At 39.4% G+C, this 72,089-nt stretch overlaps 2 protein-coding genes across 6 annotated transcripts; both read left to right on the top strand.

Moving 5' to 3' along the window:
- The first annotated feature begins 14,313 nt into the window (after nucleotides 1-14,313).
- On the top strand, nucleotides 14,314-22,712 carry LOC148034116 (putative mediator of RNA polymerase II transcription subunit 26b). Of its 5 annotated transcripts, none has more exons than XM_087682131.1 (10): nucleotides 14,314-15,326; nucleotides 15,494-15,562; nucleotides 15,780-15,862; nucleotides 16,007-16,086; nucleotides 16,195-16,286; nucleotides 16,456-16,483; nucleotides 16,561-16,997; nucleotides 17,165-17,255; nucleotides 17,374-17,497; nucleotides 18,305-18,407. In XM_087682131.1, the coding sequence occupies exons 1-10, from the start codon at nucleotides 14,961-14,963 to the stop codon at nucleotides 18,390-18,392; spliced, it is 1,458 nt and encodes a 485-aa protein (XP_087538257.1). In that variant the 5' UTR covers nucleotides 14,314-14,960; the 3' UTR covers nucleotides 18,393-18,407. The 5 variants fall into 5 exon arrangements, with proteins under 5 accessions (XP_087538257.1, XP_087538255.1, XP_087538259.1 ...); XM_087682129.1 differs by having other exon boundaries at nucleotides 14,315-15,326; nucleotides 16,177-16,286; XM_087682133.1 differs by lacking the exon at nucleotides 18,305-18,407 and adding an exon at nucleotides 22,691-22,712 and having other exon boundaries at nucleotides 14,316-15,326; nucleotides 16,177-16,286.
- A 20,157-nt stretch (nucleotides 22,713-42,869) lies between these two features.
- LOC148034115 (uncharacterized) lies at nucleotides 42,870-46,915 on the top strand. Its single transcript, XM_087682128.1, has 2 exons — nucleotides 42,870-42,941; nucleotides 43,876-46,915. The coding sequence occupies exon 2, from the start codon at nucleotides 44,002-44,004 to the stop codon at nucleotides 46,528-46,530; it is 2,529 nt and encodes an 842-aa protein (XP_087538254.1). The 5' UTR covers nucleotides 42,870-42,941; nucleotides 43,876-44,001; the 3' UTR covers nucleotides 46,531-46,915.
- The last annotated feature ends 25,174 nt before the right edge of the window (nucleotides 46,916-72,089 follow it).

Raw genomic sequence — 72,089 nt, 5'->3', positions numbered from 1 at the left:
ATTGCAAGAAGCTTGGTCACTATATTGATGAGTGTTGAAAGAGATTGGCCAAGGAGAAAAAAGACTCCGATTTGGCTATCCAAGAGGCATCAGGTAGCAAATCAAACAACATATGGTGATGCTTCAGCCAAATTCATAGAGGGAGATTATGAATTTCTCACTTGCAAATATGATTCTTCTATGGTTGATTCAACATTTAATGTTGCTAAAACACAGTAAACATGGTAGTTTGATAGTGGTGCTTCAAAGCACATCACTTTAAGAAAGTGTTTGTTTACTTCTTTGCATTCAGCCCCTATTGCTAGGAAGCGTCACATGTGCGAACATTAGTAGCTATGATGTTTGTGGCATTGGGATAGTCACCATTACTACTATAGATGGTTCAAACTTCATGCTTTCAGATGTATTACTTATGCTTGGCATTACAAAGAACATTTTGTCTATTTCAACTTTCAATAAGCATGGCTTTCAGGCCATCTTTGAGAATGACAAAAGTATTGTCAGTAGAGAGATTGACTATGCACTCCAGTTGTTTGGCACCCTGTACAAGGGTTTATTTTTGTTAGACACTTATGATCGAAAGTCTCATGATGCTCTGGTAATTGCTAGTCTTACACCCATTGTGTAGAATGTGGAGCTTTGGCATACTCGTTATGGATATATGAGCCTTGGGAGCTTGATGTCCCTTCAAAGGTATCATATGGTAGATGTGTTGCCTCTATTGGAGACTCCACCTCCTCATGCATGCAAGGGATGTGTTTTGGGCAAGATGCAAAGGTTTGCCTAAAAAAAGGATGGTGCAATGCATGCTCTCCAAAAAATGCAGCTTATTCACCTTGATGTTTGTGTTTCCATGAGGACACGTGCACTTGGGGGTCACCTTTATTTTGTTACATTTATTGTAACTACTTGAGGTATACATGGGTGTATGGATTGAAGGTTAAGTCCAATGTATTCATGCGTTTTAAACATCTTGTGGTAAAGCTTGAGGTTCAAACTAGTTTAACAGTTCAGTGCATAGATAGGGGTAGGGGGGTACATGTCTTGTGCATTTGAGACATTCGTTGGATTGTGGCATTATACATGAAACCATTATTAGAATGACTCCTCAACAAAATGGAGTTGCTAAAAGGAAGAATGACACTCTTATGGAATTGACTCATTGTATGTTAAAAAGTAAGGGGCTGCCACATAAATTTTGGTTAGAAGGGCTTCAGTGTGCCAATCATGTATTGAATAGTGCACCTACAAAGGCTTTGAAGACGATCACTTTGTTTGAGGCTTGGCATGGAAAAAACCCAAGTTGACTACTTTTGGGGTTTTAGTTGCCTAGCCTACGCACATGTACCGAAAGAGCTTCGTAGGTAGCTTAACGATAAGGCTGTAAAATGCATTTTTATTGGCTAGAATTCGAAAAGCAAAGGCTATTGCATGTATGACCCATGCACGAAGAAGGTCTTTGTTAGTAGGGATGTTGCATTTGCTGAAAATGCAGCATTTTCTCATAAACAATTTCAAATGCCGGTAACACTTGACATTGGTGATGTTTTTAAAGGCCTTTTACCACTTTCTTTGGAGTTTGTGCATGGTGTAAATGGCATGACAGACCTATTACAGCAAGCTATTATTGCTTCATATGCTCTCAAATAGTAGGGTATTGATGAGGGCAAAAGCAAACCTAAGATGCTTGTTACAAACTCTTCAAGAGAGTAAAATCGATGCCCCATTACCTCAGTGTACTAGATGGGCTGCTAGACATGAATCAAAAGGCCGCCATCACGATACTTCTTCATGTATAAATATGAATCCATATCACTGCGTGTATAGCCTTGTGAATACATAAAAGCATCAAACTTGTGGTACCATTCCCTAGGTGCCTGCTTAAGGCCATAAAGGCTCTTTCTCAATCTACACACCAAGTGTTCCCTACCTTTTTCCTCAAAGCCCTTAGGCTACTGCATATAAATCTCCTCATACACGTCCCCATGTAAGAAAGTTGTCTTAACATCTATCTGATAAGGTCCAAATCTAACTGAGCAACCAATACTAGTATCAAACATAGGGTAGTCATCTTAACTATAGGAGAAAAGACTTCCTCAAAGTCAACACCATGCTCCTGTTTAAAACCCTTAGTAGCCAATCTAGCCTTATATGTAGGCTTGGGACATCTATGGGTGCTCTTCAACTTATACACCCACTTGTATGGCAGTACATGCTTTCCACCAGGTAAAGGAACCAGTTCCCATGTATGATTTTTCTATAAAGAGTTAAACTTTGAACTACATGGCCCTCTCCCAAGAGTGACTATCACCATGGCACATGGCCTCATCATAAGTGAGAGGCTCATCTGCATCTATCACCATCGCATAATCAACAGAGGGCTCAAATAGCTTAGGAGGACATCTGGCTGTAATAGAGCATCTCAAGATAGACCCTTTCATGTATTGTCCTATTCATGCACTTAACCATACCATTCTAGGGTGGGGTGTACAGGGCAGTCAATTGACGCTTGATACCCCTCTCATCGCAAAACTACTCAAAGGCTTTAGAGACATACTCACCTCCATTATTTGACCCTAGGTATTTCAATCTATACCTAAATTGGTTCTCAACCAATGCAAGCCAACATTGAAAGGTAGCCAAAACATCAAATTTTAGCTTTATGGGATATGCCCAGACCTTATGCGAGTAATCATCAATGAATGTGACAAAGTTCTTTGCACCTCCTAATGACTGACTGGGCATAGGTCCACAGACATCAGAATGAACAAGAGCCAAAAGCTCACCCATGAGCAGAGTGCCAGACTTCTTATGCGTATAACGTGTCTGCCTGCCATACAAACAATGATCACATGACTCAAAACACTAATATTCAAGGGGCGGAAGATACTGCAAAATGAGTAAGCATATTCATTCCCTTTAAGGACATGTGCCCAAAGCGACGATACCAAAGAGACACATGTGAAACTACAGCCACATACAAAACATGATCTATGAATCTAGATACAACCAAGGGATATAAAGTGCCAGACTTGGCACCACATGCCAGAACAAGGTTCCCACAAGTGATCTTCCAAGAAGAATCCCAAAAGGAAACAAAGTAACCCTCATCATCTAGTGTGCCAACAAAGATAAGACTCTTTGTGTGAGAGTTGGTACATGTCAAACATTATGCAAAGTAAACATGCTACCTAAACCAAATTGCAGTCGAATATCACCAATACCAACGATCTACAATGCCAAGTCATTCCCTAAAGGGACAGATCCAATCATACTGTGATAGGAATAGAACCACTCTCTATGAGGAGTCACATGAAAGGAAGCCCTTTAATCCATCAACCAACATCGAGTAAAACCAGGCAAGGCATCAAACAAATGTGACTCATCCAAAGAAGAAGCTGCAAGGATGTAATCATCATCAGATTCAGGTCGCTGTACTACATTGATCTCTTCGATCTTAATACTGGACTTAGCAAGGACAATGCTGCCATCATTACATTTTTTCTGCACTCCAAACATTGAAGATATGGCTATCCTTGTTTTATGACGACATGCTGCACTGTTTGCACAGTTAATAGCTGAAGCTCAATGACTCAAAACCAATACTCAGTGTTAATGGTAAATGCCAAGAGGAGTGGTAAACAATGCCAAAGCCTTTGTCCAATGTCAGGGAGTGGTTGAGCAAGCACAAGTGCTTGAAAGTGGCCATAGCTAAAAAAACGTGTTTGTATTTCCAGCCCTAAATATTGAGTTGAATACTCCTTGAAATAAGCTCAAAGTAGGCTCAAGATTTCCTTGAGATAGCCCCAATAGGTCCTAACAGGTCCTAGAGCAATGAGAGCTCAATATGAACCTCAAAAGGTGGAGCTATGGCTGCCAATGGTGAAACCCTACTGTAGGTAACTCAAATGAGAGTTGGGGTGGTAGAAATGGCCAATGGGTTGGTGGGGTTGAGCTGGGAGGAGTGGTTGTTAGGCTAGTGGCTGGTTGAGTGCAAAGAGAGGAGAGAGAGAGAGAGAGAGAGAGAGAGTTCAGTTTGTTAGTATTTATATGTGCATTATGGAGGGTGTGGAGAACTTTGAGCTATAGACATGAGTGGCACCTTAAGCTAGTGAGGTCTTTGATGGTGGGATGGGGCATGAGCTCAACAGTAAGGTCTAAGACTACATGATGAGTGTCATGATCAAATGGTGGGTGGCTAGGAGTCGTGCCAAATCACAGATGTGGGGGTCAAATCACGAGTAGAAAGGGTTTGAATTATGGGTGACCAAGGATCATGCCAAATTGTGGGTGGGCAAGGGTTGTGGGCATGGACATGCAAGCACGAACACACATGGATGGGCAGACTTAGAGTAGTCAGTGGGTGGTGGCAATACATTGACATGTGGCTAATGAGGAGTGTCTCTCGTGGGGAGCTAGAGTGGACATGTGGTGCATGCCTTAAAAGCTTTGGATAAGGAATGTAGATGTAGAAGATAATATTTAGTGGGATTAAGAAAAAGTGTTAGTGTAAAGAAAAGTGTCAATATATTCTATCATGTTATGGAGGGGGCATCCTTTAATTGGCCAATATATGTCATTTGTTTTCACTAACTTGTCACAGTTGACTTGGGGTGTGAAACAAGCCTAGCACTATGAAACTTAAAAAGTGATCAAGACAAAGAGGAAACACTGTAGCAACTTACCTAAGAGCAACTTTCCATGGGAAGTTTGAGAACGCCCCCTCAAACTCCCCAAACTCTCCCTCTAAATTTGGGGTTATCTTCTTGCATGACTAAAGAATGTTTTCCTTTCAGTCTATGTACATGTTGGTCTTTGTTAGGCACAAAAATAAACAATTGATCAACCTTAAAAAGCATGTTCTCATCACATTTGCATCAACTGTAAGCAATGAGGGCTCTAAAATGAGCTCAGAATGGTACAATTGGCAAAAGTTTGAGGAGATGCACAACCCTCTGTATAGTTTTAGCATATTGTCATCACATTTGGTGTGAAGGTGCCAATTTTAGACATTCCCATTGGGAAACACCCTATAGGAAGAGGCACACACACACACACACACACACACACACACACACACACACACACACACACACACACACACACACACACACACACACACACACACACACACACAGGTGGTAACCTCTAGTTTTGTAATAAATCATAAGTCACCTAAGTCTAGAGAAAGCTAGGGTTAAGTATAAAAGGTGGAGATGTAACTTGTGAGGGATCTTTATGCCATTTTCAAACAATACATGTTTTGAGGTTCCTTTCTCCCACCAACTAAGAGGGTGCATGCTCTTAGCCACCAAGATATGGGGTGCATACCATGTCCCACCTTGACATGAGGTGAGTATTCATGTTGTAGCTTACATCTACGATTCTCAACCTTCCTTGGCAATATTATTTCAAGCTTAGCTACCTTGGCTATGGCTACCTTGGAAGCATGGTGTATTTCTTGTATTTCCTTGCAAGAATGGTGTATTTCATGAATTTCCATTTATTTTTCATGTTCACTCTAATCATGCCATAGAATCAAAAGAAAAAACCTCAATGAAAGTAAACTGTGTGGATACCTTTCAATCATTATGTCTCCATGTCTCCCTCTTTGTGTGTATAATCTTCATGCTTGCTACAGGTTTTAGTACCCAAATTAAGGTGTTGTTGTTGAGGCAGCAAAATGTGGGTGATAGATTGGAAAAGAAGGTCACATTTTCAATTTTGGCTATTTCTCCTAGTGCCCCCCCTAGAGCACGTGTGTGTGTGTGTGTGTGTGTGTGTGTGTGTGTGTGTGTGTGTGTGTGTGTGTGTGTGTGTGTGTGTGTGTGTGTGTGTGTGTGTGTGTGTGTGTGTGTGTGTGTGTGTGTGTGTGTGTGTGTGTGTGTGTGTGTGTGTGTGTGTGTGTGTGTGTGTGTGTGTGTGTGTGTGTGTGTGTGTGAGAGCGAGAGCTAGGCTATAGGTGATAGAGGAGCATATCCTTTTCAAGATCGAACAAAGTGTTGGGGGCCTATAGGGCTAAAATTTGAAACCCTACCTTAGCACTCCTTGAGAAGCTCTAATTTTAAGGCAGGCCTTCAACTTAGAAGTTTAAAAAACCAACTTGGACTTCATAAGAGAACTTAGTTTTCATACAAGCCTTAGCTTAGAAAAACTAAATTTTTATATGGACCTTTATAAATTTAAGTTTTCTAAATATGATGTAACTTGTTAAAAACTACTATACTATAAATTTAATATTTCTAAAAGTTCACATACTTTAGTTCAATTAAGCCAAAAGAAGTAATAATATGATAGAATATATGATTTTCTACATTGAAACATATCATACCAATAAAAATTGACACATATAAAAAATATTGATAATGTCATGTCAAATTAAATTCATATGAGCCAAGCATGTCACACAAAAAGTCAACCACCATCAAATCTAGTATCTTTGTTGTGAAGCTAAATTGTGGTGTCTTCTTGTCTTCATCTCTTTCCAAGTCTCAAAGACTTTGTCCCACATAACCTCATGCAAGTTTGTGGGGCACTTAAAGATAAAAGCATTATCATATTGAGTGTCTCTAAGCATAAGTAGCTTCTATCATCATCTTTAATCTGGTTTTCTTTTGAGAGTCCATGCTCACAAGCAATTGTTCTCAAAGGAATAACAAGCATTATTTGCCACAACCTCATTAGGTTAGGATATGCTTGTATCCATTCAGCTTGATTTCCACACTCTTTCCATGCATCATGAAAACCAAAACTTTTGTAAGCTTTATAAAGTGTAAGCATAAAGTGCTCTACCTCCACTTCACATTGAGCTACAACAATAAATATATACCTAAACTTACTACATAAGTGTCCCAGAAATGTTCCCATTTGAGTATCCCTAATGTCAAGGTCTATATCATATGACCTTGGATAAATTTTTGTGGCAAAAATGAAAAATGGAAGATCTAGAAATCTCATTTCAAGCTCTTGGACCACCCTCTCAACAAATGCCTTTCCAATAACAATGCAAGAACTTTGTGATCCATCCACACTAACATCTAGAAGAGTTGAGTAATGTTATGCATGTGCTACAAGGCATCCATTCTTATCACTTGTGACATAATATCCATCCTTTGACATATCAAGGAGCTTTTTAAGCCAATCCAAAAGATGAGTGGCGTAGATAACACTTCTTCAAAATTTTGATGGCTATCTCAATTTGAACTGCAACTTTTGTAATATCCATAGCTTGCTTTTGAAAGAATAGGTTCAAATCATTTACCTCATGCAATACATCAGAAGGAGAAAATGTACTTGATATGTGGTAACCATTGCATACATTGTAGCATCATTCTTTTTGAAGTCTACAAGCAAGATAGGCATTACATCAACAAGCCTCTCCATAACATTACCTTGAGACAACCAATGGACTTCATGAATGTGTAAAATCTCTAGAGGAGAGAGATCAAATGCCTTCATCAATCTAGCAAAATCTTGGTGTCTTTTTGTAAAACCATTCACCCATGAGTATACCTTGTTTGCAAACTTATCCATATCAGCAAACTTTGTTAAGCTTTGGCATGCAACTGATATAGCAAGTGCCTCTCTATATGCAATGCAATGCACACTCACAAGCTTCTTTTCTACATCTTTTTATAGCATTTGGCCATGGAAAAGAGAGCTTCCAATCATCTTTGAGACATTAGGAGAAATATGGACTCTCTTTTTTGCCCATTAAGGAGCGAATAAACAAATATAGGCCTAACTAATGAGAGAGCTAGGATTCCAAATTCATGTAACATGAATCTTCTAGCCACATCTTGGCCCAAATCTTCCCTTAGAAATAAAATAAGGGGAAATGTGGGAAATACAATGCTGAAACTTCCTGGAAGTTTGTGACTCAAATTTTTGTTTTCTTATTTTTTTATGTTTGACTTTTCATTTCTCCCCTTTTCAGTTTCCCCTCTTACTTAGGCGGAACGTGTTCGGAGCTCTATAGTGGTCTTTTTTACTCAGTTGGATCTTGTCTCTTTCTCTTGATTTCAGTCATGATAGACCCTAATCAACCCCTAATCTGCCTGTAATCTTAGCTTTTAATCTACCTCTAATTAGTATCCAATCTTATCTTCTATTCTATCCAAAATATTCTCTCTCTCTCTCTCTCTCTCTCTCTCTCTCAATTAATCAAAGATATTTAAACACATTTATACAAAAGCTTGGCTAGTGGAGAACAATAACATCATCTTATCTTCTATCCTAATTTACTCTTCTCTATCACTTATTTTCTTAGTTTATCTCACACAGTTCGCTCTCTTTTCCCCCACCTTCTCCCTCTTTCCCTCCTCTCTCTCTCTCTCCCTCCCTCCCTCCCTCCCTCTCTCTCTCCCTCTCTCTCTCTCTCTATGAATTGACACTTAAGGATTAAACAATAACTATGAAAAATAATAACATCACAGAGATTAAAAAAATAAAGATACCTTCATTATCACTTGGTTGCTCGTAGTATAGAGTGTTGAAGAGGAAGATATCTTATAGCACAGTATTGAAGAGGGAGATTGCTTGTAGCAGGATAGAGAGTGTTAGATAGAGATTATTTGATTTCAGCAAATGTTATCAAAACCACTCCTGAGATTGCTTGTAGTAGGGTAGAGAGTATTGTAGATAGTAATGAGTGTTGCTTTAGAAGAATTCGTATGCAAGAAACCATACTCTGGAGGGAAGGAGAAGAGTACATAAAATTTCAGACAAAACTAGAGCTTTAAGAGGGAATGAAGAAATGCCCAGAAATAGGCATATACTTGTTCAAAAATGATAAAAATTTACAAAGAAATTCTTGAGTCAAAAAGGTGTCTCTAGGTAAAAAATAATCTTAAAATATGATGTGCAAGTCATTTTACATCATTTTTTAACTTCCGCCCTTTTAAGAAGCAAGAATGAGAATGATTCTAATATATTTTCATGTTAAAAAGTCATGACGGCGTTAAAGAGTCGTATATTAATGATTGGCTCTATTTTTACAGAAAATAGAATTGTATTTTTTTAGTTATGAGGATTTTGAGAAAAAGTGACCTTATCCTACAGTTTGAGAATAAAATAATAGGTAAAATCTATTGAAAATACAAATACGAGATTTACTTGATTGTAGAAAATCTATTATTCTAATATTATTTTGGAATCTCTTTTTAGAGAGAGAGGTGAGAGGAACCCCTTAAGGGGCAAAAAAGAGAGTCCATATTTCTCCTAATGTTTCAAATGATCTCCTTTCCTTGGGCTGCATTTTTTTTAATTCCATGTCATCCATCGCTAGATTGGTTCCTCCCTCAACATTGGGAGTCACACTCTCCTCTAACATTGCCTCATTAAGATTGATGCTTAAATTGCTTGATGTAATACCAACAACATTTTGTAAAGACTTTTGTCGTAGATCTTTTGGGGAACAACCTATATTAGTCCTCTTTATTGAAGGCTCCATCCTAAAGTAGTGAAGTCTATGCACAACAGAACAAGGCCAATAATTAGATCTAGTGTGGAACCTTTAATTCACTCTCATAAGTCAAGGTAGGTGTAAACTAAAACTTATTTTTAGATTGAAATATGAAGTTGATGATAATTATCTAACTTGGCTACTTATATGTCGTTCTAAGCTCATAGCTTATGATTGATGTCCTTGTAGTTTTATACTACAATCACTTCATGCCCCTTAGATAGCCTCATTCACTTTGTCACAAACAACAAAAGAACGTGCATGAGTTTGAGACTTGTGAGTTATGTTGCAACTTGTATCATGTGTGCACTAACTCGCAACTTCTACAACCTCTTCATAATTTTAGTATACTTTGAAGTTCTCATCATATCTCTCTCTTAATCTACTTCTAAGTTCTCATCACATCTCAAGGTTATGACTTAGTATCTCTCTCTTATCACATTATATCTCTCTCCTAGTATACTTCTGAGTTCTCATCACATCTCAAAGTTATGACTTGTGATTCACCCTGTTAACTATGCTTGGAATCAATAGTGTTCGACCAAGTACCCTTTAGGTTGTCCCTTCAAAAGCATCCTGTTAGCCTATTAGGTAAGTTTCAATTTGTGCTTTACTTCTTGTTCTAGAAACTATAAAGAAAAAGGATAGTTTGATTATTTAATTTGTCTTGTAATTCTCATTGATACTCTCTTTGAATCATAACTATTTACAGGTGGAATGTTTGCAAAGTCTAAGCTATCATGATATTAGCTTTCTATGCATCTAAGAAAGCATTTAGGTAAGAATTTGGGAATGCTAAGACGTGACAACTTCTTAGTCTATTATGTTCAACAAGCATTGCTATTGTATTGTTTTTTTCCTTCAAACGAAACTCTAAGTTTGTTATGTCTAACACGCATTGCTATTGTATTGGTTTGTCCCTCAAATCAAAGCCTATTTTTATTTCTTCAAACCGAAATCTAATCTAAGTAGATGAAATTGTATAATGTACTATGCTTGGGTCATGGGAGCACTTACTTATCTCAAATCTCGATTTTGCATTAAAAAACAGAGTAGTAGACATTCATGAGCTTGCAATAGTTATTAATGAAAGCCTCAATGCTCCAAATTCCCTTCTTGAAAACTAGTTGTTGTGCAAGAAGTCCAGCATCTATTGATGAGCAATGTATCTTCAGATTGCAATCACCGCAGGTTGGAGCACAGACCATAGAAGCATCTAACGCAAGCTAGAGGAGTAGTTGACATAGGTTGGAGCTTCAAGCTGGCCGTTGGCTACTGGAGCTTTGAACTGTGCTACGTGGGTGGTGGGCCAACTTGCTACTTGGGTAGGAACTTAAAGGGAGCTTGTGGTTGATGCAAACCTGGCTAGAATAATGTTAGCATGAGCAATTACATGTTGGAGGAGTGTTGGTGTGACCCAGGAATAAGCTGGTGGTTGGTACAAACCTAGCCTGAGACGCATCAGCATGAGCACTTGTAGGTTGGAGGAGTAGTGGTGAGTTGTGAATTGTAGGCTTGGAAGTTGGAGCCTATAGACCCGTCACATCTTTGCGGCCTCATGTCGACAAGTTGTAGCTTGAGCCTTCAGGTTGGAGGTCGATGGCAAGCCACAAATACTCTTGTTCCTCAAGAGTTAGGATTTTGCACACAACGCATTGTACAATGCACACGGTACACTGTATAGCTTGAGAGAGAGAGAGAGAGGGGCTAGCCGCTAGTGGGGTGGATAGGTTAGACTGTATATGATAGATGAGAATAGACATTGATTAGTTTAAAGAATTATTTATTTAAATTAATGATCAGTTTAACTCTAAATTCTAAAAATTTGATTTTGACACTCAATTTTTGAAACTGACATTCATATGAAACCCGAAGTCTAACTTAAACCTCTGGTATCTAATGCCCAAAAAATCACACTTGGCATTCTTTTGCCAACCAAGTGTCGTGAAAGACTTTTGTAGAAACCCCAATACCCCTTTGACGCGCATTAAAGACTTCAATATGCAGTAGTGCTAGATGGAGACCGGAGAGAGAGAGAGAGAGAGAGAGAGAGAGAGAGAGAGAGAGAGAGAGAGAGAGAGAGAGAGAGAGAGAGAGAGAGAGAGAGAGAGAGAGAGAGAGAGAGAGAGAGAGAGAGAGAGAGAGAGAGAGTATATTAACGTCTCTAAAAGGCCAATGTGGCCTATGAGACCAAAGCAGTACATACAATGATGGTGTGTTTCTCATCTGGAACGAGAAAAAATATGAAAAACATGCCTATAAGACTGAAAAGGAAATGAAATAGTGTCCTATAAAAGGGAAACATGTCAGTGATCTGAAAGTGAGAGTAGAGAAAGGAAAACTCTCCATCAATGATATGTCTGTTCTCTAGGCAGGTGTATCTCTGCATGGCTGAGGCGTCTCGGCATCTGTCTCCTGTGGCGCTCAATGATGGCTTTAATTTGTCTGTGGTGTGGATGTCTAGGCCTTCGTCCGGGTGGACGTGGGCGCCTAGACCGGCTAAGTGCCACTGCTCTATCCAAAGGGACACCTACAGAAGATGAGGTCCAATGATGATGTACTCCTGTAGGCTGTGTGGCAGTAGTAGTGGTATCTGCCATACTCTGTCGTGTATCAGTGAAAAAGTCAGTGACTGCTCTCTGTCTATGTGAGTCGAGCTGTGGGGGCCTCCTACTCCGTAGAATTGTTGCTTTGCGCCTTTGGGGCTCCAAGAGGAAAAATCCCAAGCATATCTGATTCTCAAACTGCATGATCCGTCTCAGGGGTCCAAAACCCTCTCGAAACAAACAGTGGTATCTACCTTGTATGTCATAATATACAGTGCATCGGCAGATGTAGTGTTCCTCTGTCTCTGGCTCTCTGTCGCATAGTGGGCATATGCGTTCTTCTGTCTGTATACCCTCCCATCTGCCTGTCTCAATCCTCAGGTGGTGGGATGAGGTGCGGATTTGACCAATAACTGTGCGTAGTCCATGAGGCAGCTGTGTGTCCATGTAATTGGGTCGGGTGATGAAACCATCCTCAGATACCTGGAGGAAGTGGGTCTGGTAGTGTGCCATCCTCGTGCCATGGGGCGAGGGGGGTCGGATCCAGGTCTTCTCCGTATCTAACTTCAGTATGTCTGCTCTGATCACATGGTTTAGCTCTGATCGGCTTAGGTCAAGTGTAGGGCAATCCAGGCTATAGTCAAAGGGGGGTAGTCTGTCAATCTGCAGACCATGTAGACACATCCATGTACTTATCTGAGCATACCAACACACAGAGAGAGAGAGAGAGAGAGAGAGAGAGAGAGAGAGAGAGAGAGAGAGAGAGAGAGAGAGAGAGAGAGAACTCTCTACTATCTTACTACTATATTATTTTCGCTATAGGTTCGGAAAGCCTCGAACCTCTAGAGGGCTTCCCGAACCTACCCCTTTTTCCAAACCTCATTTTTTCAATTAAAACTCTCCCCCCTTCCCTCTTCCTCACGTGTAATCTCTCATTTTCTCTTTCCCCTCCCTTTTTTCATTAAAGCCTCCCCCCTCCCCCCTCTCTGTCATGTGCAGGGCCTAGGTTTTCTATCTCTCTCTTTCTCCTTTAATAAAATCAAACTTCTTTTTAAATCCAAAGTTTCTCTCTCTCTCTCAGATTAAATTTTTCTTTTAATTAAATATTTTAAAAGTTTTCTTAATTTAAAATTTTTCGAACATAATTTTTCACACACTTTGAGAGAGAGAGAGAGAGAGAGAGAAGAAGAAGAAGAAGATGGAGAGAGGAGGGAGGGAAATATGAAAGAGAATAGTCTTTTTTAAATTAACAATTTTCTTCTCCCCCTCCCCCTCTCTCTCATATGTAAGGCATATGTTTTCTCACACTATCTCTCTTTCTCTATTAGATTAAATTTTTTAATTAAAATAAATAAATAAATATATACAAAGAGCAAAAAAGGAAGAAGAGGAGAGAGAGGGGGAACAAAGAGAAAGAGAGTTGTAGAGGAAATATAAAATTTAAGAGAGAGAGAGAGGAAAAGAAAAAAGGAAAAGAGAGGAGAGAGGGGGGGAGAAGAAAACGTGGAAGAGAGACAGAGAAGAAAAGGAGAGAGAGAAAATAAGAAGCCAAAGAGAGAGAATCTCAACACAGAGAGAATCATAGAGAGAGGAAAGATAAAGTTTAAAAAAAAGAGAAAATAAAAAGTTTGAAAGAGAGAAGAAGAAAAAAAAGGAAAAAAGAGGAAAGAGAAGAAAAAGAGAGGAAAGGGGAGAGAGAGAAAAAAGAGAGAGAGAGAAGAATAATAAGAATAAGAAGAAGAAAGAGAAAAAGAGGTGGAAAAAAGAGAAAATAGAAAAGTCTTTTTTAAATTTAAATATTTTGAGAGAGAGAGAGAGAGAGAGAGAGAGAGAGAGAGAGGGGGAAGAAAAGCATAGAGAGAAGAAAAGGAAAGAGAGAGAAGAAATAAAAAATTTAAAAAGAGAATGAAGAGAGAGAGAGAAGAAGAAAAAAGAGGAGAGGGAGAGAGAAAGAAAAGAGAGGAAAGGGCGGAGAATAAAAAGAGTGAGAAAGAGAGAGAAGAAAAGTGGGGAGAGAAAAAAAAAGAAAGAGAGAAAACTAAGAAAAAAACTAAAATAGAAGATATAAAGAAAAAAAATTAGACAAGAAATTTGAGGGAAGAGAAAGAGAAAGTAAATTAAAAAATTAAAAACAAAAAGAAAATAGAGAAAAGAGAAAAATGAACACAGCAACTTCACTTGTTGCTTCGCGGTGCAAAGCACGTGCTCTAAACTTGGCGGTCTTTGGGGAGAAGAACAAGGGTGCATATTGATGGCAGTGTGCCATGTTGGAATCAGAACCCGGAAAGAGAGAGAGAGAGAGAGAGAGAGTGTGTGTGTGTGTCTGTCTGTGTGCGGGCGCGCGCGCGCGCGAAGAGAGTTTTTACGTGTTATGAGAGAGAGAGGGGGTTTGATTTTGGCTCTTCCCCACTTTGTAAGTGGGTGCCTTTTTTTTTTCCCATCATATCGGTGAAAAGGTGAAGCACAGGCGAAGACTCTGTCGCCCTCCTTCCTCTTTGTTCTTCTTCTTCTTCTTCCTCCTCTTCTCCTCCTCCTCCTTCGTTATCGTCCAAAGCAGCAGAATGAACATATGCGTTCTAAACTCTCACCGCCTTAAGGTCCTTTCATCATCTTTTGGCACATGGGTCCTGTGATTCTCCAGTGACCTGTTTCTGCGATCGCTTGTCAGGTGAGGAGCCTGCTGATCTTCTTGCTAGGGTTCTACAGGCAAGGACTTCCAGGTGATCTTCTCCACCACTTTTGTCAGCAAGTCGAATTGCAGCCTCTCCAGCCAGGTCCATTCCTTTCAATCAAGAGGATCAGCGCTTTTGCTGGCCGCAGACAACTGCTTGTTGTGTAAGGAGGCAGTACACGGGGCAATTGCCGCCATGGATGACTGAGATTGTCAGAGGTGAGTAGAGATCTCCTTTGCCTCTGAGCAGGGGCCTTTGGCGCAGAGATCCAGTTGTACAATGGAACACTGGAGAGCATTTTTCGGAAAAGCAAATGCAGACATTTGGATCATCATCCAAGAGGCTATAAACCTTGCAGCAATTGATTATCCCAAAGAATTCAAGGAGAAACGAGGCGAGATTGCAGAGATACTGTTTGAAAGAAGGTTGCTGCACTTGGATGAATCTGTTGAGGTGAATGAGGCAAACCTCTCTGAAGAAGGTGAATTAAGAGACGACGAAGAGGAAGAAGCAGGTGTTGGAAAGGCACACGATGGTTGGAAGAGAGATGGTTCTAGCTATGACGGGGCAGGGGAAATGCAGAAGGAAGAACTCCTGTTACAAGAAATTGAGTGTGTCAAAGAAACCATCAGCCAGACTGATCATGTATGCTACCACTGTTAGTCTCGCTCTTAGTGAGAGGTTACCTTTTATGCAGTTCTACAAGAAGCCCCTGTTAGTGAAAAGCACGTTGCATAGTTGCACAAATGCTCATCAATATGATGAAGGTTCTGATATTAGGGGCTTCTGATTGAAACCTTCCATTTATGCAGCTGGACAACGTGATCCTGGATTCTTTGCAAAAGTTGGAGGATATGCAGATCACAGTTGATGCATTGAAGGTCATTTTATTGATATCATCCCATATTGATTCTGCTGATTCCATGTGTTATCTTAGTACAGCCTAATTTGCTAAAAAACAAGGGCAACACGATTGATGGTTTCAATTTTGCCTTCAAGTGACAGTCATGTTGTGAGGTTCTATTCATCAAAATTTGTCAGGTCTGAGTTTTCATCGGATAGCAACTAATCTTTCATTTGTTCTGTTTTTGTTAGCAGGTAACTGAGATAGGGAAGCATGTCAATGGTTTGCGCAAGCACCCTTCCAAGCGTGTGCGTGCCATAGTTAAGCGGCTTGTTAGGTACGTGCTACATTTTAAGTTGATATTTCAATTTGTAGGTACTTCTCTGACATATATCAGTCACAAAATGACTGTAAGCTAGTAGACTGTATGGCTGTTGGCAGCTCAAGTCTATTTATTATTATGATTGTCTCCATTTCTCAGGCACTGGAAAGATCTGGTTGATGAATGGGTCAAAAGGAGTGGAGATGAGACTGCTGCTGGTCTTGATACTAACGGAGGAGGTAAGAGGAATTTGTTTGATTGGTTTTGGTGCTTTCCATGTTTGTCTCTCAAAAGCAACAAGGTTCATACTGTTGTGGGCTGACACTTAGAATGTGGAGACATACCAGATGATGTGAGTCAAGAATGTGGGAAATCCTCACCTCTAGCTGACAAGAGTGTAATGCTGGCAAACAGAAATCCCGATGGTGAAGTGACCAAGGTATTAATCATATGCCATGTCTGTGACAAATGTACTTCACTTAAGTCTTAGCTTAATTGCTTTGATTTTGATTATATTTTTACTATTGCACGTTCTTAGTTTTATGTGACCCTGACATTATGAATACGACTAACGTTTGGTTCTATGCATTGGGATTGGAATTTTGCAGCTTTTCAGCTTCTTAAGCAATGATACATGTAAGGCCTTTTTGCCTTCTACAAAAAACTATTGTCAGGGCTCCTTCAAGTTTTTGCTTATGATATTATGTTCACAGGTGGGCAGACAAACAGCAGAGAGGAAGAGCTTTCAGTCAAAGACAACATCTATTACTCCTCGAGATCACATTCAGGAAGCATGTTGACTGATTCAAGTGATAAGGGCAGCACCAGTCATACTTGGGGTTTGAGGACACCAGAGGAAATGGGAAGTGCCACCAGAGATATTCCACCCCCAGGGAAGTTAGAGTTTCCTAGAGGACCAACCAGTCAGAGTGACAAGGGGCATCGAGAGTCTGTGCGTGTTGGATTGTCAGCACCAAATGGTCCAGGTAGACCTTCTAATGATGTATCAAAGACACGAGTTACCTCAGGTAGCCCTCTTCTTACAACAAAAACTGTAGAACAACCCAACAACAAAAACAGCAGCTCTCAGAGAACTGCAATAGCACAATCAAGCATCAATTACAAGAGCTCGAAGGTGGCTGCTTCAAATGTAAGAATATGGCTAATTGAATCTGTTTTGTCTGGTGCAAGTTTTTGGGATTTGATGCTGCTTTGTCTACTAGGATTGTTTTTTTTTGGTGGTCCTGTCCCTTAATTCTAATCAGGGCTTGTTTCTTTGGTGCTATCCCTTCTTATTTCTTTTGTTAAACTACACAGAATTCAGCTTTTGTTGAGAAGAGTCAAGTTGATCAGAAGCTTGAAATTGCCAAGAGAAAGCTTCATCAAGGATATCAGCAAGCTGAAAATGGTTAGTCGCTGTACATCATTGTTTATTGTACAAGCACATAATATTCAGGCTCTCTATTTAATAGAATTTAAACAAGTTGAGAAGTGTATTGATTTGTCCTTTCTTTATACTGCTACAGCAAAGAAGCAACGCACTGTGCAAGTCCTGGACTTTCCAAACCTTCCCAAGGCTGCTCAAGCACAGGGGAAGGTGAATGCATCTGCACAAAGCAAACAAAGTGGGCAGTGGAGTCAAAATAGGAGGTACGGTTAGTATTTTGGAGGCACACGACTGGAGCTTAATTTTTGGCTATGATGAGTGGAGGCTGTCATATGAACTTGCTTAGCTTTCATGCGGAAACTTAACTGTCATCAGTAGTGATGTCTTTTGACTCGAGCTACGTTTCGATCATTTCTACCTGCTCTACTGGCCTGCAAAACCAGGGGCTCTTATGCCATGACAGTTTCGCAGAACCTGACTAAACCTAAGAAACACGCTGGTCTTTTGTTGCACTAAGCATGGAAGATTACCGAATCTTGTTTCTTGCTCTGTGGAAGCTAGCACTGCATTATGAATGGTCTTGGTGCATGAACATCTGAGAGAAGTAATCCTCAGGATATAGAGGTGACATGCAGGGGGGACTGGCAGGTGGGACGGGGATGCATGATCTACCCATTCTGGATGACTACATTCAGACTGTAGAGTTTGTACATGAGGAAAAGATTTTTGGTGAGACACCAAAACGAACACACACACACACATACACACAGACCCTTTTTGTATAAGAGAATTGTATGTATTGTGTGTGGAAGTTTGAATCTGCACTTGTACGTGCAACTTACAAGGGGGAGGCCTTGGATGACAACTGTATCATAACTACTAAAAAAAGATCATAGTTTTTGATAACACTGTTGAACTTGACTGGTTGCTCTATCTACTGATGCTGCTTGATTACACTGCTAGTATGGCTTTGAGTTGAATTAATGCCTTTGGCAGGCATGTAAGACTGCTTAAGGTATGTTGCATGTGTCTATTCTTCTTATATTGATAGTTCCCAGGAATTTGCTTAGTTTGGTACAGGATGTTGAAGCATCTGAGAATGGCAGGTATGAGTGCCAACCTAAACATAAAAAATTAACATGTGGCAGAAGGCAGTAGTTCAATACAGGTGCAAGGAAAAGCAAAGAACGTGGGAAAGAGCTACTTAATGTTCTATGAGAGGCTTCTGCAATTAGAGCTCTATATTAAGTGGATGGATAAGGCCAAAGATACAATGACACTAGACTGTTGCAAGTGGATCTATGTTAAGCAGATGGATAAGGCCAAAGACAACAAAATTTTTGCTAGACCATGTGTCCATTATTTATGTGGTACTCTTGCTTGTTTTAAGAATGGATGGTCCCTTTTCAAAGAATCAAGAATTTACCTCTATAGCATCGATCGGAATGTCCAGCCACTTTGTGATTCGGTGTGAACATGGCCTTGGCTGTCTTTTGTGATCACCACACTTTGGACTCTAAGCCAGGTTGCCATGGCTGCGCACTTTCACGGCATGGGTTGGTGGTATGCCCTTGTGATGTGAGTGTGGACCATTATGCTGCTAGTCCTAGGTTCAGGGGTGAGCCCATTTGGGTTGATGGTTGGGAGGTTGATTGATGCCCTATGTTAAATTCTATCAGGGTATTGGATGTGTTTATTTCTCATATGCAGGTTGGATGAGAGGAAAATGTTTCACTTGTCTTTTGAATTACAAGCATGCTATGCTATACAGATTATAAAGTGGGTTAATAAAAAGGGCTGAAAAAGAGGAGCTTAGTTTTGATCCTCAAGCCGAAGGTATAAAAGGTTGAAAGTTAGGAGCTTAGTTTTGATGCTTGCCATACCGGAAACAGTTTTAGAAACTGGTTTCTGGTTTTCAGGCTGATCAGAACAACCCTATAGTTCTACATTTTTGATGCCCTCGTATCCTATTTAAGGATCCCTATCTTTAACTTTGCAGTCTTGCTGAAGCTTGCCATTGCCCTCACTCTTGCTTTTGTTGCGAGTGCGGGATTGTTGGTTCATAATTGCTTTTTCTTCAGTTTGCTATAGTCCTTGGAAAATCTGCAATCTTCTTCTATGTAGAGGCAACACCACTTGTTTCTTGCGAGCTCCTTATGTCGCATGATGCAAGATTTGTAGTTAAAATTCATGTCTTGGGGTTCTATGTTCCTTCTCCTTGTGGAATGTGCAAGATTAGCATTCAAAACTTATGTCTTGGAGTTCGACGTGCCCTCTTCTTGCAAAGTATGTTGTGTGCTTTTGCAAATCATTATTACATCTTATTGACTTGGGATAAGGTGTACCTTGTGGGACATGATGACAAGGAATTCTTATTTACTTGCGATTGGGTGTACCTTGTTAGGCAATACAAATATGATAAAATTGACTTTTAGGGTATATCTAAAATAATATTATATATATTCACATTGTGTGTGTGTATAAAAGAAGTGTAGGAAAGCATACAATACATTAGGAGGGGACTAGGAGGAGGAACACTTTGTTCAAGCTTTGGTTTTATTTTGATAGATTATGAAAAGGCACAAGATGTTCATGATCTCTCTTGCATTGTTGATACCAAAGCTTGAGAGCCTTCTCATGAGTTCAAATTCTCTTATAAGATGTGAGCCACAAGAAGTGTAATGAAGGAGACCTAGGAGAGAGGAGAGAAGGAAGAGACTCCAAAGAGGAGAGAGAAAGGGGAAGAAGATGAGAGAGACTAGCGGAAAAGAGAGAAAGACAAAAATAGAGAGAGAGGGGAAGCCATGGGAGCTAAAGGTGAAGGTGAGGAGATAGATTTGTATTTATCAAATGGTACCCTAATCAGGTCCTTGTACACCTTAAATATCCCATTAGTGTAATTGGGTATTCGCATGTGCTAATCTCGTGTAAGACCCTCTAATCCCATTCTTTACATTTCATTTCGACCCGGAAGGTTTTTGCCCTTAAAAACAAAAAGAGGACGTATTGGTATGGTTGGATGGGGGGGGGGGGGGTGAAATCTTGTGGAATGGTGGCCTATGAGCATGTATGCAGTGTGAGCATGAGGGAAGAAGGGTAACTCAGTACAAGGATAGGCACCAATTCCAAACAAGAAGGGTTGGACAATACTGGACAGCATGCTGTCCTTAACAGGCCTGCAGTGGAAAATTGATCATAACTTGCCATGGCCAATTCCAAACGAGATGTTCTGCATGTCAAAACGGAGCTTGTGAGCATACTTTCAGTCCAGGTAGGTCATGCATGGGTGCAATTGATGCATGCTCAAAATTGTTCAAAAATAGATGGTTGTCTATTTTAAAATAGGCCCAAATCGAGTTGTCCTTCAGCCAAGGTTGTCGCCTCAAGGTGAGGGGACTGCATCAGGGGAGTGTTGATGTAGATAAGAGCTTTTTTCAACCCCCCAGGATCAAATGGATAACGTGTATGGTAAGCATCACCAACATATAGGTTATTCATGCAAGCGTGGGTCTCTGCACTATCACTGGGGTCAAATGGAAAGTGGTTATCCTTTCCATGCATTGGGTTACAATCCATAAGTAAAGCTAGAATGGTTAGTAACACTAGCTGTTGTATCGAGTCTGCCATAAGCATCATATGATAAGCTCGGTCTGCGCTTGGATGCTGTCAATAACACATGGGGTTGCATAAGCTGAAAAGTGTACTGCATCAACCCTTATATGTGACGTGTACAGACTGAAGGGTCTCTTGAAAGGACATGTTTTCTTGATCCGTAATATGAGCATGATCTTTAAGATCTACATGATCTTCTTTCTTGAATGAAAGTTCGTCTTGCTTTGGACCCATATCAAAATGGTCTTTAGCAAGATCTGTCCTATCCTTGGCATAATGATATTCGAATACAAATGGGAGTTTTGCATTTTGTACTTTACATTTGTCTAGATGATCACAAGATATTGGCTTAGCACATCGATAGCATAAGCCCGTAGCATGTAGTTCTCGTATTGTATCACTAGTAAGGTGTCTAATGTGTTTAGCCTATCTACACACATGCTCATCACCATTGGTCAGCTCAATAATAGTTCTGGCATGTTGCTCATAGTCTTCTTGTTGCTCATGCATAACAGATGGTTGCCCATGACTATAATGCTCATGCTGTCCATATGGAGGGTCATACCAATGTGGTTGCTGCTCATAATGATACTCATGCTGTCCATACTGCATATGGTGATAATAGGCCTGTTGCTCATGTACATCTATTTGTTGTTGACTATTACCAAAACTTTGGCCATATTGTTGCCCATAATCATGCTGCCCAAGATTGCATGGTGACTGTCCAACATGACTACAATGGTGTCCTTGCATCTTGGGTTGACCATAAATATGATGAGTGGCAAGTCCATGAGCATAGGTATCGGCATGATGCTGGTCATAATCACTGTGTTGCTGCTCTTGCATTGCATAAGAATCTCCATATGCATGCTGTTGACTATTACCAAAACTTTGGCCATATTGTTGCCCATAAACATGCTGCCCAAGATTGCATGATGACTGTCCAACATGACTACAATGGTGTCCTTGCATCCTAGGCTGACCATAAATATGATGAGTGGCAAGTCCATGAGCATAGGTATCGGCATGATGTTGGTCATAATCATTGGGTTGCTGCTCTTGCATTGCATAAGAATCTCCATATGCATGTTGCTGACTATTACCAAAACTTTGGGCATATTTTTGCCCATAAACATGCTACCCAAGATTGCATGATGACTGTCCAACATGACTACAATGGTGTCCTTGCATCCTAGGCTGACCATAAATATGATGAGTGGCCAGTCCATGAGCATAGGTATCGGCATGATACTGGTCATAATCACTGGCTTGCTGCTCCTGCATTGCATAAGAATCTCCATATGCATGTTGTTGACCAATGCTGTGTGAGCTACCATATACATGTCCATGATCATGACTTGCATAAGAACCGTGTTGCTGCATAAAGGAGTACTTGTAAACATAATCATGCTGTCCATAATGGCCATAATCATGCTGCCCATGATAGCCATACTGTTGATCAAATCCATTGGAGTATGATCCACCCTCATGACAAGGTACATAGCCTAGGTGTTGCTCAAAGTCGTATTATACAATGCTTTGGTTATCAAAATTGCCCATATGTGATTTAGCATAGCATTGGCAACTGACCTATATTGTTTGCCACATTAGAGCATTGAAAGATCCCTAGTGTTACTACTGAAAATCAGATCTGCACACTGCTGTTTGCTATTGTATGTTGCTCACTCTAAACAACACGCTGTTCACTGTGTTAAAAGTTAATCAAACTTATCATCCAATGCTTTCTCCACTTAACATATGCAAATCTGCAGCATTGGTGGCAGTAAACAAGCTCCCCAAGCTAAGCACTTGTTGGCTGAGCAATCAACATGCTTACCATGCAGGGATTGAATGCCAGAGTACTTTCAGGGTATACACGTCAAGTTCAGCATCAAGATCAATAGTGGACTTGTCACAATAAATGCAAAGGGTGAGAATATAAGGTCCTCCTCCATTTATTCATGAGCCCGGGCCTTTAAATTGCACTGTGCTGGACAACTCACGGACACCTAAGAGGCCCACTACTGATCACTTGAGCTGTTTGCCTGCCAAGATAGGTGCATTTGCCTCAATCTCACCTTCAGACCCTTCCAGGGTCATTAAGACTTTGACTTGGTGACCATCTGTACCTGAAAATTGGCAAGTATCAGAAGGTGTAAAAGTTTTGTCCCTGAAGCACTAGACAGTAGTAAACCCTCTGCCCCTAGAACTGTATCAATATACGCGCTGTTTGTGGAATGTGGTTCACTAGATTGCTCACTTGTAGCTTTGAAGTTGCAAGTTATAGTGTCTCAAACTTTAAAATGCATTACAATGATACCACTATAATACAGACTAGCATCAATGGTGGTACTCCAACCAAGTAAGAAGCTTGCCAAGAACTTATCCTGAAGACTGAGAAGGATTCCCTTAGGATGTTTCAGTGCGAACATTGTTAAGAGCCCCTACACTATCTTGCAAGTGACCTCCAGATTTTCTTGACCATTGAAAACTAGGAGTAGCTCTTGCTACTCTACTGATTACTCCTACTGATCAAGCTGATACGCTGCTAATGTGGCTCTGTGCTACTACTAAAATCAAATTAGAAGATTCACTTCTTTATATAGTTGTACTTGTAGTCGTTCTAAAGCAACAGACAATTCCTCTGCCAACGCAGGGTTCCTAATACAGATCAATATACCAATTACAATAATTGTATGTCTCGAGCAATTTCAAATCTAAGTTACTACTGCAATTTGTTCTTTGTTTGACAGCTTGCCAGTCTGTAGCAAGAGATCAAGCTAATATAAGCTCATGTAGCTACAAACACTAAAGTTGATCTTTGTCAATCAAGCATAAGCATTCTCTCTGTCAAGCAGAAGCATTATCTTTGTTAATCAAAAGTATTCCTTCCATGAACCAAATGCTGAGATTTGTGGATTAGTTAGACTATCAAGGTTCAACACTGCCCTCCATAGCAGATGTCACTGCACTGAATTTTCTAGCCATTGCAAGTGAGTCGAAACTCTCAGTCATCTGTTGTTGGATGCATTAGTGATCAATCCTGTACCGCCAATATCACATCCAAATGTTGTTCCTTCTGTAAGTCACGAATTTCCTAATTCTGGCCCTTTGTCTCCTGCCACACCTATCTCACCATTTCATCAAAGACAACAGCTAAAGAGGCCTTATCCTGGAAGTGCCTCAGCCACCATTCCCAAGGCTCATTTCCACCATATGCCTGCTACAACCTATTACAGTGGAGTATTTCGAGCAAGCCCTAAAGCAAGGGCTCATTATGCAGCATTCCTACCCTCCACTGCAATTGGAAAATATGGGGCTATTTGATCATCAACAACTGAACAACGTATAGCAAATCAAGAGGCTACAAATGCCATGGTGTTCCAAAATCACAACACGATTGGTCAGACATTGCAATATGCAATTGTTCCAACAGCGCAAATGAAAAATTGGTTGCCATTACATCGGACACATTCCTTGTGTAGCCAACTGTTCCAACATGATCAAATATCGAGTGTCAACCTTGATAGATAGGTGTTGAAGTTTGATCTTGTGGGGAACTTGCTGTTGTACATAGTAGAGTTTGCACAACCTCAGAGGCTTAGAAAACAAGCTGACCTAGCCAAGAAGGGTTGTGGCTTGGTGGCTAATCCCATGGAGAAGCAAGATCTGATGCTTTGGGATGCCATACGAGCTTGAGAGGGAGGGTAGAAGGGAAGTTCTTCCATGGAGCCTTGAAGAAGCTTGAGGGAAGAAGAAGAAGCTTGAGGGAAGAAGAAGACTCGCTTTCTAAAAAGTAACCAATGTAGACATCTGCTAAGTCATGTAGTGACCTCCTTCACCCAAAAACCCCTAAAATTTTACCTCAAAGTTGAAAACGAGCTGCCATTTTTGTCTCCTTGCCTCCAGATTTGGCCAAGCCTCCTACCATAGCTCCTGTGTGTCTTCCAAGAAAGCTGCCATCTCTGCATGTTTACTTGAAAAGTAGGGTTTATTGTTGGAAAATGAGACTAGATTTGAGGGAAAGAAGAGAGAAAGGAAGGATCAAGAACTAAGCTCTGATACCAAATGTAATGGAGACCTAGGAGAGAGAAGGAGAGAAGGAAGAGATTGCAAAGAGGAGAGAGAAAGGGGAAGAAGATGAGATAGAAAGACTAGCAGAAGAGAGAGAAAGACATGAAAAGAGAGAGAAAGAGAGAGAAAGAGGGGAGAGAGAGAGGGGAAGCCATGGGAGCTGAAGGTGAAGGTGAGAAGACATATTTGTATTTATCAAATGGTACCCTAATCAGGTCCTTGTACACCTTAAATATCCCATTAGTGTAACTGGGTATTTGCATGTGCTAATCTCGTGTAAGACCCTCTAATCCCATTCTTTACAAGAAGCTTGTTATCTAGGGGGAACATAAGGTTATTCTAGGTGTCAAATTTGTAGCATCATTGTTCTTTGGTCTAATTTATTCTCCATCTCTTGTATAGCTTTTAGATTAAGGATGAAGTGGATCAAATGGGTATGAGATATCTCATGTTTACCCTCCCAAACAAAGAAATGGAATTGTTTTCGTTACGGTACCTAAGTTGAACCCTTTCAATTGCTTCTTCTACATGGATCTCTATATCCCTCTACTAGAATCTAAACTGGTTTTTAAAGCTCATTGTTAGACATTTAACTTTAAAGGAATAATCTCAAAAAGGTCCTTGAGATCATGAAGTTCTTGAGAAGGGAGTGGGATAGTAAAGCTAAGCCAAATGGAATCACGAGGACCAAGATGGTTGTGAGTTGGTGTCGTAAGCTAGCCAAATATGTTTAACTAAAGGGGAGGCCCCTTTGGGCATGAATCCAAAGCTACTAAAGATGATTGTGCGAAGGGGGAGGTTTCTCAATTTGGAGGGGTTCGTAACAAGGAAACTGCTTAGAGAATAAATGGATATAGGATGCACCAATCCTCAAATGATCCTAGCATGTAGCAACCCATTTTCTTGCTAGCATATTAGTAAGATTTCTTAGATTTAGAAGACCAAGGCCTCCTTTTCCTCTATGGATGGTACAAGTCGCCCAAACTATGTTTAGGAATTGTGAAATTAATTAGAATGGGGGGAGTTTTTACACATGGATTGTAACTAATGGAGGCTAGATTTTTTGTTTTTTTTGGTTTTCTTTTTGTGTTTTGGGGGGGTGGGGGCGGTAGGGGTAGGTTGGTTAGGTTCCAACTAATAAGAAAGTAGAGGAGGATACTAATAAACATATTAACAATAATCTTATAGGTTAATTCTTTTTGTGCTTCTCTCTCTCTCTCTCTCTCTCTCTCTCTCTCTCTCTCTCTCTCTCTCTCTCTCCACATCAAGTCTTGATCGATCTCTATTTGCTAAGGATAACACTCGTTGGATCTCTTGCATTTCTACGTTATGTCGCAAGCTTTCTCTCTCTCTCTCTCTCTCTCTCTCTCTCCACATCAAGTCCTGATCGATCTCTGTTTGCTAAGGATAACACTCGCTGGATCTCTTGCATTTCTACGTTCTGTCGCAAGCTTCTAGCTTGATGTTCTTGATTGTAGGCCACTATGCCTTCTTATGAAGCGATTATTAGATAACACATTTGCAGAGTAGAGTGCAACAACACTTGCAACCTCGTTGCTCATAGGTAAATGAGTGAAAAGAAGAAAGAAATGAAGATACCAATTTGGACCTAGCCACTCGCTTAGCACAAGCAACCCATGAATAGAAATGAGTCAATGAGAGAGCCAGTATGGTAGAAAGGATGATGTATGCTCAACAACAAAGCTTCATTCATATCCTAACAATAGCCACTAACCTAGATAAGGAGGAATTGATTGAGGAAGGATAGACACACTTATAAAGCATGCACTTACAAGCATGTATACGTGCACATATATGAATATAGACATCCACACAAAAATATATACATGTGTATATATATGCAATGCATATACATATGTGCATACACATATATGCGTGTACACATGCACATGTATGAGGTGAAAAAAGATGAGAGATAGGAGGATGAAAAAGAAATGAGAGAAAGTAAAAATGATGATATGGAGAGAGAGGACATACATTTATGAGACCACACACACACCTCTCTATGTGCATGGATATACACACTTACATAAAGCATATGAAAAATAAAAGGAAGAAAAAAGAAAAATGTGTGTGTGTGTGTGTGTGTATAATATATACATACATTTGTTACTTATTAATCATTCAACGATTAAATGTTATTATGTAAATTATATTTAGCCCATAATTAATACATATGTGTAGAGTTAACATTTATATTACGTAATATTCTTAATTAGCATGTATAATAAATACTAACATATTATATAAAATAAATAAAAAAATAAATATAATATCTCTCTATATATATACTAAATACATATTATTCTATAGATATATGACAATTAATATGTATGCCACGCCACGATAGGCTTAATGTGAATAAAAACCACCATTGAATGTGTTTGTCTATGAGAAACTTTAAGAAATGGTTATAAGAGTTCTTTGGAGATATATTTTAGGATTGATCTTGTTAATGTTGGTTTTTCACTCCATATATATGTATTAGTGAGTGCCACATCTCTATATATTGCATTTTCGTGTAGCTTTCGAAGACTGGATTATGTTTATTATATCAACCTCCATGAATCCTCTTGTGACATGAAACATACTTTCAAATCTTGGTGCAAAGCATGGGGAGAACATGCTGGGAGAATCTAGGTGCAAAGTGCCTAGTACGATCTATCTTGAAGCTAGAGGCAAGGCATAAAGTATTAAGACAATCCTAGAGGGTTTCGATGGGTTAGTCATCATTACTTATAATAGAATTCATTTTATAATTCATCCTAAAAAAGAGTGGAAACATATCTAATGAACTTTCTTTCCCCTAACCCCCACACCTTGTAGAGATCGGAGAATAAATCTCAATTGCAAATTGTCTGCATCTTTCATTGCGAATACGAATACGAGTGTTGGTGTCGGTTAGTTGGAAGTGAGAGAGCCTCGCAGAGAGAGAGAGGGAGAGAGACGGGGCTCTTGGCAAAGCAAAATGGACACGATAATATCATGCTCACATGAAAAGTGCATGTCCGTAGAACACCATCAAATGTTGGATGGATAGACAATCGGCCGAGAAGATCATGCCTCGCGAGGAGCATCATAGCGTTGTTGTAGACGATGACCAGTCGGGACGTTGTCTCCACAAAAGTCAGCCCATCGGCCATATATTAATGAGATGAAATATCGCCTCAAGGATTTGTAGCTGATTTCAACTAGTTACTCCTTCCAGCTTCTTGAGTTGTCAGACAGATGATTTGCACATACATGTTCTGTAACCAATTTTGTCACACATTCCGTAAGCTCATTGCATCTTTGCCGAATATAGATCAGTTGTGTGTAAAGAGACGACGATTGGTGGTCTGGAAGGGTGATCTCGATCTCGTAGAACTAGACACCAAATTTGAAGAAGATGTCGACGATCTAAATGTGGCGTTGCTCTTGCGAAAGATACGATGAGGGAGCTACATGCTACATGCTACATGCTCGTAGTAAGCCCAGAGCTTTGGTCTTTAGATCTCTTTTGTAGAAATGTAGATAGATGAAGCTTGGTTACCCAGACTTATAAGCATACGGCCTCATCTAGAGATACGATTTACATGATGAAACTAGACCATTGGATCAGCCACTTTAAGTGCGCAAGTTTGAAGATTTCGTAGACGTAATACTCTTGAAAGGTCTCACGATGAAAAAGAGAGAGATTATTCTTGTTGATGACAAGATATTTAATCAGTACTAGCGTTCTGTGCGCAGTTCGCGGCAACTTTGCTGCGTCAAAGCGACGAGCGAAGTAGCGGTGCTATTGCACGGCAACTTCGCTCAACAATCTATTTCTCATCTTTCTCTTTCCTCTTTTTCCTCACACTCTCTCTCCCCCTTCCAAATTCCCTGTCTAATTCTCTCTCTTTCTCTCTTTTTCTCTGCCTTCTAATTTAGTTTATTTTTTCTCATCTTGTGGTTCTCTCTCTCTCTCTCTCTCTTTTTTATTCTCTCCCCTCTCTCCTCTCTTTTCCTTCTCTCTCCCTCTTCTTTTTTTCTTTTTTTTTCTTCTTCTCTCTCTCTTCATTCTCTTTTTACATTTTTCTTTTCTCTCTCTCTCTCTCTCTCTCCTTTTCTTCTCTTTGCGTTTTTCTTCTCTCTCTCCTCTCTTTTTCTTCTCTCTTTCTTCTCTGTTTTATCTTTTCTCTCTCTATAATTCTCTCTACATGTTTTCTCTCTCTCTCCTTGCTCCATCCACCCTGTTCCACCCCCTCTTTTTTCACTTTCTTTCCCCCCCTCAATCTCTTTTAAAATATGTAAATTTTATCTTTTCCCTATATATAACTCTCTCTTTATGTTTATATTCTCTCTCTCTCTCTCTCTCTCCGCCTCCTTTTCTTCTTCTCCCTTTTCTCTTAATTTTCCATTTTTTCTTCTCTCCCTCTCCTTCTTTTAAATTTTATCTTTTTCTTCTCTCGTTCTCTCTCTTTTAAATTATATATTCTCTCTCTCTCTCTCTCTCTTTCCCCTCTCTCATTTTTCCCTTTCTCTCTTTCTAAAAAAATATTTAAATTTTAAAAAGACTTTTCTCTTTTCTCTTTTTCCCCATCTCTCTTCCTCTTTCTTCTTCTCTCTCTCTCTCCCCCCTCTCCTCTCTTTTTCTTCTCTCTCCTCTTTTTCTTCTTTTTTTTTCTCTTTAAATTTTTTTCTTTTCTCTTTCTTTTAAATTTTACATTTCATCTCTCTATAATTCTCTCTTCTTCTTCTTATTCTCTCTCTCATTTTCTTCTCTTTGTCTCTCTCCCCCGTCTCCTCTCTTTTCCTCTCTCCTTCTCTTACATTTTATATTTCTTCTCTCTATAATTCTCTTTCTCTTTGTTTCCCCTCTCTCTCCTCTTCTTTCTTTTTTGCTCTTTGTATATTTCTCTCTCTCTCTCTCTATTTTAATTAAAAAAACTTTCTCTTTTTTTCTCTTTAAATTTTTTCTTTTTCTCATTCTTTTAAATTTTATCTTTCCTCTCTCTAAATTCTTTCTCTATGTTTAAATTCTTTCTCTTCTTCTTCTTATTTTCTCTCTCTATCTCTTTTTTCTCTCTCCTTTCTCTTTTCCTTTCTCTCTCTCTCTATCTCTCTCTTAAATTTTATATTTCATCTCTCTATAATTCTCTTTCTTTCTTTTAAATTTTATCTTTCCTCTCTATATAATTCTCTCATTATGTTCAAATTCTTTCTCTTATTCTTCTTATTTCTCTCTCTCTCTCTCTCTCTCTCTCATTTTCTTCTCTTTGTCTTTCTCCCCCCTCTTTCCTCTCTTTTTCTTTTTTCTTTTCCTCTCTCTCTCTCTCTTTCTCTTAAATTTTATATTTTCTCTCTTTATAATTCTCTTTCTCTCTATTCCCCCTCTCTCTCTCTCCCTCCCTCTTCTCTTTTTTCTTTTTTGCATATATATATATATATATATATATATATTAAATGTAAAATTTTTGTTTAATTAAAATGTGAGAGAGAGAGAGAGAGAGAGAGAGAGAGAGAGAGAGAGAGAGAGAGAGAGAGAGAGAGAGAACCTAGGCCCTACACATGAGAGAGGGGGGAGGAATTTAATTAAAAATGGGAGGGGGAAAAGAAAGAGAGAGATTATAAGTGAAAGAGAGGGGAAGGGAAAGAGAAAATGAGATATTACACATGAGAAAGAGGGGAGAGGAAGGGGAGGGAAGTTTGAAAAAGAGGGTAGGTTCGAGAAGCCCTTTGGAGGTTCGGGGCTTTTCGAACCTATAGCTAAAATAATATAGTAGTAAGATACGGGGCATTGATAAATTATACATGGATAGTTAAAGTCACTTGAACAAACCCTCTCAATGTCCTTCTAAACATACTCATAGGTATTTGTGAGTAGTACCGTGCTGGCTATAAATGATGGAACTAAGTGCTTCTAGGTAAGCCCATAGTCTTCAAAAAATAGGATTATAGAATAAGCATATAGTCTCGACTCTCAAGAATAATCATTTAGATGATGGACCTCTAGATTTAGATAATGAAACTTAGATATTTACACACCCAATTTGAATAGCTTGCCTTGAAGAATATTTAGATGTTATATTCAAGTATTCAAAAGTCACACCAATAAAGAAGAGAGAGATCTATCTTACTACTATATTATTTTCGTTATAGGTTCGGAAAGCCCCGGACCTCCAAAGGGATTCCCGAACCTACCCCTTTTTTCAAGCCTCTCTTTTTGAATCAAAACCCCCTCCCTTCTCCTCTTTCTCATGTGTAATCTCTCATTTTCTCTTCCCCCTTTTCATTAAAGCCTCCCCCCTCCCCTTTTTAATTAAAAACCCCTTTCCTCTCTCTCACCTATAATCTCTCTCTTCTTTTCCCCCTCCCCTTCTTAATTAAATTCCTCCTCCCTCCACCCCTTTCTCTCTCTCATGTGTAGGGCCTAGGTTTTCAATCTCTCTCTCTCTCTCTCTCTCTGATTAACCTTTTTTAATTAAACATTTTAAAAGTTTTTTTTTAAAATTTAAAGCTTTTCGAACATAGTTTTTTACACACTTTGAGAGAGAGAGAGAGAGAGAGAGAGAGAGAGAGAGAAGAAGAAGAAGAAGAAGAAGAAGAAGAAGAAGAAGAAGAAGAAGAGAGGGGGGAGGGAAAGAGGAAAGAGAACATTCTTTTTTAAATTAAACATTTTCCTTCTTTCCCTTCCCCCCTCTCTCATGTGTAGGGCCTAGGTTCTTTTTCTCTCTTAGTTAGATTAAACTTTCTTTTTAATTAAAATTAGGAGAGAGAGAGAGAGAGAGAGAGAGAGAGAGAGAGAGCAAAAAAAAAAAAGAAGAGGAGAGGGAGGGAGGGAGGGAGAGAGGAAATAGAGATAGAGAAAATTATAGAGAGAAGAAATATACAATTTAAGAAGGAGAGAAAGAAAAAGATAAAAGGGAGAGAGAGGGGGGAGAAGAAAATGGAGGAGAGAGAAGAGAGAAGAAAAGGAGAGAGAGAAAATAATAATAATAAGAGAGAATTTAAACATAGAGAGAGATTTATAAGAGGATATATCAAATTTAAAAGTAAGAGAAAATAAAAAAATTTAAAGGGAGAAGAAGAAAAAAGGAAAAAAGAGGAGAGAGAATGAAAAGAGAAGAGAGGGGAGAGCGAGAGCGAGAGAGCATAATAATAAGAAAAAGAAAAAAGAGAAAGAGAGATGGAAAAAAAGAGATAAGAGAAAAATATTTTTTAAATTTAAATTTAATTTTTTTTTTGAGAGAGAGAGAGAGATATATATATATATATATATATATATAAGATACTATATTATTTTCGCTATAGGTTCGGAAAGCCTCGGACCTCCAGAGGGCTTCCTGAACCTACCCCTTTTCCAAATCTCTCTTTTTCAATCAAAACCCCCTCCCCTCCCTTTTTTCTCATGTGTAATCTCTCGTTTTCTCTTTCCCCTCCATTTTTTTATTAAAGCCACCCCCCTCCCCTGTAAGGGCTTTGTAGCTATACCATGGCGTTGCTACTGGAAACTCCTATATAGGGAGTAGTAGTGACTCTGAGCCCTGCTTGGTTTTCACTCTACGTGTGATTCCCTATACCCAGTGGTGAACTCTCTCATCTGTGGCGCCACGAGGGTGTAGTCTTGGGATGTGCCTATGTTGTACCATTTCTTTGATTGAATAATACAAGAGTATACCTTGCTCTCACATATCGTGTTACCCTTTTGTTCCGTGTTGAGTGAGTTATGAGTGCAGGTGCATCACACTTAGTATCAGAGCAACTCTTGCTTAGAGTGAAGGAGTACTCACGGAAGCATGAGAAAAGGATCTAGTGTTCCAAAGAGAATGAGCCAAAATGACCTACGCTGTGTTACCTCGTGTTGCGTTGTCCCACGTCGCGTCAATCCACGTCGTGCCGACCCGGACGTGACACCTCGACGTGGTGACCCTAGTACCGCCAACCATCCGAAGATGTGACGGGGCTCCCCTGAGGCACCACCTCTACCCCAAAGGTGAAACGCAACTTCCCCGCACCGACAACGCCATCGACCACATGGAAGACGACAGAGAGAATGTACCCATCCCAACAATGGAAGAGAGGAAGAAGAGTAGAAGAGGGTAAGAATGGAGAGAGGCCCAAGAGGAGAAGATAGCCGGATTGGAGAGACATTAGAAGCCATTATGATAAAAAGAGATGCTCTTATTGATGACAATAAGTTGAATAGTATATATAGCCTTAACATAGGGATAATCAGTGTTACTTGAACAAATTCTTTCAATAACATCCTCATAAATATATGATCACTAGAAGTATCACTATCATAATTGATAATCAATGAACCATAGAATGTCAAATACATAATAGTGCATTTTTGTATTCATGGCATAATAGCACATGGTGGTAAAATTGAGGTAGCTAGCTTAGTAGCAAAAAGCTACACATCGGGGAAAAAATAACTTTATTTTGGGACTTTAGCGCACACGCACACACACACACACACAAACATCAAGGAAAAGTGGAGAGAGAAATAATAAAATAATGCTATTTCTCTAGTTTTAGAATCCCATTTTGCATTTCCTATATTATCCACAAGGACTTGTTAAGATTCCTCATATCTCTTCCTTTAAGAATTAGTCTTTAACAAAATTTCATATCCATATAGTGACTAGCTACAAGAGCATGCTGCTCTTCTTTTATCCCCTATTAATCATTTTTTTGTCCATTTGTGGACCAAAATAACAATTGCAATGCATGCACACAAAACTTTCTCAAGCATAACTTTTCTATGACCAATATGCTCGAAGCCTATTGGTACCTCGTACGATTTACTAAAGTGTCTAATAAGGAGAGTGCTCTTCTTTTGGGCTCGAGGAAATACCTCAATACCCAAGGGAGGACTCATTTACTAAGAAATAATCACAATAAAGATATTCGAGTATGTCAAAGTTGGAAGCACTAGCAATGCGAAAAATAAGAGGAGAAAAGCTATTTCATACAAGTAGATGAAGTGCAAGAAATTGTTAGTTAGTCCTAATGCACATCTTATTAAAAGAAAACTGAACCCAAGAAAGGTGAAAGAGATCCTAAATCTCTATTATGTTGGGGGCAAAGGCCTCGTAAAGGCCCATGTGCCTATGACACTCTATATTTACTACATACACTGTGATAACACATCGTGGTGGGTGCCCATCACTATCACTTTGTTATTTATTCTTTTAGTGACTATTAGTAGGTGAATGTTGGTCACACCTTGTGACTATTAGAGTTTCCACATCTTCTATGTCTCTCTCTTTCTCTCTTGCTCTATCTGCCATATCTTGCAGCTCTATTACTTCTACTTGCTGGTGCTTCCACTCAAGCTTACCATTCAAGGAGCTTCTTTATCACTCACTTTAGCCTGGATTTTGAGAGAAGGGACTAGTGCAACTACATATTTGAATGAATTTCATTTGATTTTTGGCCAGTTGACTTTGTAAGACATTGAGTTCAAGGATAACCTACCCTCCTTTTTGTTGCTTGTGACACTTCCCAAGTCATATGACACTTTCCGTACAACAATATATGCTAATATTATGCTGAAGGATGGCTTGAAACTCTAAGATGTTGAGGGTGCTTTATTAAAAAAGAAGATAAATAGGAAGAATGTAGATGTAGCCCGTACATCTCATACATTGACTATTAGGGACATGCATAATGGTAAGTGTGGTAATGATCAATGTGGTCAAGACTCACTGAGGTCTTAGTATTGTGAGCACTCTAATAACAAGTTCCCCAGTCGTAAGTGCTCTTTGACATATCATTTTTGTGAGAATTGCAATGCCATAAGATGCACAATGATAAACATAAAGAAAGAGTCAAGGTTAAAGTGCAAAAAAAAAATGATGATCGCAACATTGCCCCTAATAAGTCTAGTGTAAAAAGTGAAGATATAAATGTATTGTAGCATGAGTCAGAGGATGAGTACATCTTAGTAGCTTTCTCTCTTGATGCTTCTCAGTTGGCCAATGCTTCATCTACATACTCTTAGTGTTGGTTTTTTAATTTGGGGGCTTCTTTTCACATAATCCTATATAGGGATTGGTTTCAGTCCTATCGCAACATGACTAATTCTATGATACTAACATTGGATATTATTGGCATTGGGAATGTATGGCTGTAGTTTCCTTCAAGCAACTCTTCTACTCTACATAATGTATGTCATATATCGACTTTGACTCAAGCTTTGGCAAAAAGCCTTCTATCACTGGATAATTGGATGATGTAGGCTATTATGTATATTTTGGTGATTATGCATAGAAGATTATTCATGGGAGTCTTATCTTTGCTCAAGGTGCCAAGGCTTGTAGCCTCTATCCTTTATTTGTATGTGGATCTCTTGACCATGTTTTGGCTATAGTTGACGTACCACATGTATCTTTATGGCATTGTCAACTTGGGCACATGTCCTTGAAGAAAATGCTTAGTTCTTCGTAGTATCTTGGACCACATCTTGATTACAAATGTTTTGATTCTTGTGACCATTGTCTTTATGATAGGTAGACATGCAATTCTCATAAGAAGTCAGGCATTATATGCATGGGTGAGTCTTTAGCTCTTGTGCATTCTAATGTATGTAGTCCAATGCCTTATCAGTTATTGGGTGGTGCAAAGTACTTTATTATGTTCATTAATGATTATTCGTATAAGATTTGAACATATCCTATTAAGCAAAAATTGGATGCCTTATCTACATTTTGGTGTTGGCTTGCTCTTATTGAAAATCAGTCTAGGTATAAGTTGAAATGCCCAAGGTCTGACAATGTGAGTGAGCATGTTTGTAAATTATTTGAGTATATCATTTGATCGCCACATATATCCCATCCTAGAAAGTTATTGTAAAGTCCATAAATAGAACCATTTAAGAAAGAGTCAGGTAGTATGCTTAGTCAGGTAAGCTTAGCATAATATTTTTGGATTGAAATAGTTACTATTGCCATAGATTTAATAAACGGATCCCCATACACTACTATTGGTTGTTAGGTTATCAAGGATATATGGTCTGAAAAGCCTCCCTCACATGCGTATCTTAGAGACTTTGGATGTGATTATTTCTATCATGCACCCAAGGACAAATGTAATAAGCTAGATCCTAAGTTTGTGAAATGCATATTTCTTGGTTATGGATATAAAATGCGATGGGATATCACTTCTAGGATCCACATGCTTGGAAGGGCATCCACAGCCATGATGTTATTTTTCATAAGGAGAAGATGCATAAGTAGAATGAGTAGGTAGTTGAGGTAAGCAGGGTAGTCTTTTAGGAGGAGTCTCCTATTATTGTATAGCCAACTAGACAACATGCAACTAATCTTCTAGTGGTACATGATCATGATGTTAGTTAGGATGTATTGGCCCCAAAGCCTATTTTGAGATGGTCTACTAGAGTTAAATATTAGCCCGATCTATTTGCACCCTCCATGGACTATGTTATAGTGACAAATCTTGGTGAGCCCCTTACTTAGAAGGAGGCCGTGTATAGAGGTGATAGTCACTTTTGAAAGGGGGCCATGCAATTTGTGTTTTATTCACTATAGAAAAATCATTCATGGGATTTGGTTCCTCTACATGTGAAAAACATCCATTGCTATGCAAGTGAGTGTACAAGTTGAAGAGTACCCCTTAGAACCCCAACTAACATATAAGACTAGATTGGTTGCTAAGGGTTTTAAGTTGGAGCATGGTGAATACTTTGATAAATTTTTTTCTATTGTAGTCAAGATGACTACTCTACACTTAATTTTAACCTTAGTTACATAGTTAAATCTAGATCTTTATCAGATAGAGGGAAAAATGGCATTTCTGCATGGGACTCATATAAGGATATCTATATGCAATAGCCTAAGGACTTTATGAAAAAGGGCATGCAACACTTGGTGTGCAAGTTGAAAAAGAGCCTTTGTTGTGACCTTAAGTAGAGACCTAATAAATGGTACCATATGTTTGATACTTTTATGCATTCATAGGGATATATTCATAGTAATATGGATCTGTGTCTATATACGAGGAAGGCCCATAATGATAGCCTTATTATCTTGGTACTTTATGTCCATGATATATTGACTGTTGGGAGAGCTCATGATGGATTCTTTGAAGACTCAACTCAAAAAGAGCTTTAAGATAAAGGACATAGGATAGGCCTTACATATTCTTGGTGTACATATCACGTGTGATCGCTCTAAGGGACTCCTTTACTTATCATAGTAGGCATACATATACAGAAGGTGCTTGAGCAATGCCATACACAGGATGTTAAGCCTATTGGCTATCCTTTACATTTCCATATGAATGCTAGTTAGTTTGATTCGGATGAGTAGAAGGCTAAGATGGCCAAGATCCCTTATGGATCTACACTGGGCTGTTTGATGTATGCCATGATAGCCACTCGCCTTGACATAGCATTTAGAGTGGGAGTTGTGGTATGCTATATGGATACACCTGGCCAACAATATTGGGATTTCATGAAGGATATCATGAGGTACTTAAAAAGCACTGCAAATATGTGCATTTTCTATGATAGCATGGATACTACATTTGTGGATTACACTAGACTCTAACTATGCAAGATATGGAGATAGTAGGAAGCGTCCATCTCTAGGTATATCTTCACTTTTGTTGGAGGTGTTGTTTCATAGATGTTCATGCTTAAAAAATACATGGCCTTATCTACTATTGAGGTAGAGTATATTGCAACCATTGAGGCTTGCAATATACTGTTGAGGTAGAGTATATTGTAGCCATTGAGGCTTGCAAGGAGACCCTATGGTTAGGTTGTCTAGTAGTAGACCTTGGTATTACTATTACTTCTACATTGCATTCATATTCTATGAGTGCTATTCAGTTGGCCAAGAATCTGGACTTCTATGTGAAGACAAAGCACATTGAGGTGCACTATTACTTCATTAGGGAGGTGGTAGAGGACAAAGTCTGTTAAGCTTTTGATAAGAATCCTATAAGTTTGCTCACTAAAAGTCTCTCAATAAAACATTTTGCCTTACTTAGGAAGATGATAGGCATAGGATGAGATGATGTCTATTCCTCATCCTATTGTACTTTGCCACTTTTTTCTTATTCTCTCCTCACTCGAGACACATTCACCTTTAAGTGGGAGGTTGTTGGAGATAAAGATATGTGCTTACATCGCCCTACATTTACTACACACACTGTGACTACTGGTAGGCACCCATCACTCACTTTATACTTTATTCTTTCAATGATTATTGAATAAGGGAAGGCTGATCACACATTGTGATTGTTGGAGTTTCCACATTTTGTGCCTTTGTCTCTTACTCTCTTACTCCATCTATCATAGCTTGCATCTCTCTTACTTCTGGTTGCTTTTGGTTTCATTCGAGCTTCACCCTTCATATTACAATAATAAGATAGAGATTTATGCAATTATGGGTTGTGTAAGGCCAAGCTTACTTTAGCACTTTAAATCCATGAAGTTTTCTAATTGTTTGTCTAGGATAACTCTTCACTCCATCTCGTTCCACCTCGAATTCTCTTCTCCTCAGTGAAGCCATGAATACTCTAACTTACCTCATGAGGATGTGATGAGGATTGCCAAGGATTCCTTTGAAGTTAGGGTTAGGAGAGATTTTGGGCTTTTGATGAAAGTTGTGAGGCCTTTTGTGAAGATATTTTGGATTATAGATAATTCCATGGTAGTCTAGCTTTGGCTTCTTAGATAGAGGAAGTTGAAAAAGTCTCCCTCATGACATGTTCTTGCTTGTTTCTATTGATGAGAGGTTGAAGCTTTAGCTATGAGTGGAGGTTTGAGTGGTGGTGATGAAGGATCTCTAGGATAGAGACAAAGAGGAGAGAATAAACATAGCTTGTAGTTCTTCAAAAATGACTAAACTAGATTTTATAGTTCCATTCAACAAGGACTATCACTCCTCCAAGAACTTGATGGTAAATTGATCTTCATGCATAGTGGTAGTGGCTAATTTTCTAAATATGGTCATTTTATATATAATATTGCATGCTCGTAGGTATTTTTGAAGAAATCCCAAATATCTTTTGCAATGGGTGTTGTTTTTACCAGTTGTACTTGATGATCTTCACAATGGATTAGGATCTCCATCCTTGCAGTTGCATTTTTTGCATTTAATCATCTTGGTTTATTCCTTGTTATTTAAAGCAGTTTTCTTTGCCATTGATGATGTTTGAGAGGTTGGCTTGAGATAGGTGGAGTTCCAGCCTCAACTTTCAAACTTGATAATTATTGCCATTGATTTTGTCTATCTTGATGTGGTGGTTATTGGAAGAAGTGGCATTGATGAGAGCCATTGGATTAGATAAGTAATGAGAATAAAAAGAGATAAGAGAATAGGAAATTTTTGTTTTTCAAAACAGTGGGGAAAAACTGATGGGCTAGACAACTACAATTGGTGCTTTGGTACCATGAACTAAAAATGATATGCCAGAAGATAAGATGATGAGAAGATACTGTGCACAATGTATGGAGAGAGATAGAGAGAGTATGAAAAGTAGACTGAATAGTAGTTGTTTATTTCGTTACTTGTAGTTATATATATGCATGATACATTGAATGGGGTAGATAAGCCCCATTTCCTTATATATGTGATGTTTACACAATGAGGATCATTATGAGATTCTTTTGTCCATATGTTATATATTCGTCTCTCTTTATAACAAATATCTGATCCTACTATACTTCTATCCTAACAATGATAATGAAAATAGGGGGTTTGATGTCTATGGAGATAGACTAGAGAGGCACATATAGACACACAACGATATTAATGGTATCAAGATGCTTGAGTCTATAAAGGTGCAAATAAACACATAGAGAGATGTTAATGGAAATAGGGGGTTTTATGTCTATGGAGGTAGATTGAAGAGGTATAGAGAGATACAAAAAGATGTCAAAGGAAATCAAGTAGCTTAGTGTATAAAGATTAGACAGATAGATACACAAAGATGTCAATGGAAATAGAATAGTTAAGTATGAAGGTATAGTGCACATACACATATACATTGCATAGATTAGATATTGTTGAGTGATGGTGAGCAAGAGAGGTCAAGGGAAATATGTATTCTAGTGCGTCAAGGTAGGATAGATATAATACAAAGAAGAGGTTGGCAATAGAGCAATGAGAGAGCAATGAGAGAGTGGTGGAATGAAGTAGACTAGAGAAGGGATGTCCAAGGGTTTCTAGATTTTAGAAAATTCAATTTTACCTCCAAATTAATTTCTAAATAACAAAAAAAAAGATCAACACGTTTTTTTCATGACAAAAAGATTAAATATAAAAATTTAAAGACTTTTAAAAGTGACTCCTAATTATTTTTTTGATCTAAAAATAAATTACTCTACATCTAATAATCATTTTACATTGAAAATCAAGTATGTCACTTCCGTAACTAATCTCTATCCCAATATAAAATTTGGTTGAAAAGGGGCTATTGATGAATGTGAAGAGAAAGGGAATTTGAGTAAATCCTATGTGGATAATATCAAAAAGGAAAAACAAGATTGGAAAAGTAGAGAGAGAATTGATTATTTTACCATTATTCTCTCTACTTTTCTTTATGTTGGGGTGTTTGGACCGGGGGGGGAGGGGGGGGGGGGGGGGGGAAGGGGGGAGGGGAAGAGGCGACTAAAATGCCCAAAAGAGAGTTCAATTTTTTCCCAATGATTTTTCTTGAAGCTTTCAAGGATGGGATATCTCCCATTGATAGATATGCCATGATGATGGCAAATAAAATGTTAGAGAACATTTTTTTTCCGAATGAGATTTCCCCAAGCTTTCAAGGGGAGGTGGGAGAGATGGTAGGGAGGGGAGGGGGCAACTAAAAAACCCAAAAGAGAGTTCATTTTTTCCTAATGACATTTTTCCAAGTGTTTGAGGATGGGATATCTCCCATTGATAAGTGCGCCAAGATAGCCAAGATACCGAAGAAAATGTAAGAGAAGGGAATGCCTAGATAGATAATGTCTCAATAATTTCTAGGAAAAGATAATGAAAGTGGAGGAAATTGTAGCTAAATTTAACCTACAAAATAAAGAAAGAAGGTGGTGGAGATTATTATGTAGAAAAAGAGACATGATTGGTCACCATCTACCAAGATTGAGTCTATAGATGTATGACATTTCCTAACCAACCATAAAGGGACATTGACATCAAAATGAAGAACATGAAGGAATTCCCTAGTACATCGATGGAAGTTTCCATTAAAGTTAGTGGATCATGGAGAGAAAACTACCCTTGAACTGTGCTAGGCACATGGAATATGAGAATGATAAAGGCATGGAGGGCCACCCCAAGTAGAATGCTCAATTTATTATTGTGAAAAGTTATGGGAAGAAACTTACCCACTAAAGATGGAATTGTCAAGGTGATCAAGGTCAACCCCAACTATGCATGATGTATTGTGAATAGGAAAACAATTAAACACCTATTTTAGTGTTGCAAAGACTGAAGGCTCATTTGTAAAAATATGAAAGAATGGTTCAAGGAGGCAAGTTTGAATGGTATGGTTAAAATGAGAATAGTGTTGTTTGGAGATGGAGGAGGAGTGGGTGAAGAGACTTTGAAGTTATGATGTAGTTAGAGGAGCTCTAGCAATGAAGCATATTTGGGCAAATAGAAACAAAGTTTTGATGATGAAGAAGTTGAAAATTGCTATCAATGATGTAGTTAAGCATTGTAAAAAAGACTATTTAGAAATCTTCAATTTGAGAAAAAAGCCCATGTTTTCAAGATGATCTATAGGTAGTTTGCCAAGAGAGAATGAGCATTTTGAGTGGGTTGAATCCATGTATTCATATTTGATGTAAATATTTTCAATTAATATATATTCATATTTTGTATTTAAAAATCATTTATCAATACATCTATCTTTGTATGTCTAAATGCAAAGATCACTTTTCCCTAATCTATCTCTTCTTAATCTTTCTCATTGATGAGAAATTGAATTTTTTGTACGGGTCTAGATTGCAACAAAAGTGGCATTTTCTTGCTACAAGTAAGTTATATTGAAAATAATTTTTAGGAATCTTCAAGATTTTGAGGAAAAAAGCCCATGTTTTCAAGATTTCCTATAGGTAGCAGCTTGCCAAGACAAAATGAGCATTTTGAGTGGGTTGAATCCCCATATTCATCTTTGATGCAAACATTTTCAATTAATATGTATTCGTATTTCACATTTTTAAAAAACATTTATCAATGCATCTATCTTTGAGTATCTAAATGCAAAGATTTCTAACGATAAATGAAGATTATGCGTGAAAGCCACCCAATTTAAAGCTTCATTCCTTAGATTCAAACCCTCACTCGACTCTGTGACTCAAGGGGAGATTGTCTCGTGCTCTAATATTAAAGTGCACAATGATTTTCAGAATGTATGGGTATAGTGAGAAGAGTGCTGCCACACATTTGGTCTCTACATGAATTTCCAATTCAAGGTGACTATAAATTTAACAAGAAAGAAAGAAAGAAGGCATGCCAACTTGGCGTGTTTGACATCTAAGAGGTCGATCTCTTGTGGGTCTGCGTTCTCTAAGAACTTCGGCCCGCAGCAATTCTCTGACGGTACAAGGAATTGAGGTGCTATAATATTCCCGCCCGCCGGCCGGCCAATAGCAGGGAGCGCGCATTATACAACGCCTTAGCGTTGTCCACGTGGCGACAAATAACAGAGCTAGGAAAAGTCTATCCTCGCCGGCAGCTCGATGGTGAGTAGTAAGTACTGAGGCTGGACTGCGATCATGATCTGTTTTGATGTCATCATCGCACACCGCCTTCCCTTCCCTACCAAAGGTACATCATAAAGAAAGACGACCTAGCTCTTATTAGAGCAGGACATTGTGCCCACTACTCAGGTCCATCATCCATCCAACTTCCTCTACTCCAGGGATATTGCCTTTCTGAATAAATATATCGGGCCGTCTCTTCTTTTAAGAACCTACAAACTCCAGAGTGTTCGTCGTCGAGAGATCAGGAGACTTCTCTATTGATTCTACTTACAAGTTAGGAAAGCTTCCAGGTTAGTGCAGCTCCTGCAGACACGATCAGTCCCGACTTCTGAGTCCTCATCGCTCTATTTCCTGACCTCATTTCAAAGTAGGAGTCTGATGAATTTGGAAGGTGGATGGGACTCGGGGAAACGTTTAACATTTAGCTTGTCTACATAAGGACATGAGGACTAGCAGCGCTATTCTCCGAGGGATGGGGGGGGCGCTTGCAGCTCTATAGAGATCCCAGTTATTTATTGTGTATCCCTGCCGAATCAGATATGGCCATTTTGGGTTTCAAATCACACCTTAAAGTTCAGGGTAAGGTGTCGATAGCCTATAGGTATTAGGAGAAGGCTTTAAAAATAGTCAAGCAGATACTTATATGCGTTGAAATATATCAACACTAACACACACACACAATTTTACAGCTTGCATGACGTTAAAATCTTAGAAATTCATAGCTAAAGCCTATGATAATAAACTTGGATAACTTGAGATTTTCTCCACACAAGTAATAACTAGACTATTTCAAAAATTTTGTAACTTAAGTGATCTCCTCGTATATAGTAAGTAGGAGGGTTTTAAAAAAGTGTCATGTATTAAGGGTATCATCACAACATACTGGTTTGATTGTGGGTCGGTCACGCCCAGATCAATTGACCTCGGCGTGGTCAACGTAGTTTAGTTAATGCGAGTCTGGTTGAGATGATTATAGGTGTGTGAGTTCAAACCTTGGGCTTGGGCCTTACATCTTCAGAGAGATAGTAGATAGAATATTTATTTGCACGAAGAAGAGTGCACCTACAATTTACTTTCTGCGTGTGACATGGGTGTCTTATAACTTTGAGACCCTACGAAAGTGATCGAAGCGTCGTTTTCTGTTGGAGCCCAAATTCCAATGCTGGGTGTCAATTTTCAAATTCGAATGGACTAATTTTGATGGTTGGAGACATGATTGTGCAGGCAGCAGGTATGTAGAAGGCGGCCAAAGTTTCAGTACTCATGTGTCCTTTCATGCAAGCGCCCAATAGCAAGCCAGGCTCCAGCGCCTTGTCTTGAGGCTTGGGCATCCTTTGATCTGTTCTGAAGATGTTTGTTAAGTGTATGGCTACAAAAGGTGCAAAAAACGATATTCAGGAAGTGGGAGATGACGGTACTGTAAGTAACTTCAGCGGATGGCTCCAAAGAGTGAGACAGACTGGGGAATTCAGTGACCTGATCGTGGAGGTGGAGGGGCAAGAGTTCTATTTGCACATGCTTCCGTTGCTCAATGCCAGCCTCTTCTTCCGAACGCTCAGCTGCAGTATAACTAAGTGTAAGGGCCATATTGGATTTTATGATGAGGATGAGGACGGCGCGGCAGCTGCTCGTGGAGACAGGAGCCGGAAGAGAGTGAGATTGCAATTGGTGGGTGCAGGCGCAAAGGCCTTCTCTGTGGCTGCGGACTTCTGCTACCTAATTAGGCCCAACTTCACTCTACAGAATGTGTCGCAAATTCGGGCAGTGGCAGAGTATCTGGGCATGGCAGAGCTGCTGGATAGCACCGACAAGTTTCTATATGCCAATGTGTTCAGTCACTGGAAGGACTGCATAGCTTTCCTGCTGCAGCATAAGCGTTGCGGATCCCCGGCCGTGGATGAATATGTGGAAACGAGGTGCCTGAAAATCATCTCGGCGGCCTGTGCCAAAGCTTTCCTTGCCACCAAGTACCTCTCTGCACCCATGATCGCTCTCGCGTCATCATCATGCGCCGCTGCCCCGGCCAGCTGCTGCAGCAACGTCGTCACGAACAGCTCTAGTAGCCAGTACGAAAGTACGGCCCCCTCGACTACGGCTAGCTCCGCTAATAATATGTACAGTAGCACTAGTGGTAGTGGTAGTGGTAGTAGATGGCAGAGCGCCTCACCTGCTAATTCGCAGACGCTGACGGACATCCTGGTTAGGACATGCTCTCTACAGGATGAGTTTGTGGAAAAGATCATCGAGGACCTGGTGGGCGCGGAAGTGAATCTCAACTTGAAGTGCAGGCAGGGGAGGAATGTGAAGGGGTGGCTGGAGAGCACCATCGCGGCCACGGAGTGCAAAAGCAGAAGGGCAAGGTACTGGCTGGTGATCTGTTTGGCGAGGATGCTAGAGAAAAGCGTCACCAGCGATCGGCCGTGGTTGGAATTGGCGTCGCAGTATTGGTGCTGCCTTCTACACCAAGCTGGGGCCTGTATGCGGGATTTACAACAAGCTATAGCGGCCGCCGCCAGTACGGATCATCCTGATCATGTAGATGAGGGTGATCATCAAAGAAGCTGGAGGGGGAACAGCAACAGTACTACTCAAGACAGTCGACATATTGACGAGTGCAGCATTAAGGAGATCAGCAGCTTAGATCGGTTTTGGAGCCGGCTTGAGCTGGTCAGTGACTTCCTGGAGCGCCGGATCGGGGGAAGCCTGCACGAGCTAGATGACTACTTGCTGAGTTACAAGTTCGAGCCACGTGTGTTGCTATCATTGGTGGGACATTTCCGCAAGGTCCAGGCACAGTTGACGGAGACAGAGCTGGAGGAGGTGGCCGTGGAAGTGGACGCCTGCCTGTGGAGCTTCGTCCAATCTGCCAGCGTCTCTGCCCGTCATTTCATTTATCTCATTCAATCCTTCCCTCCCTCATCACGCAAATCACACGATTCTCTCTATGTTGCCATCGAAAAGCTTCTAACGACAACACCACAACCTGCAGTACTACATCTGCATGAATTCACACAGCAGCTAGAATATCTTCATCATCTGCATCGTGATCGGCATCCATATGATATCGCTGACGCAGCTCTAAATTTAGCCGAAGGCGATGAAATGAAGCAGCAATTGTGGGGCCTCGTGGATGTCAGCAAGTTAGGACCTCAATACCTCGACAAGGCGCTTAGCAATCCTGTGGTACAGCTCTCCCAGCCACAGGTTCTGCAGTATGTGCTGAAACAACACAGCCAAGACCTTGATCCAGCTAAAACGACTGACCATAAACCGACGTGTAGTGTGGATCATGTCCAACAAGAAGCACAAGAACAAGTACAAGCTGATGTCGATCCAGGGCAGCTCCGAAATATCATGCAGAAGGTGGTAAAGGCCAGTCTCAAGCTTCTGGAAGAGAACTCTCGCAAATCCCTAGAGATCATGGCATTGCAAAAGCAATGCACCAAGCTCTTACATCAAACGTCTGGTAGCAACGTCAGATTAAGTATTTCCTCTGGGCCGGATAATGAGCTGGATGACACTCATGACCACGACACTGCCAGTTGCTCGAGCTCCTCATGTGATGATCATGAGATAGGCAGTCTTGAAAGTGATCACCTCCAGTACAATCTCGCTCATGTGGATGATCAATGGCAGCGTGATGGACCAGCTGCTGCAGCGAGTCTGAAAACCAAAATCTTTTCCCTCAAACAACATCCTATTCAACTCATTCCTGCTGTCCTTAAACATAATTCCTATCATAGCACTTATAAAATTGCCCAGCTCCAAGAAGAAATGGAGGACTGCCCGAGTTTCGAGCCAGAATACCAGGTAGAAGCAGCCAAGGATTCAACGTGCAGCAACTTACAGAGATGTAGCTGGGCAATTGCTCAAGTGTAAGCATGATATCACACAATGGCATCATGGACATGCTGTAGTAAGCGTCATAGGGTCCTGTATTGTATATCTAACGTATTCTTATTTGAATGATATATAACATGGTTTTACTCGACATGATCCTGGTGAGGTGAAAAATTCCGCATTTCAAGTGATTTGGTTTGGTAGGAAGACCCCATATAGTTATCACACAAACTTTATAATGCCTACAAAGAAACCTTTGTTTACTCAGGAGGTCGATGACTCAAACCTTCTTTTTGGTGGGGGGATGTCCGTGCCCTTCCAACATATGTTCCACGTTCATCCTATCTATTGATATTTTACCGTCGCAAAACAATGTGATATTCTAGAATTACGAGAAGCTGCAAAGGTAGAACCGTAGTCTGTAGATGGGCTTTACGAAACTTTCTTATATTAATCTTACACCAAATTTGGTCATTAAGGCTTGGCACTTGTCATATATACAAGTGAACCTTGGCCAATCGTTGTACCTTTGTATGTAAAATTGTCCACTTGGAATGAGAGAATGTCAATCCTAAGTAACCGTTTTTGTGTCTTTGTCTCCATTGTACTCTAGCTTCAAGCTTTTGTAAAGCATTGTAACTTGGTTGTAAAAGTTTGGCCACTTCGGAATATATAGGCATCATTATTTGACCATGTCGATTTCTTAAGGCCTAATATTCACAATTGTCTTTGTCTCCATGATGCTCTAGCTTCACACTTTTATATTTATTCCATTTCAAACAATTTAGGAAGCAAAAAATGATTAACTTTTCAATCCATTTTAGAAATCATGATCTTTTTCCTAGTGGCACCTTTGCGAGCATGTGCTCATATTCAATGTATTTTAGCCTTTTTTGTATATGTCTTTTCCTTATGGCACTTTTGCAAGCATGTGCTTGTATTCCTAGTATTTTTGCCTTTTTTGTACAATATTCTAAATGTTTGTGCAAGCTACAACACTTTTGAGCTACTTGGAGTGATCTTAGTAGACAAGTTTGTGCACTTGGGTATCCCCTATTAATGAAGCAGAACCTTCAAAGCAACATAAGCCTTAAGGTGTAGGATGCCTCCAACCACTCATCTTTGAGTTTATCTTGTTGATATGAAAATGTTGTGATACCTTGAAAAAATGTTCTCGATCATATGGCACTTATCTATAAGTTTCCAAAAAATGCAAAAGTTTGTGATGTAGCTCTTATGGTTGTTACAAGTGATGAGGAGATGCGACATACATCGGATAAGTGAAAAACTATAACCTACCCTCTAGTGATGGGACAAGAACACTTTATCCTAGAAGGAGCACTTGTAAGGAGGCTCTTAAGACTCTAAATTGTTTAAGAACATCAACAAGGATACATGGAGTTATTAAAAGCCTAAGAAGGAGTGCCAACCACTACTTATTGGAGAAGCTTGGCCAAAATAACAATATGGCAAACAATGACAAGGAGGTTAGATTTGTAACCTAAAGCTAGCAAGCATAAGTGGCTAGGTTGTGGAAAGTTTAGATATTTGAACTAGAATCAATGTTTCAAATGCCATGGATTTGGAGGGCATGGGCCCTCGTGATTGATCCCAAATATTCACTATGTGGTTGAATTGTGTGCATTGTGCTATATCTCTAAAGCCACTTTACACATGGATTGATATACCACACAATGTTTTCTCATGGAGCTATATACAGAATAACCGATTGGTTCCATGTGGTACAAGTTAATAATCTCAATAACACAATTGATAAATTATTATCTTTATAGTCCAAGGTGTTGATTTCAAACACTCTCAATATGGTTATGAAACAATCAATTTTTTACAATTTCACTCATACCTAGAAGGATGTGTTTATTTGAGCAATAATAATTTGCCCAATTTTTGTTTACATGAAGCATTAAAAAATTAAGTGCATATATTGATACGTAATCCTAGTTTCTTACATTGTCAAGACATCATAATGCTAGATTTTTTAAACCTCACATGCCTACATTAAGTCGTGTTCTCATTGATCACATTTTCTATATACATAATGCAACCATTTTTACTTCCACCGCTCACTTATATTTGTACAAAATGCAATAGGCATAATTATGCGAGTCTAGATAAATATCATGCCCAATTTGGAGCTCTGATATGGCAATTTAACACCTCCTTCATATCCATCGGAAAAGGTAGTCATGACTCCCCCTTACATTAGCCTAAATGGTGTATTTTTGAATGGAAGCGATGAGCCCCACCATTGCACCAACCTTTCGACCCACCCTCAGGCTTGAATGCGAAAGCGCTCGTTGTCCCACTGCCTCGTTGAGTGACACTACCCCACCGAAATTTTTTCACCACTAAACTAATTATGAATTATTTTCTTATTAATTATTCTACACCAAAGACTTTAGTTTGAGTGAGCCTTTAAATATTATACGTATTAAGGTCTACAATGACTCTACAAGCAAATAGATATATGTGTATTAATAAAAAATTTAGCTTGGATATAGAAATAGACTTAGCATAAGAGTAGGACTCATCTCCCTAAGTCTTATTGACTAAGTAGACCAATCAAGCAAGCCGACTCCCAAAAACTAACTTTACCATTAGTTTCACCCCCAGATACATTTGCTCTAGTATGGTTAAAACATTAGATATTCATGGCACTATAGGAGATTGAGATGTGCTCATCCACAAGGGCTTCTAACAAAGAATGGCGACCCCATGCTTACCATAAGCATGAGATCAAGCTTTTGAGAGGAAGTTATTCTCTTTTTGCTTTTAAGAGGCAACTACCTACATAAAACTAAATCTCGATCCTTTCGAGTCTTATACAAATGTTTCACTTCAATTTGGATATCAATTAGATCAATGGTTTCCATGATTGCTGCAACTATGCAATCTAAAATAGCCTCTTTTGGGGTTTCAATTTGGACATCAATGGGAACAATAGTTTACATGGTCCAAGTATGCAACCTAAAATAGCCTCTTTTGAAAAACAACCCAAAATGTATCTAAGCTACTACAGCTACACTCATGATGCATAAAATCATCTACTCTTACTTGTTTCGTCTTTTTAGTACAATCCTCTACTCTCATTTCCTTGGTCTTTTTAGTGCAATCTTCTATACTCACTTGCTTAGCCTTTTTATGGGCTATAAGTGCGAGTGATCGAATTGAGAGTCTATCATATGGAGCCTCACTACTAGGTAAGGGGTTTGAAAATGTGAAGTTTAAAAACAGGAATGAGCCTTTACTAGGCACCTTTAAGGATTTTATATCACATTAGGAAAAAAATGAACTCACAAATGGGCCTTTTAGCCCTCCCCCCTCTCCTTCTTAAAACAAGGAAAAGAGGAGAGAAGAATAGTAAAATAATCCTCCTCTCTCTCCACTTTTACAATCTCGTTTTGCCTTTTTTATATTATCTACAAAGATATACTCAGATTCCTTCTCTCTCCTCATTGAAGAAGTCTTTTTCAACCAAATTTTATATTAAAAAAGGAGTTAGTTACAGGAGTGTGGTGCTTCGTTTTCAATGCAAAATGATTAGTAGATACGAGGTAATATTAGATGAAAGTGAGGTCATCAAAGGAGTAAAGCTTGAAAGAGTTAGTGTAACTCTGATGAATTGAGCTTTACAATTTGACAAGAACAACCTAGGAAACTTTAGTGTTCAATTTGAGCACCATATGTGGTGGCTCGTTGCATTTGAAGTTCCTAAGGAAACATTTGAGGTGTTGTAGCTATTCTTTATGCACACAAGCATTCCAAGCATCATTGATTGTCAGGAACATGGTGAGATGCTCTCGGTTGAAGGGTATGGTCAATACTTGGTTGAATGGCATCTTGCATGAGACTTGAAAACTTTAAAATGCATGTGCGGAATCTCCAATGGTGCAAATACAAAGAATCCATGCCTATAATGCTTGACAGAGAGGGTGGAAGGAAAGGATGGAAAGAAGAATTGGCGAAAGGTGACAAGTGCTGCACCGACGTGCAATAGAGAAGATCCCACTTGGAAGCCCATCTTCAACATTCCCTTGGATCGTATCACATTTGTTCATTGCATGATTTTGTTAGAATCATGGAGAAACTTGTATATGAATACATTCGCTTTGCTTATAGGATGCAACCAGGAAAAGAAGCCATTGCAACGTGTAGGAATGTGGAGTAAGTGCTATCAGAAATTGGGCTACACAAGCGCAAGTGACAATTGAAAAAGATGAGAAGAGATCTTGAAAATCTGGTAACTTGCCAAAAAAGCCTTGCTTTGGAGGAGCAAAGGCTAGGAAGTTTCTCTCAGTACCCATCAATGAGAAAGGGAATGCCATGATTCGTAGGCCGCAGGACTACGATGGGTGGAAAAAGTTACATTTTGCAGTTCCTGATCGAAGTAATGGAGGAAAAATAAGATTGGCCAAAGCTAAGGTTTGGATAAGTCTTAACAAGTTGGCTCCCTTACTTCGCAAGATGGTGTTTAACAATGAAAATAAGCAAGAATTTATTAATGCTGTGCATAGCTTCTACAAAAATATGGTGGAAGCATGGGGCAAAAGCTCTATCACACATTACATGGTGCGTACTAAGTTAATATTTTAAAATTATATGAATTGTATAAACTATTGAGCATAGTTTTACTCATGTGTGATATGTATCTTTGTAGCATATACTTGAGGCACATGGGCCATACTTTACAGAAAAAGGAAGCATTGGAATTTGGTCCACACAAGGGATGGAAAATTCACATTGGATAGCATGTGGTGCATATCAAAGAAAAATTGATCATGGTGGAGGGGTGAATGGTAGCAATCCAATGATCCAATTGCTATCTTGGTGGTATAGGATTATAGTAGCGGATGAAGCTCTCGCAAAAGAGAGCAAATGAAAGTGCTAATGAATCGACTACAGACATGACGGAATCATGTCGTGTCACTAAAAGAGTGCGTTATGAAGCCTCAAGTGCCAAAGAAAACCATGCCAAGTGGCTAGAAACAAGGCTTCGACAAGGCAACAAATGGGTTCGAAAAGAGCTAAGATTGTAAGATGAATAATGTGAGTCAATGTGAATGCAATTCCTAGTTTAAGAGAGAAAGAGAGAGTGTGCATCTATGTGAATGAATCTCACAGTTTAGGGTTATATAAAAGAGGGTTTCACTTTCTATCTTATTCATTGAGTTTTCACATCTCTTGTGCAGGAAAGATGGCTAGGTCTAAGGCAGTTGCAAATAAGCTTCTGCTCAGAGCCCCATATTGGTGCACAGATCGGATGCTATATGCTTGCATAGTGAGTGTCGGAAGGTCCCTAAGAACAAAAGAACTCTAATTTTTGCACAAAACTCAAGGTAGAAAGCATGCACGACATGAACAAGAGACCATTGGGTGCAATCTCCCCCCATGCCTTCTAGCATCATGCACCTCTTGTGTTCCATTATACCTTGTGCCTAAAAATGTTGCTTTAATGCGATAATGCATAAGAACGGTTTGTAATTTCAATTCTTTTACTAACTTTGCAGAAATAAAATCATGTGTACTACCATCATCATGCAAAATAATCTTTTCTTTTCCATGCACTAAACATTTCATTGTCAACAAAGAATGTGGAGTTGGCATACCTGGTAAAGTATCCGAAGGAGTAGCAATGTCGTTCTCATCTTCCGTAAAGTCAGGCATTTCCTTATGTTCTTCATCTTCCATTGCTCCAAGATAGTTGATATGGATAGGTGGCTTCTTCGATTGGCAATTGGCTGCTAGATGTCCAGGTTGATGGCATTTGTAACACACTATAGATTTGGCTTTAGATACATTGTTTGCAATGGCAGGAAGTCTAGGAGTATTAGGATTTGGCTGTGAAGATGGCTTAGGGTTTTGATTGGTATTTGATGGCAAAGCAGGTGGTTTTGTCCAAGACTTAACGGAAAGATGATGAAGGAAATTGACTTTGATTGAATCTTCTAAAATTTGAATTGAATTGCTTTGAACCATAGTTAGCATTTGCTTGAAATTGTTGTGGACTCTTGTCTCTTCCTCGAAGCTTGTCTTCAGTGTCATGAGCTAAAGAAATTGCATCTTCAAGAGTTGCAGGCTTGAACATATTGACTTCAGCGTAGTAATGCCCAAGTAATCCAGACATAAACTTGCGCTTGTGAGTCACTCCAGGTACGTCTTCAAGCATGCGTAGTTGGAGTAAGGCATTCCAAAAGCGTTCGGTGTACTAGGAAATAGGCTCACGATCTCTTTGCTGAAGAAGGTCCCATTGCTTTATGGCTTTTTCATGGAATTGTGGAGGAAGGAAATTCTGCATAAATTTCTTCTTGAAACTCTCCTAGGTAGTGGGACAATCTATACTCTTACGAACCACGGTCCACCAAAGAGATGCTCTATCCACTAAATGATTAGTGACACACTTGATTTTATCTTTTTCAGCGTATGTCTCTTCATGAAAGTAATCATCAAACTGACTAATGAATGCAAGAACAGTCTTTCCATCTCGAGTTCCATTGAAAGTACGGAATTTGAAATTTCTTTTACTTATCTTTGTTTCTTTGCGGATGGATTGAGCTTCGAGAGTCGCATCGATGGTTCGTCAGATAAGATCTTCGGGTTGTGGTCCATCTTTGTCGGTAGTCGATCGTTGTAAATTGGCCAATCGAACTTGCAAGGCTTGCCGAGCTCTTCGTTCTTCATCCAATTGCATCATAATTAAATCCAATTTTTGTTCCATGGTAGGTTCAGGAAGATCGCCTTCAACCATTAAATCATCCATATTTTGTTCTGTCATCCTGTAAAAATTCAAACGACCTCACACTCTCAAATCCAATTAGCGGGATGAGCGTAGCTCAAAGTCGGGTGTACAAGGCTTATAGATTTTTGGTTGGCTTTCACGGTCTTCGACTTTTGCGGTTGCGGGATTTAAAGTCTTCATAAAATCTGCGTATGACCTTCTGCGTATGCTGAAACTGGTTCAGCAAGTCTGCATATGCGAACAGAGTCTTCCAGGGAACAACTTTGCAGTTCAGTGCTTCTGCGCAGGAACAATCCTTATGGGAGTTTTTAACATAAGTCAGTTTTCATGATGCCAGGAGGCATATTCCACGGTGGATTCCGTGAGGTTTTATGGTGGATTCCGTAAACTTAGATGACCGGGGCTCATACACAAAGAGGATTCTTTGTGCGAGAAGTTGATGGGGACGCCTGTCCTTTTCGGGCGTTTCATTAATTTAGTGTGTACATGGGTGATTCCATAGCGGGTGATTCCGCAAAATGCATATTAAATTAATAAACGTTTATAAGTTTAGAGTGCGCACTCGTAATAAATTAAGGTTAGGATTTATTTCTAACTAGTTGATTTATTTATGTAGCTGAAGACTGCTAGGTATTCACTTTTGTCGGTTTAATTGTATTATTTTACTAACGATTGTGAATGCTTCAGTTGATGTGTAGAGATAGCAGCAGTGGCGGAGGAAAGCATTGGAGTTTAGCGAGTATTCGACCTTTGGTTTATATTTTGATAGGCGCCACGCCTATATTTTGTTATGTCTATCGAGACATTGATTATTGATTATTATTTTGTATGCGCCTATGCGCACGGATATGTTATTTCTATTTGGACATTGAGATTGGGCGTGCCAGACTCTATGGGCACTGTCCATTAGCTTTACTTTCCTATTTTTGTAGAAAGCAAACTCAAAAGCTAAAAGCTTGTCATGTTTTTGTAAATTGGGCTATTATTGAGCATGAAGTTGGAAATATACATAAAAAATACATGCTTTGTGAAGCGCTCACACAAGGCATGGGGGAAGATTTCAAGAAGAAGTTCATGCAGAATTTCCTTCCACCGCAATTTCATGAGAAGGCTATCAAGCAATGGGATTTACTTCAACAACGGGATCGTGAGCCTATTCCACAGTATACAGAGCGTTTTTGGAATGCACTCCTACAGCTACGCATGCTTGAAGACGTACTAGAGACTTAAATGCTTTCCCCACTCTGTTAGCTCCACATTGAGCTAATAGCAATTGAGGTCAATTGCTATCCCACCCCGGGGGTATGATGTTAGGAGGCATATTCCACGGTGGATTCCGTGCCACGGTGGATTCCGTGAGGTTTTACGGTGGATTCCGTAAACTTAGATGACCGGGGCTCATACACAAAGAGGATTCTTTGTGCGAGAAGTTGATGGGGACGCCTGTCCTTTTCGGGCGTTTCATTAATTTAGTGTGTACATGGGTGATTCCATAGCGGGTGATTCCGCAAAATGCATATTAAATTAATAAACGTTTATGAGTTTAGAGTGCGCACTCGTAATAAATTAAGGTTAGGATTTATTTCTAACCAGTTGATTTATTTATGTAGCTGAAGACTGCTAGGTATTCACTTTTGTCGGTTTAATTGTATTATTTTACTAACGATTGTGAATGCTTCAGTTGATGTGTAGAGATAGCAGCAGTGGCGGAGGAAAGCATTGGAGTTTAGCGAGTATTCGACCTTTGGTTTATATTTTGATAGGCGCCACGCCTATATTTTGTTATGTCTATCGAGACATTGATTATTGATTATTATTTTGTATGCGCCTATGCGCACGGATATGTTATTTCTATTTGGACATTGAGATTGGGTGTGCCAGACTCTATGGGCACCGTCCATTAGCTTTACTTTCCTATTTTTGTAGAAAGCAAACTCAAAAGCTAAAAGCTTGTCATGTTTCTGTAAATTGGGCTATTATTGAGCATGAAGATGGAAATATACATAAAAAATACATGCTTTGTGAAGCGCTCACACAAGGCATGGGGGGAGATTGAACCCAATTGGTCTCTTGTTTCTTGTCGTTCATGCTTTTACATTGTTTTTTGTGCAAAAAGGTAGAGTTCATTGTTCTTGGGGACCTTCCGGGATTCACTACGTGAGCATACTGCGACCGATCTGCGTACCATTTGACCTCTGTTGACTTGCAGAACTTGCGGAGTTGCAGAAATTATTGAACTTGTCTAACTTGAAAGGTTTTTGTGACTTTAGACTTACTTGACTAAGCTTAAAGCTTAGCTTGCAGAAAACATTGAATTTTAAGGGAGGGGCCGTTTTTTGCGCCTTTTTCAGACAAAAAGATGCCGCTGCCACTGATTCGTTGAAATTCGATTTAAGTAAGCTTTTAAAGCTTACTAATAAAGCTTTTTAAGCTTTGACTTAAGCTTTTGAACTTGTAGTTATGGATGAAGAACTTACTGTTCGCTGTTAAAAAACGACTTGAAGAAGGAGATGTTGACGTGGTCCTCCGCCTCCTCAGGCCGGTCCTTCACAATCAGAGGTTGCAGACAGAGGTTCTTGACAGCCAAGAATCCACCCATATCGACCGTTTGCGACGAGACTGACTGTAGAGCTCGATCGTTCCAGGAGCTCCGCCTTCGTACAAGATGGATAGCGATTGGAAGCTCTCGATCTCAGCTTCACTCTGATACCACTGGTGCACAGATCGGATGCTGTATGCTTGTGTAGTGAGCACCGAAAGGTCCCCCAGAACAAAAGAACTCTACTTTTTGCACAAAACTCAAGGTAGAAAGCATGCACGATATGAACAAGAGACCAATTGGGTGCAATCTCCCCCCATGCCTTCTGGCGTCACATATCGTGTTTAGCCCCTTGGAGCATCTACTAGCTCAGATGCACCCCCTTCTCAACCTAATCCACCTTCCTCAAGTCGCCATCACAAGGGTCCTTCTTAGCATCCCCACAAGAAATGCAAGTGGAAGCCATGTACAGTGGCCTTGAGAGAAATTAGAAGGTATCAACACTCTTTTGATCTCATCATTCCGAAGGCGAGCTTCTCGAGACTTGTTCACGAGATTGTGCAAGACCTCTACCGCACAGAAAGCAGGAGGTGATTTTTGGTAGAAGGTCAGGATAGACCAGATCGCTTCACAAAATAGTGTCTTCATGCTCTACAGTGTGCTGCAGAGGCTTTTTAGTTGACTTGATGACTGATGCTCAATGTTGTGCAATGCATGCGAAGCGCATCACTATAACTCCCAAGAACTTTCAACTTGTAAGAAATCTTCAAGCAGTGAAGGATGCATTCGTTCCAATGGAATGAATGCAGTTTGCAATGTTATCTTTTTTGGCATAGTGTTATCCTCGTACATTGGACATATGACTATGTCCCAGTGCAAAACTATTGTATGCGCCCTTAAAATATGAATTAAAATTTTACACTTGTCCTTCGCTCTCAACTTTGACTGTGCATCTTCACTGTATTTTCAATTCTTACTTACAGTTTTTGTTAGCACTGTCAATTTCAATAGGAATAACATGCAAAAATTTACCATTTCTTGTTGCAGACTTTATTCCTAATGCCTCTGTATAGTTTATGTGGTGTGAAGTTTCTAAGGGCCAGTAGTTGCGAAGTTGATTTCTCAATTATCAATCCATCCATAATTTTGGTGTGGGATAATTTTTAAAATACTAAAATGTATTGAAATGTGGCGAAGCTTCACACGCGCACTCGTTGGGTGGCCAAGAGCCCAAATTATTTTTTTTTGAAAAAAAAGTGCATGTAGACCTCTGGTCCGAAGTCGGGCATCTGGAGTCACTTTCTTGTAGTTTTTTTTTTTTGAAAAAAAAGGGCATGCAGACCCTTGGTCCGAAGTCTGGCGTCTAGAGCCACTTTCCAGGAAAGTGGCTCTAGACGCCTCCTAGAAAGTGGCTCCAGACGCCAGACTTCGGATGTCTGGAGCCACTTTCCAAGAAAGTGGCTCTAGACGCCTCCTAGAAAGTGGCTCCAGACGCCAGACTTTGGACGTCTGGAGCCACTTTCCTAGAAAGTGGTTCTGGCGTCTAGAGCCACTTTCCTGGAAAGTGGCTCCAGACACTAGACTTTGGACCAGGGGTCTGCATGCACTTTTTTTAAAAAAAAAAAGGGCTTTTGGCCACCCAACGAGTGCGTATGTGAAGTTTCGTCGCATTCCGATACAAGATTATGGATTTACGATCACACGATGAACAGTGCGTATGAAGCTCCGTTAACCCGATTTTGGGGTTTGAATGGGTTAAAAGTTCATTCTTCTTCTCATTTTCACATCTTAATTTCTTTGCTTCCTCCATTTTCACATCCCCAATCTCTGTCTCTTCTCCGTCTTGCCCTCCTTGCATGGCACGGACCAAGCAAGCATATCACCGTTTTGGCCTCGGGAAGACATCACACCAAGGCTCGCCACCTAGAGCACAAGGTGGAGCTCCTCAAGTACATCAACATGTGCTCCCCGTAGAGCACAAGGACCACCATAGAAGAAGAAGAGATGGAAACCGGGCATTGTCACTCTTCAAGAGATAAGGAGAATCCAACGCGGATACGAGCTTCTCATCCCAAAAAGTTCTTTTCATAAAGTTGTTCGAGAAGTCATGCAAGACTTGGAGCTGAAAGGGATGGGAAGATTTTGGGCACGAGTGCGGGATGGCCCACCAGTAGGAAGGTGGACTACTGCAGCCATGGAGGCCCTACAAACCATCATAGAGGGGTTTCTCATCAACTTTTTCGATGATACATAGCTTGCAGCCATATGTACAAAGCATGTTACAATCACGAACAAATATATGAATTTTATCATTCGGCTTCGACATGGCAAGGGGACCCTGCCATAGTTTACTAGATTAATGATGCAAGGTTTGTAATGGGTGTTACAGTGCCATAACATCTTGGAAGCCCACAAAATTTTGTACTCTGTCACATTGGAATATTTATTTATATATATATAATATCTCGTGTGATGTGTACTGAATTCAAATAATTGAGTAAAGTTATTTTGTTTTGTTTCTTGAAACGCATGACTCTTAATTTTTGTTTAACGTACGAACGCATCAAAAGTAGTAATACGAACGCATCAAAAGTAGTAATACGCATTGAATTATGTTAATATATGCGGATGCGTCATTCACGTGCCACACATTATCATCACACTTACACAATCGCAAGTGCAGTACTATGCATTGAATTATGTTAACGTATGCGAATGTGTCATTCACGTACCACACATTATCGTCACACTTACACAATCGCAAGTGCAGTACTACGCATTGAATTATGTTAACGTATGCGAATACGTCATTCACATACCACACATTATCGTCACACTTATATGAACCACACATTTATTTAATAAATATTTATTTGTAAGGACAAAGCAAAGTATCTTATATTCATCAAGAAAAATACATGTGATGGTTATTAGTGATGGTAGATACAAAAAGTCGATAGCCAACAAGAACTCTCAATTGTTCCTTGGCTTTTTCTTCGGTGGAGAGGAGGTGCCAGCTTCCGATGAAAATATAAGTTCCTTCTTTGCTTCAAAAATGATGCGCTCCCCCTTCAGCTCTTGCATAAATATCATAATTTTTAAATATTGCAAGTTTGTAAGCGACAATATTCTATTGGCCAAAAAAATCCAAAAATTTACAAGTGTTGGATATTACAACTTGTGGTGTTGGGATTTTTAGGGAGACTACAATTTCTAAAATATGTGGAACCACACACTTTACTGGTAACAATATCCTCAGCTCGGCTTCGAATTTTCCTACCATCTAGTTTAAAATAGAAGCGAACAGGTGGATTCTGCATTAACATTGTAATTTCCTGGCGCATTATACTCAAGGGCCAATCATCCTCCATTTGCAACACTTGGGGCTCGCAACCCTCACAAATGACAATAACATCCACAACTGCACTTTCACGCATGTCTTGATCAAGGCACAACCATTTACCCTTGAGCATCCTCCATCTACGATACTTGAACAAGTGTATGATTTTGATTTTGCATAAATACCATAATTTTTAAATATTGCAAGTTTGTAAGCGACAATATTCTATTGGCCAAAAAAATCCAAAAATTTACAAGTGTTGGATATTACAACTTGTGGTGTTGGGACTTTTAGGGAGACTCTACAATTTCTAAAATATGTCGAGCCACACACTTTCCGCTAGTAACAGTATCCTCAGCTTGGCTTCGAATTTCCTACCATCTAGTTTAAAATAGAAGCTAACAGGTGGATTCTGCATTAACATTGTAATTTCCTGGCGCATTATACTCAAGGGCCAATCATCCTCCATTTGCAACACTTGGGGCTTGCGGCCCTCACAAATGACAGTAACATCTACAACTACACTTTCACGCATGTCTTGATCAAGGCACAACCATTTACCCTTGAGCATCCTCCATCTACGATACTTGAACACTAGGCATAAAGTTTGTCGTGCGACAAAGTACCTGTAATTGGAAAGGAAAGTTCACCGATTCATCCCAAAGTAAGATAATAAACTAAGAGAGAAAAATTTTACCTGAAAGCCATGTCCCTTGTTGTGACTTGACACTCCATTGTGTTAGGACTGTGAGTTATTTTTGATGTCCAAGTTTTGCCTAGAATCCTTGTTACATAGTCCTTTGATGTATTTTTTATGACGTACGTGCTTTTGGTATGTCTCAAACCCTTACATTCCTTGAACATGTGTGCAAAAATTGCAATCGGTATGAACCAGCTTAGATGTACATTCTTTGAGCCGGTGCTTGGCTTCATAGAAGTCAATGTCTGTAGAAATTTTTGTGCTACACATGTGCAAAATGTCGCTACTACACAATGGCCATTCTATGCTATTGAGATTCGATATGTGCATATACTCAAGGGTTCCATATTCTCGACTCCCCTTGGGTAATATGTACTTGGAGTCAAGAAAAAAACAAGGTCCTCTGCGAGTTGCTTAGCTGTATGCCCCTCAAAGAGAAATCTACCAACGTCGAGGTGGTAACACTTAAAAGAACCAGTGAAACTCTCAACATTTTGCCACTCACAACAATCCGAAGGGTATACTTCTGTAAATACAAGACAAGTTATTACATAGGTATCATGAAAGTTCTCATTCTCAATGAGTTGCAAATACTTACTGTTTGCAATGTTTTGTTGAAAGGGCACAGTGGGCGCAATGTGTATTTGTTTTTGCATGAATACATGTTGTACAAATGCCTCTATTACAAGGTGAGAATCAACTTTCCTTTGTTTGAGAGCTAAAATTTTACCCTTCTAGTGCTTTGATACATCTACAATTGCAGATGCTTTCACCCTGAAAGCTCCCTTTATACTTGGACGCATATGTACCCAAGACGAGCAATGATACATATCAGTGATCCAATTCCCTTCTTCATCTTTTCTAGTACGTACTTCTATCGAGAGAATGCTTGTTCTTCTCTTAGGCATTATAACCTACACATTAGATGCAAAGAAGTATGTATTAACCCCTAAATAATAAGCATTTTAAGTGTGTCTAGTAATCAACAATATGCCATACAATTCAACATGGCATTAAGAGATGTTTACACTTTTGTAAACAGACATAAACATCAATATCAAAATGCATGTGGATATATACATCAACACAAAGTATAGATTTAATTTCAAGACATCACTTTAATCATACCATTTACATGAAATATAATGAAAAGAATAGCACAAGAATACTCAGAGAATTTTACCAAAATAAATTTTATTATAATGAAGAGGAGTCTGATTTGACTCAATACATTGTATGAAATGTGGGTATTATAGAGTAATTGTTACAAGGATAGCAGCCACATGGCATGCAAATCTTAAAAGGCACATTGGATTGACACCTATGATATTCTAAGACTCAACACATTGTGTGTTATATGGATGATATGATACAAGAGTTTCATGGATCATTGCCAATTGGCATGGAGATCCAAATGGACACATAGGACCAATAAAGCAGAGGATTTTTGAACCATCGACTTCCAGCAGATCCATATCATCCAACACAAAGGAATCACTCACCACATCAAAATAGTTGATGGAGAATTATATGCTTCACCTAAACCTTGTATAATACTTGCATGTACAAAAAAACACCTGCATGAATCCCTTTTAACAAAAATACTTGCATGAATCCCTTTTAGCAAAAAATATCTAGATAACTGCATGAATAGAAGCAATACAAAACATGGCCAATTTACCTATAAGCTGATTTGCTAAAGATAAGATTGAATCATTGCTAATCAAAACCCATTGCAAATGATGGACATAAAAAAACATCAATCCCATCAAATATAAAAGTCACTAATTAAATGAATAAATTTTGGCACCACAAAATATGGTAGATTTACATGTAAATTGAGCTACAGAATCTCAGCTCTACCTTGTGTTAAGTGCTGCAACAACAATTGATCCTTAAGTTAGAACTAGCATCAAACCCTATTGTAAAGATAGTAGAAAAGGGATAATGCAGAGAGGAAGAAAGAGAGAGTTTGTGTGAGTATGCAGGAGAGAGAAAGAAATGAGCACCTATCCAATCTTGCCCAAATTGATCTCTGCAAAAGACAATTTTGCAAGAGTTAGTATTTACATGAAGGTATACTGAAAAAACAATAGAAAAGAGGAAACATACACAGAGAAAGAGAGAGGGAGAGAGAGATAAGCATGTATGCAATGTCACCCAAAATGATCTCTGCAACAAAACAACAACAAGGGTGAGAACTAACATTGTGTCGTATTGAAAAGATATCAGCAAAAAAAAAAACCAAACAAAGAGAGAGATTAACACCTTTGCCTCTTGCTCCAAATAAACTCTGCAAGAAAACAACAATTAGAACCAACATCAAATTCTATTGAAAACACAACATAAAAGAGAAACAACACATAGAGAGAGGGGGGAAAGAAAGGAGAGAGAGACGAGCACCTTTGTCTCCTGCCCCAAACAACCTCTGCAATAAAAAAACAATAACAATAAGAAATGACATCAAACCCTATTGAAAAAATACCAAACAAGAGAAAATGCAAAGAGAGATGGGCACCTGTGTTTTGCCCAAAATCTGGAGCTATGTGGAGAAGAAAGTGCAGAGGTAAGCAGAATGCTCAAAACCCGAATTACTCTCAGCAGGGAGCTTCAATGGAGACGAAAATTCATGAGTATAGAGAAGAGAGGGAAAGTGGTCTACTGCTCAACTTTTGGATCAAACTGATTTCGTGAGAGGAAAAAAAATCGAAATTGAAAGTTCTCCAAAAAAATGGGGGGAAATACAAGGTGAGAGAAACTCAAATTTTGTGTACTATTCATTCTCCCTTTTTTAAATTCCCCATTACCCCTTTTTTTTAATAGAAAACCCAAGATTTGGAGAGAGAAGATTCACCCTCCATGGATGTTAACATCTAGCCTTCCTATTGGACAATCCAAAAGGCCCACATCTTAAACTATATTATTTTTAAGGGCCCATTTGTGAGTTCATTTTTTTCCTAATGACTAGTTTTAGGATATGAGGGAAGGGATGACATTGGTTCTAGCATTTGTCTCTTACTCTATTGTTTTGTTGGTTGATTTCAAAACAATAGGGCACTTTGTGGGTGGAGTACATAAAGCACATGCTCACCTGAATCATCTACATACTCATCTAATAAATGATGATTAAATGGTGGACTCTTTGTTATTTCTTGCCTTATTATCACCATCTTACTTTTGTCAAAATCCTTATGATTCTCATAAAATATTAGAGTCAGAGCATTTTCCAAGGATACTTCAAGTGTTACAATCTACTCATATGGTAGCCTTGTTCCACGAGGTCTTGCAACTATCATCTCACCTCACCTTCAACGCCAACAACTATGTCAATCTAATGAAGGAGGAGCACAAAGCAAAGTTGGAGGCCATCAAGAATAATTGGCCAATGTTGATGAAGTCCAAGATAAGTTCATGAGTTGGAGTCTCATTGTGTAAGCGAGGTGCATTTGGTTGGATGTGGCCATCTACATGGTCAAACGTATTGAAGGCCTTGGAGTGCATGTCATATGTTGTAGTGTATAGTAGTGCTCCATGTTGCCCACATCTACTCTCGCTTGTCAGTCTAACAAATTGTGGGCTAGTGGTCCATCTAGTTGTCTACTTTGGTCCTCTCAATGTTTGCATGTCTACCTACTCTATCTGCCTAATTAGGTCATTCCTATTTCTCAATTGATTATCTCTTGGATTTTAGGTTGCATAAGGTCATTTCAATCTCTCCTATACATCCCAAAGTAGGGAGACTGTGTGGAATGAACTTATTGTTGCTTTGGTTATGTTATCCATGCTAATCAATTACAAATCTGAAGATGTCATGATGATAGCTACTTTTGTGCTATAGGTTTTTACTTTTTATGCTAGTGAGTTATGAGAATAACAAGGACTATTGAATCCCTTTGCAACTCACATGTACATATAACTTTGTGTATATAAACTTCATGGAATGTGATTTTAACTTCAATTACATGTAAGCTATGATTTTATGACTTGGTATGTAGATCCCCTTCACATGTAAGTACTTTTTCAATGCAATCTAGTTTCAAAGTATAACTAATATGTACGAATGTGACACAAATGTAAGCATAACCACACGTGCATTTACAACTAGATATATATGTATTATTTAAAGTTAAGTTGTAAGAAAGCATAACTTGTAATTATAACATGTCAAAATGCTCTAAGTTTTGGTAATGTGAAAATATTATTTAATGCCACTGGTGGTCTAGCACTCAAGGTTCAAATGCACATATCCATAAAACTCAACCAATGCACCAACCATTGAGCAGGACCCTATTGACAAAAGGTTATAAGTTGATCTAGGTATATGTATGCACAACTATGTTAATATAACGTGGTATAATACTTGCATTTAGTATACAATCATCAATGTTAAAAGTGAGACTACATCCATAAAATTAAAAACCATAATCTAAAAGTAATTTTTTTTCAAATCATTAACTTTCAAACATACAATGTAGTTTAATCTAGTAAGGTTAAATTTGAATGTAAGCATAACTTATGTGCAAGTCTAACATATGTACGACATTCAAGTGAGAGTGGGGGTTGATAGTGTGATTAATGGTTGCAAAGGGACATGCTATTTGAGGCATTGTGGGCAGCAAATGATGGCAACTTCCTTGCAATGGTCGATTCACAGTCACAGTGAGCCATGGAGGCATCGCATAGCTATGGTAGCCCAGTTATCTTAAGCCCCATATCAATAATAGTGAGTCCCATCCATGGCGTGCCCCACCACTTGGCCGTCTTGCCATAAGCTACTACAACTAGCACTCAAACAAGCTCTCTCTCTCTCTCTCTCTCTCTCTCTCTCTCTCTCTCTCTCTCTCTCTCTCTCTCTCTCTCTCTCTCTCTCTCTCTCTCTCTCTCTCTCTCTCTCTCTCTGTGTGTTTGTGCTCGTGATGCAGATCACTATGGATGGTCTTTCTTACATGCAATACCCTCCCAAGCTCATGGGATAACTTGAATTCACCCTTTGAGCTATCAAAATGAAGCTTGTTGAACTAGGCACCATCGCAACAACTATGATAGCCTAGTTATTGTCTTATGTAGGCTTTATTAGTAAACTATTGGATCCTAGTGTTGAGATTCAGCAATCACACTCATTGACAGCCTCTTTGTATGGAGCTTCAGGGCCAAGGACATGCATGCTTACCTATCCCATATGCACAGTGGTGCCTACTGCAGTTTCCTACTTTCTTATAAAGCATTGTGCTTGCTTCCTTTTCTTAATGCAAAGATAGTACTCTTTTCTTTTCAGTAAAGTGTTAGTGTCATTGTCCATATACACAAGATTGTGTTTATGAGTCCAAGTCTCAATCTTGGAACCTAATTCACTTGTGTAACAAACAATGTCTTTGTCTTCTCCATCATGAGTCCACTCTTCTCCTTCCATCCACCATAACTCACTGCCATGTCCTAGATCCCGCATCTTTCACATGGTATTAGAGCACAGACGGGCATGGCACTACTCCTTCAGTTCCATTTCACTTTCATCTAGCTCAGCTTGAGCTCAGTCCAGCTCAAGACTTCATCTTCTACTCTTTTTTCTCACTGCCCTGTTTGGCAGCCATAGCCAAACCTGCACCTACCTGCCTTTGAGCTCTTAGATCTCTTGAACCAGGCAATATCTCCCCAAGCTCTCTTCTGGAGGATTGTTCCTAAACTTCCTGAGCTTCCCTCTGTTGCATAATAGTCCAACATTGGGCTGCTATAGCTCCAGCATTGTCATTCTTCTGTGCTTCTGTCTTGTGGCCACCATAGCCAGCCTGGACATACCTCTGATAGAGGGATGAGATCTCCCTCTACAGGTCAAATCAGCTTATGACTTCTTCTTGGAAAATGTTCCCCAACATCAGGCGTAACTCTCCATCACATTAAAGCCCAACATTACTGCGCCCTGACGACGGCATTGCAAAAATTCGTCGTCGCTGTCCAGAACTGCGTCTTTGCTGATCATACTGTCTGCGTCGCCAGCACGCGATGAATTCCAAGCTATAACCATGGGGTTTTGAAAGGCCATGACGTAAGCTTCCTATACATGTAAAAAGTTTTGAAAATGATCAAGTATTGAGGTCACAACAGCCAAAAAACCAGGCCCCTGTCTCAGAAACCCTAATTCCACCATAGTCAAAATCTCCCAAGCTCATTTTTTCTCTCATTTTCTCACTCTTGATACTAAACCAAGCTAAAGCCCACTCTGATCCACTGTCCCAGCACCAAATCAAGGAGGGGAAGGACCTGAGAAGACTGAAGAAGGATCGATGACCTCGAGCAAGGAAGATTCAAGCTCAAAATCGAGTCTCTACATAGTGTGTTTTCACACTACCATTACTTGTGTCTCTTGACACATTGTAATCTGCTCCACTTGTAAAATCTGAGAATCTTGGAGCTGATTTGCTGCTGCTCCAGCCATCCAACATGGGAAAAGACTCTCCAAATGCTCGGTTCAAGGGAGTCGGGTTTCACACTTGGCAAACCCGTATCAAGCTCATTCTGATGAAGAAGGGTCTTTGGGCCATTACCAATGGCAAAGAGAAGAAACCTCGGGATGTGGACCTTGTAGTTACTTGGCAGAAGAATGATGACAAGGGACAAGCCATCATTAAACTGGAATTGGATGACAGCTACATCCATCATGTGGATGCCTGTGACACGTCCCATGACACTTGGGACAAATTGGATACCTTATTTGGTGCACAGTCAAAGTCGTCTAAGTATGGTCTATTAATTGAATTTTTTCGACTTGATATGAAGCCTTATACATCCCTGGCATCCCATCTAAACTACATGGAAAGCCTGCTTACTCAACTTGCAGGGATAAAGCTAAAAATGGATGAAGATGTTTGTATTGGTGTCTTGTTAAAAAGTTTGCCTCCTGCTTATGATAATGTATCAACCACTCTAACCAATATGCCTGATCCTCAACTTGTTGACATTAAAGCCTCTCTGCTAGAGGAAGAAAAGAAACTTAAAAGCAAAGAAGAGCCTAGCACTTCAAAGGATAAACAAATGTTATATGTAAACAACAGATACAAAGGTAAAAAGGAACCGCTCTTCTGTGACTTCTGCAAAAGGACCGGACACACTGAGAAGTTCTGTTATGCTAGAAAGAGGTCGCAAAAGGCCTATCTTGCAGCTGTGAAAGAAGAAGAAGACCATGGACCAAAAGACGAAGAAGAAGATGAAGATGAAGACCACCAGGATTGGAAGGACAAGACTCATCAGTCCTTCTACTCTCATTACTCTGATAGACTGTTTTAAAAGCCTTGTATTTCCTTGCCCTAATGCTTCCTGCCATAAGCTTTGTAAACTCCTTATGTAACTTGGCATTATAGTCCCTGTACACTTTGTGAGGCCCCTATTACAGCCTCTGGATGTCCATCATGTTTTGGTGCCCACACTTAGCCTTTTCTGCGACAGCCTCTGGTGTCTACCATGTTTGTGGTGTGCCCACACTTTGCAGGTGGTTCTCATTACAGCCTCTACACACTTTGTGCCTTTCTAGTTGTGATTGAGGAGGGGTGTTGAGATTTAGCAATCACACTCATTGACAACCTCTTTGTATGGAGCTTCAGGGCCAAGGACATGCAGGCTTACCTATCCCATATGCACAGTGGTGCCTACTGCAGTTTCCTACTTTCCTATAAAGCATTGTACTTGTTTCCTTTTCTTAATGCAATGATAGTACTCTTTTCTTTTCAGTAAAGTGTTAGTGTCATTGTCCACATACACAAGATTGTGTTTATGAGTCCAAGTCTCAATCTTGGAACCTAATTCACTTGTGTAACATACAGTGTCTTTGTCTTCTCCATCATGAGTCCACTCTTCTCCTTCCATCCACCATAACTCACTGCCATGTCCTAGATCCCGCATCTTTCACACCTAGTTATAGTGAGATGGCAGTAGCTATGGCTGCTTGGTATGCTAGAGAGAGAGAGAGAGAGAGAGAGAGAGAGAGAGAGAGAGAGAGAGAGAGAGAGAGAGAGAGAGAGAGAGAGAGAGAGAGAGAGAGAGAGAGAGAGAGAGAGAGAGAGAGAGAGAGATGGTTATAATAGAATTGAATGTTTGAGTGTTAGGTTGGGCCCCATCACTCCGACGATGCCATCTCAATTCCGTTTGGGGTTTGCACTCCACTTTTCGATGGGGATGCCGTCAAACTTGTGGGTCAAGGGCCCCATTATGACGACATAGGCGATGGGGCTTGATATATAGCTTGATCCTAATTAATCTCATATAAAGAAGTTATAAGTTGCTCAATGTCGTGTAAACCTATATAAATAGACATGATAACGTTGAAGTCAAATATTTCATGAGATATTACACTCAAACTCCATTTTGTAATGATCATGTGATTGATTTGCTTATTAAGAAGGATAATCTCAAACATGTATTGTTACCTAAGAGAGTGTGATCCAAGGCAAATAGAAAATAAAGCACATAGAACCTTGGTCTTTTATATGGGGGATGGTCAAAGGGGGGTGTATTTTGCATTTAGGAAAATAGGTTTCCCACTAGGTCCAAAAAGGGAAGAGTTTGGAGGAGGAAGATGATGATAACAAGGGGGACTTGAGAAGAGGAAATTCTTCAAAAAATTCTTAAGCACTCCAAGAGAGTAAGGGAATATCGATGCCAATTTCCAATGCACTTCCAAGAGAGTAAGGGTATTGTTGCCAATATATACATTAGTGTATGCACTAGCATTTCTTCACAAAAATACTAATGTACATTATCACACTTATACCATCCCAAAAATTTCAAGGTTTTTGTTGATGCTTATAAAAGATACTTACAATTGAGAGTTTATTTCTTTGCTCATTTCCACACCATCAAATCTTGAGGTAAGAGTTGAAACTCTATTGCTCTTTTTCTGATTTTTCTCTTTCATGCTTGGTTCTAGGTAGCTCATAGCATGTAATTACAATGTAGGTGGAAAGAGCTAGAGATTAATGTGTTTTTTTGAAATCTTTATTTGGTTAGAGAGAGAGAGAGAGAGAGAGAGAGAGAGAGAGAGAGAGAGAGAGAGAGAGAGAGAGAGAGACCCATGCAGACTTTAGGCTACCTAGACTTAGGCTTACCTAAGTTAGACTAAGTCTACCTACCTACACTTGCTTATGCCTAGCCAAACATTTCAACTTTGACTTACTAATGTGTTTTAAAAATAAGTGTTTGAACTCGTACTTACTAATGTGTTTTAAAAATAAGTGTTTGAACTCGTACTTATCTTAGATATACCTAGTTAACTATGCCCAAGCACTTGCATCTCAATGACTTGACTAGACACACTCAAACTTGTATACTTCATTATGCTCAATCATTTCCATCTAACTCACACTTGTTTTACGTATACTTGAACTTGTGTGCCTAAGTAAGCATTTGTATCCAAATTAAGCTTGCTCACAATTAGCTTGTTGGTTACCAAAAAGCTTGAGTGAGCTTACACACTTGACTTGGACTAGTTATGGTGGCTATAACATTTGGTATAGAGTAGAAAGGGTGATGATCATGAGATATATCAGTTGCAATTTCTATACCAACAAACAAACCTACTATAATATGCAAACTATCCCATACTACATATCAAAGATCATCATATATCTAGTTGCTCATTCTAGATTGGAGGCATTTCAATAAGGAAAATGTTGAAATGGTGCATTACTGTTCTAGAAAAATGGGATGAAAGAGAAAAGAAATTCATAAAAGTGTTAGTACTTTGTCAGTATAAACTCCTCTCTTAGACTCATATGTGTAGTACGCATGCTAGTCTATGTCTTGTAGTAGGGTTGTGTGCTAGCCTCAATGTGGCCACATGTGGACATAGCATGGCACCCCACCTTGCCACTAGCATGACAGCATGGCATTATGGAAAGTAGAGTGGAGAGATGAAAAGTAGAGAGGTAGAGAAGAGAAAGAGTAGATAGAGAAGACTAGCTACCATATGAAGGTGGGGATTTAGATCTTCCATTCATGTGCTAGACCATTTCAGGTGAAGATTTTTTAAAAGTGGCATGATACAACAAGTGGAGGTTTTCTTACATAAAGAGAAGAAAACCTAATAAGATATGTTACATCCATTAATATATAAAAAATATAAGATATGACTGCATTACTATTGCAAGCATTGCATCAAAACTACGTAATTGCATTAAGAATTGCATAATTGCATCAAGAATTGCAGGAATAGAATAAATATATTATTCTAAAACCATAGAGAATAAGCATAAAATTTAGGGTGCAAACTATCATGATTATCATTCCATAAGCACTCTCATCTCTCATGCAAAGTGTGGGCAAGAAATAAGAATACTACCTTTGTCTCACATGCCACGTCTATTACAACCATAAGAACTAAAGTCCACTTACATATCCAAATCTATGAGTAAAGCAACACTAACGCTACAACGTACTATCAAATATCATGTCAAAAGCCTAGTCCTAACACTTTTGGGATAGCTTGATAATTGGATAGCCATAGCTAAGAAATGAACCCTTAGTCTAAGACAAAATATGTAAATGCATCATCCAAAATGTCGGGCAAGATGGTTGAAGCTGAAGGAGACCAAACACTATTAAGGAAGCTATTAAAGGAGGGCCCTCCTTGGAGAACATCTTTATTTTATTTGCCCAACCTCCTCTTCATCAATGACAACAAAATCACTACAAGAACAAGGGAGCATTAGTGATGTTGATTACATCACATAAAGGAAAAAAATGCCACTATGACAAAATCGAAGCAAAGATCTATGAGAGCAACACAAATTTATGAGTGTGTCAAAAGAATTGCTAAATATCCCATTTATGTGGGCAGTGTAGTTCGGCCTCAAATAGCTCATTTAAATGATAGCTTAAAGTAAGAGCAAAACTTTCAAAGATTATAAGCTCTCATTTATACTTGTTTCTAATTTAAAACTACAGTGCACTATTTTTGGCTTTCCTCTTGTTGTGAATGAAAAGTAGAACTTAAATACAAACATCACACACACACACACACACACACACACACACACACACACACACACACACACACACACACACACACACACACACACACACACACACACACACACACACACACACACACACACACACACACACACACACACACACACACACACACACACACACACACACACACACACACACACACACACACACACACACACACACACACACACACACACACACACACACACACACACACACACACACACACACACACACACACACACACACACACACACACACACACACACAGGAAGAAGAAGAAGAAGAAGAGAGAGAGAGAGAGAGAGAGAGAGAGAGAGAGAGAGAGAGAGAGAGAGAGAGAGAGAGAGAGAGAGAGAGAGAGAGAGAGAGAGAGAGAGAGAGAGAGAGAGAGAGAGAGAGAGAGAGAGAGAGAGAGAGAGAGAGAGAGAGAGAGAGAGAGGTTTCGGGGGCAATTGCTTTGTGAAAGAAGAGGGCACATCTTCTATCAAAGCTTACAAGGTAAAGCTTCCATTATTGTTATGAGTATTTTGTTTATTATGTGTGCATGGGCATAAAGGTCACACCATGACCATGATGCAAATTCAGGTTTTTTGTGCAATGAAATGCAAACATTATCATCTTTGTTCAGATGATTTGGTATGCACAAATGCAAGCATGGATGTCAAATTAAACATGAAGTTTCATGCATGTATTTTCAAATATTGATTTGGGAATTTTCATGCTATGTTTGTCAGTTTATTTGATGCATTAGGGTTATTGATTTTCCTCAATAGAAATGTGATTTTGGCCATGAGTATAAACGTGAAATAGAGCTTTATGAATGGCATTTTGACCAACTATTAAACACAAAAATATGTATAGGAAAAAGGTGTCGTCGCACAGTAACAATGGCATGAAATCACAATACAAAGGATTTAATAAGTCATTTTTTTGTGAAATAATTTGAAATATCTTAGCATTTTAAGCTTGAATTATGTATGTTTGTAGGGGCAACAATGTAATGAGGTAGCTAGAGAGGAAGGAGCAGCATAGGAGGGGATGATGAGAAGGGCGAAGAGCATAATGTTGAGGAGCACAATGATGATGAGGATGAGGATGATCAAGGTGATGGAGATGATAATGAAGAGGAAGAGGGTGGTGGTGATAGCTCTAAGGGTCTTTAAATAAGAAAGACATAAGAAATCAACATGATATCTACAGCATGTAGGAAGGCAGAATTTGGAAGATACTTCATGGCTACTTTGAACAAGATTAGGATTGA

This window comes from Lygodium microphyllum, chromosome 7 (assembly GCF_053477565.2).
Source record: "Lygodium microphyllum isolate KBCC chromosome 7, Lygodium_microphyllum_v1.1.10, whole genome shotgun sequence".
Lineage (NCBI taxonomy): Eukaryota > Viridiplantae > Streptophyta > Polypodiopsida > Schizaeales > Lygodiaceae > Lygodium > Lygodium microphyllum.
This window is presented reverse-complemented; position numbering and strand designations above follow the sequence as displayed.

Excerpts from the sequence above, each read along its gene's own strand:
- LOC148034116 (XM_087682129.1), top strand. The coding sequence starts at position 14,961 with ATGGAACACTGGAGAGCATTTTTCGGAAAAGCAAATGCAGACATTTGG. Across the intron at positions 15,563-15,779 it reads TCACAGTTGATGCATTGAAG|GTAACTGAGATAGGGAAGCA; the intron begins GTCATTTTATTG and ends TTTTGTTAGCAG. Across the intron at positions 15,863-16,006 it reads ATAGTTAAGCGGCTTGTTAG|GCACTGGAAAGATCTGGTTG; the intron begins GTACGTGCTACA and ends TCCATTTCTCAG.
- LOC148034115 (XM_087682128.1), top strand. The coding sequence starts at position 44,002 with ATGTTTGTTAAGTGTATGGCTACAAAAGGTGCAAAAAACGATATTCAG.